Below are 72,089 nucleotides of genomic sequence, written 5' to 3'. Positions count from 1 at the left end.
TTATTTTGTCTTCTATATTACTGACTCTCCTCTGCCTTATTTGTTGTCCCTTTCAGAGCCTCCATTTTTTACCGCATCTCAGTAATAGCATTTTTAATTTTGGCATGACTGTATTTTAGTTCTTTTATTTCTACAGTAAAGGATTCTCTAGTATCTTGAATGCTTTTTTCAAACCCAACTTGTATCTTTATAATCATTGTTTTAAGTTCTAGTTCAGACATCTTACTTATATCCATATTGATTAACTCCTGTTCTTTCTTTTGTTATTAAGTTTCTCCATCTTGTTATTATGTCCAGAAAAGAAGAGAAGAAAGAGTAAAGACAACAATATTTCTAAGAAGTGGCCACTTTTCTCTTTGTAGCATTGCAGCATTTCTTTTATCAGATCTCTGGTTGAAAATGCAAGTGTTCAGAATGATTTGATAACTATCTAGCTGAATTCCAGGGATAAGACTAACATAGGGTCCTTACTACTCCACCATGTTAACTCTAGAAGCCACATCACATTTAAAATATTTTCTCATACTAATGCATCATGGCAATGATTATTCAGCAGTTTTCTTATTTGTATGGTATGGCAGTAGAACTGATTAGAAGACCTGTGTGGTTCCTTCTGGTTTGAAAGTATTTTAATTTTATTTCTGCCATCACTTTAATATTCATGTATATACATATGTTGTTCTTTTATCTCCTATTTCTTTTTATACAAATTAGCACCTATTGGTTGCTTTTGAATCCAGATCTTCCTCAACTTATGATGGGGTTATGTCCCAATAAATCCATCTTAAGATGAAAATATTGTAAGTTGAAAATATATTTAATACACCTAAGCTACCAAGCATCATAGCTTAGTTCAACCTACCTTAAACGTGCTCAGAACACTTAACGTTAGCTTACAGTTGGCCAGAATCAGCTATCACACAGCCTATTTTATAATTAAGTGTTAAATATCTCATGAAGTTTATTGAATACTGTACTGAAAGTGAAAGAATGGTTTTATGGGTACAGAGTGGTTGTCATTATACAGGTTGTTTACCCTTAGGATCACATGGCTGGATAGGAGCTTTGGCTGCTGCTGCCCAGTATCATGAAAATGTATCATCATATATCACTAGTCTGGGAAAAGATCAAAATTCAAAATCTGAAGTATGGTTTCCTCAGTATGTTACTGCTTTCACACCATTATAAATTCAAAAAATCGTGAGTCAAAATAAGTCAGGGCCAGCTGTAATGACTTTGGTTATTTAGGAAGCTAAGTCCAGAATCTACTTCCCTGTATATAGTTCAGTGCTTTTTTTTACATAACTACTGTCCACCCAATGCCTTTTCTACAGATGCCAATTCTGATTAGAAACAGGTTCTTGGAAGTACTTTTCTAATCTGAAAAGTTTGCTCCATTCCTCTCTTTTGGGCTCACTTTATGTTAATTCAACTCTGCTTAGCATCCTCCTTTCTGTTTTCTGGGGCTCACTTCTTCAAGCCAATGCTTGCAGGAAAGTGGAAATGGAGATTAACTGGTATTCATCTCTTTAGATTCCCCAGTTAGAGTTTCTGCAGGTCAGAAAAGAGATGAGGTGTAAGACCTTGAAATTAATTGGAGTAAATGACAAAGTAAGAATTGTCCTATGAAACATTCCATTCAATTTAACTGTCAATTAAGTATTTTTATCTATTATGTCTTACCACTTCCAAAGTTGTAAGTGGTTAAGTTAATTAAAATAGAATTTTATTTTCTATTGAGTTTAATTACTTGGAATTATTGAGTTTGTTACTTGTCCAAAACTTATTTTGCCTAACAGAATTAGAGAACATAAATGAAAGCCAAAAAGAATTTGAAAACAGTTACCCAAAGGATTTATATGAAATGAAGGTATGATTTAGTATTAGCAAGGTCAAGAATCTGTATGTTATTAAGTATGATAAGATGACCTTGACTGCAAAAAAGAGAGATACATTGTAACCCACTGCATAGAAATAGTAAATTAGGGTGCTTGGGTGGCTCAGTGGTTTAAGCCACTGCCTTTGGCTCAGGTCATGATCTCAGGGTCCTGGGATTGAGTCCTGAATCGGGCTCTCTGCTTGGTGGGGAGCCTGCTCCCCCCACCCCCCACCCCCCCACCTGTATCTCTGCCTGCTTGTGATCTCTCTCTCTCTCTGTCAAATAAATAAAATCTTTTTTTAAAAAAATATAAATAAATTAAAATAAATAAATTAAATAATTAAAAATCAAAATAAATAAAATAAATAAATAAATAAATAAAAATAATAAAATAAAAATTTTTATTAAATAAAAATTTAAAAATAAATTTAAATTTAAATTTAAAAGCATAAATTTTGGGGGATTGAAATGTTATATTTCTTAGAGATTCATGGAGTTTAAGGAATTTCAGATGCAGAAACAGTATTGAAGAAGGGAACATTTTGAAAATAGAGGTTGAGGAGAAATCCTTTGGGAACATGTAAAGAGATGGTAGGTTAGGGTCATCCATCTTTTGAAATAATACTATAATAATAGATAAAACAGAGGAGGTAATGCTGTGTAATAAAAAATCTGACCTGGCCCAAAGAGAGGTCTGGCCTTTGCTTGCAGCTTCTAGGAGGTAATCTATGTCATACCTCATAGGAATATCTTTGTTTAGGGTGAGAGCCAGTCACAATGGATTTTAGGGTGGGGCTGGCCACACCTGACAGTTTTAGCCATGCCAGCAAAACCACATGATTTAGAGGAAGGGGCATTAAGTCACCTGGGATCAGTCCACCTGGGATCAGTCCACCTGGCAGCTGAGATCAACCACCCAGGTAATCACTCAGTCATATCCATGCAATAGAGCCTCTATAAAATCTTTGAACTGCTAAAGTTTGGGCAGGTTTCCCTGGCTGGCAGTACTCTGGGCATATTACCATACACTGGTACAGAAAAAGTAACATATCTTGCCTCTAGGGGGAGACACCAGAAACTATAACTTTGGAACACTCTGTGACTTCATTCTATGTGCTTCTTCCCTTGGCTGACTTTAATCCATATCCTTTCCCTGTGATAAACCATAATCACGAGTATAACAGCTTTCCTTGAGTTCTGTGAATTATTCTAGTGAATTACCAAACCTGAGGGTGGTTTTCAGACAGACCTCCCCGCTCCAAATTTATACTTGGTGTCTCACAGAGCACTGTACTCTCTAGCCTTTGCAGTTTGGGTATCTCTGGGCAACTGATCTGAAGATAGGCTGTAGCACTGACACCTAATGGCAAAATCTTAGAGCTGTGAGATTAATACAGAACTGCCTCAGATGGAAAGCAGTTACAATCATTATAATTTTAGCAATAATTAAACTACTGTTTTTCATTAATCGGATCTTTATCTGTCCTTTATTAATTGAGCCAATATATACAATGAACATCATATTTATCCTTTAACCAAGTCTAAGGGATATTTGCTACATTGATAACACATTGACTGCTGACATCAAACTTAAAATTATATAACTCAGAAGTTGCTTAAACACATAGGAAACTAAGAAGTAGGATAAATCTGTTCCCTTAATTGTGACATGCTTTAGTTCTTTCTTTGCATATGTCTTCCCCAACAGTGGTTAAGTATTTAATAATACTGGACAGTTACAGACTTTTTAAAAGAGGTCTGGCTAGTTACAATGTTGGGAGGATTTCAGTATTATGGTTACTTTGCAATTGAGTTTAACAATCTTGGCCTTGGTTGTTGACTGGTTGTTGGCCTTGAGAATCTTTTATTGTTTCTTAAGAAAGTTTTAAATTCTATTCAGAAGTTCTCTTTTGGTCCTTGTGGCTTCCAGGAAGGACATGGTTTCTAGGCTCGGCGATTTTTGCTTCCTGGCTGACACTGGCCTGGTTGTATCTGCAGTCTAATAAATGTCGTCAGTTTATCTGATGGTCACAGATAGTGGCTGAAGAAGAGGAGTATGAGTTTGGTTTCTTACAAATGTAAATATGTTTTCTCAAATTATGGTCATTTTTATAAAACTACCAATTTTAGGAAATGAGCAAATTCTAAGAAACCTCAAGGAAGAAAAATGTTTTTCTAGCACCCCTGGTTTTTTGGAAACCTTTAAAGCTTGTATATAAAAAATAAAATAAGGTAAATTAAAAACTTGCATATATTTTAAAGAAAAATAATCTTTTAAAAGATTGTACAAATAATTTTTAAAGACTGCTTCCTGAGTTATTTATTGAAATATAATTTTAGGGTAATTTAAGTCTTTATATCCTCCCTATGTAATATGAATAATTTTTTTCCTAATGCATTGGGAAAGAAATTGATAAAATTTAATATTTAATATCATGACTAGTAAATAAGGGTAAGTTGATGACATTTTTAAAATCAGATTTTTATTTGTAGCTAATATTCCACTGATAGAGATTTTTTATATTTCTTCCTTATATTAAAAAAAGAAACAGACATTTTTCCCCCACATAGTATCAACACTAGGGAAAGAAACAGAAACACCTCTTAAGCCACTGGACAGTTTGTTTTAACATAAGAGAGAACAATACTGTTTTATTAATCCTGTAATAGGGCTTTCTTTTATCTATTCTTGCTTATTGGCTGTCTTTTAGTATCTCTCCTCACATTTAAAAAGAGTTTCAAGGGTTAGATTAAGGGTCTAAAGCTTAAAATCATTGGAGACTTGATTGAATTAAAGTGTCTGCACTTCAGGGTGGGGGTGGGGGTAGATCTGGTGTAAGATTTGGACAGAGCTCAAATACCTACAGCTAATGTTTGCACCTGGGAAAACACTACATACACGTGAGGGCTGTAAACTAAAACTCCCAAACTTTATTCAACAGAGATCAACACAATTCCAGTACCAGAGTTAAAGGCATGTCAACTTTAAAAAATGAAGATGGTTTAGGATTAAGAAGAATTAATCAATCGAACATCAAAACTAAATTTTTTAAAAAGGCAGCATTTGCACATGTGTTAGTAACTGTAATAATAGCACTTTTCTGTCCAATCCACTAAAAGATTTTATTAACATACATGACAATTATTTGACCTTGACAGGAAACATATGATATTATGGTGTTTTCCTCTCTGTATTTTTTTTTCCATGTTTTTTGGAGGCTTTTAATCTAACAGTGATTTCCAGCATGAACTTTTGAACCAGATATCTATTAAATCCTGCCTTCCCTAATATTAAGCTATGTGACTTTAGGGAAGATAGCCTCTCTCTTCTCATTTTCCTCATCTGTAAAATGTGATAATAATACTGTAGTCATTTTAAAAAGTATATCTAATTCATAAAATTATATCCATGAGGGAATACATGTATAGCACTTAGAAGCATATCTCTCACACTGTGCTAAACAAATGCAGGGGTCAGAATTTTGGAACTTTGGCAAAGGGTAGACTATTCACAAAATAGAAATGATCAAAGCAGTTAAGTTTATGAAGATTATGGCCTTGCAATCCTGTGCAATATTTATTTTTTTTAAACAAACAGCCCTTGTCTTACAGAAAACTAAAAACGATACCCTTGAAAGCTTACAATCTTGTAACTTTTACTATTAAGAGTTCTTCTTTAGAGTGTTAACTTTTTGACATGCCTGTATCCTGCCTTTCTCTGCCCTGGCTTATACTGGCCCTGCTGCTTTCTCCAGCATCCAGATGCTAGGATGATCATACAACAGCAAAGAAAGATGACAGAGGTACAGAGGGCCACTGGAGCCAGCCACATCTTTGAAGTCACAGATGCCCCATCAGGTGTCATGTCTTCATTCTCAGCTGTGTGGTTTCTGCTGTTGGACCCCTTGGTTTTATTTAGTAATTGCTTGCTACTGTTGAGTCGGGATGGAATAGGCCTATGAAAAGCTTTTGTGTCTATGGGAACAAAGAAAGGAGAAATAGTCTTGTTATCTGGATTATTGATGAAATCAGTGCTGTGTGACACCATATTTACCTCTGTGGTAATGGAGTTATTCAGGGAAATGAGTTTTGCCCAAGAATCTGTGGTTAACTCCTTGGAATACCTAGTACTGTTTGTGTTGACAACCAAATCTTGATGTGTGGTTGATGACGGCATCTCTGTTGATGGTAGCATTTGGTTTATCACTGTGGTTTGTTGTTCATCTAAATGCGTAGCTTTTAAAATCCTTAGTCTGTCCCGTGTGTTAGATGAGGAACGAGTATTTAGATATGTGGGACGTGATTGTTCAAAAACCAGCAAATCTGGATCTATACCTGAAAGATAAATAAGGCATCATTCATTTTATTTTTTATTTCAAGGAGAGAATATCAAAGCACAGCTTGGAGAAGTCTTGGGTTTGCCACCAAGTTAGTGAACTGAGCTTAAGTTCAAGTTCTACTATTGCATATTTCTGGAAGGCTTAGAAACGTACTGGCCACATTCGAATTTATCTTAACTTTCAAGAACACTTTCTGTTACTAACAGCTGGCTACATCATGGAGGATTCTTTGTGTCTGCCAGGGCTTCTGGGTAACAATAGCCAATGTTAGTGCAAGAATTGCAAAAAAAAAAACAGTAACCATTTGAGATATGTAGCATCTTAAAGTTTTTTAAAAATAAATAATACGGAAGTATAACTGTATTCAAAATCATGAGCAAAGCCCTCTTTCTCCTCCCTTCCCAGTTCCTGAAGGTATTGACTTTGTCTTCAGTATTTTCTCTCTTGTAAAGGAACTCCTTTCCCTCTGACTTCAGACACAAGCAAATATTGCTCTGTCTGTAAAGGGGAGGGGAAAAAACTTCTCAACAGCTTTTCAGTTGTCTCTCCTATCAGTTTCTGTCTCTCTGCCTCTCTCCCTCTCAACATAACGATATCCATTTCCTTTCTTTGTTGTTTGCCTTCTGCCATCTTGTTCCATCCACACTATTCTGTCAGAATTATGCTTCTGAGATAATCAGTAGTTTCCATATTTCCTGGCCACCTCATTGTTCTGACTTCTCTTTTACCCTCAATCCTGCTGGCCATCCTTTCCCTAAAATTCTCCTCTTGTGACTCCCTGGAATGCAGACTCTCTTGACACTTTATCTCAGATTGCCTGTTTCTCATTTTTTCTTTCTTTAGCTGGTTCTCTCCTTGGTTCAAACTGGTTGTGTGCTTTCCACAATCTTTAGTCTGTTGTCTTCTGCTGAATTTTCCCTTCATCTCACCCCTTCAACACACACACACACACACACACACACACACACACACACACGAGTATCCTCATCGGCTGTCACCATTATGTCAGTGGCACTGAAATCCGCATCATTGTTATTTCCTCTTTCTCAGTCCCTGGTCTCATTGCTCCTGAGGTCTACTGAAGGTTCCCACCTAGACATCTCATGTCATCACTGAACAGTCCCAAAGCCAAAATCATTTTGTCTGGCTCTCTGTCCCTTTCGGTGACCTCACCAATCTTCCATCACCCAAGCTGGAATCTATGTACTACAGAGCAACCTATGACTCCACTCTCTTCTTTTCCTTCATCCAAAAAGTCGGTCCTATCTGGTTCCCTCCCAATGTGCTGGTAATCATCCCTCCTCTTCATTGCAGTTACAGTCACCTTCTCCAGATCTAATGCTTCCCTGACTATATATTCTAATTCGCATCCTGCATATTATTTTCTCAGACTAAAGACAATCACACTCATCACTTTAATGATGACGTTCTCTCACTAAATTCCTTTGCTGGTTCTCTGTTGCTGACAAAGTCAAGTCCAAACACTGCTTTGTCCAAAACACTTTTGTAACCTGGCCTACCCTATCCTTACCCAGATTTTCATTGCAACCCCGAAAGTGCCCCTTTTGTAGCCAGATCTGTTTTCTACTCTCCCGTCGTGTGATACAGAACTCCTTGTCTTGCCTCTGCCTGGCCTTTTCCATGAAGCTGCCTCTGAACGTAGGTTTCTTTAGTCTCCTCTTCTTTTGAGTGCTTGTACTTGAGGCAGTATCACACATTTTTGTATTTAATTAGGTTCTACACTAATTGTGAGCCTTGTCATATCAACTAGATTGTAAGAAACTCGAGGGCAGACATACAGCTGCCATCTTCTGCAGTGCTGCTCCTGGCCTGAATTAGGTGTTCAGTAAGTAAAACCGATGACGAAATTTAGCACCTTTGTATCCGGATGGCAAAAATCTCTTCTTTCACATTTACCAATTTGTACCATGTGTTTGTATACATGGGCAAGGCACGCTTAAATGTGTATTTATCTAAAATAATGGTTATCTTGGGACCATTGGTAGGCTAATGTATGTTAGTAAGTGCATTTCCTTGTCCTTGACATCAATCTTTGTAGAAGCCTTGTATACAGTGTCTGTCCATAGACCTCAAAACTGCCACTAAGCATTTTCTTTGTTCCTAGTAGTACGCTTAGCCCCTCCAGTAGGAATGCCTTTTTTTTTTTTTTAATTTACTTATTTTTTTCAGTGTAACAGTATTCACTATTAGGAATGCCTTTTTTGGCTTTTGCTAGGGGCTCCTGGAATATAGGTAATGCTTAAGCTCTTCTTTGATCACATACAATTTGTTATCATCTGGAATGAATTCATCAGTGCTGAGCATGCCAAACTAGAGCAAATTTATTTGTAGTTTTCTGCCCTGGATGCCCATAACTTTTCCAGATAGAGATCACGGGAAAATAGTGGTTCAGGTTGTTACCAGCCAGTTTCTAGGTTATACATCTCTACTAGAGCGTTACCAACATTCTTCAACATAAACACAAAATGCACAAATCATTACCTTCTGTTACGTTGTATAAAATGGCACTGGTTCCGGGCTCTAATATGCAGCTCTCCAGTGTGGGGCAGTGAACATGGAGGCAGTTGACATTGTCATGCATGGGATCATGGTAGAAGACAGCCACGTTACAGGAAACTGAAAGGAAAAGTGCATCTACAGATGGTTTTGGTTTCTCCCAGCTGGAAGAGCTCTGAGTAGCTTCTATTTCTTCCAAGAACATGGCATTCACACCAGTATATTGCAGGGCTATGTTCAGACATCTCACAGAACATGGTGAACTACAGTAACTGTTTCTATGAATGTGGAAAATGCCCTTTTAAAAGAAACTGTCCATGGATTTTTCCTCTAATCTTTCACACATTCCATTCCACACAGGATTACCTGGAATCATTTTCCAATCCCAGGATTTTATGTTCATGAAAAGTTCAGTTGGCTACAGAAGCCCCTGGGGCTTATCAGATTTCTAGTTGCAGTGCCTTCTCAGAATGCTAATGCACCGGAGTTCACCAGAGAAAGAAAAACAAAAATCAAGTGACAGATGTTGTAACAAAAGAGGGAGTCATGGGAAGGCAAAAACTGCAATTACTGGGAGAGGCCCAGATGGTAGAAAGGCAGCAGGCCAGGTGAACGCTACCCTGACCCTGATTATAGGGGAGCACTAGCCCCATTTGCAAATCACACATCCAATGGAAAGCCCATTCAATGTCCTTTAAAGAGGAAGAGAGTCCACTGACAAGGATGTGAACATTTGGAATTCTAGTGGGTGGGGGTACGTCACTGATGCTATCCCCCTTCTCCTAAATAACTTTGCTCCATAAAATGCATCATGTTATTTCTGGAAACCCTTAAGTCTGATTTGCTGAGTGCCAGTATCCAGTCTGTCCTCCCTAAAGTGCAAAACAGACTTTCCTCCTGCTGCAGTGTAGTAGGAACCATGCGCTGGGAAATCCATTGACCAAAGGTATCAACTTCTTTAATAAAATAAGATTACAGAGGGATAGCCTACAATTACCAGACCTCAGAGTATCCCTAAAGCTGTTGTGGAACTGTGGTTGGCCAAACCTTTGCTGCTTCTGTGTAAGGTTAACTGTGGGGAGCTCTATCCCACCCCTCCCCCGTTACCTCTGGACCAGCCAGGAGGATAAAGAAGAGGGCAGAATTCAATGAATAATACATTGCTAATACATTTTAGATTACAAATGCATTCCTTAAAGACTGGACTGTCAAGTTTAAGGGAAAGGATTAAAAAATATTCAAATTTAGACATTTAAATTTTTGATAAGAAAGTAGTTGATGCTGTAAAGAGAACAATTTTAAAAGAAGTTTTATATTCCTCTTCGTGTACATTTTAGAGTTCCAGCTCTGAACAGGTTAGTTATTGCAGGACTGTGGCTTTTTAAAGTTCTGGCTTCCAGCTAAAAACAGACGTGTGTTCGTGCCCTTTCTTCTGGAGGAAGAAAACCACAACTTGGAAGCTATAGAGGCTCTAAAATCATGGAATTCTACTGGATGCTTACAGTATCCCTGGAAGTCCAGAGGACACAGTTTCCCTGCGATGGACAGTCAGGTAAATTGATACCATGGGAAAATGCTGAAAGGTACACCCTCCCCACACACCTTCCCTTCAGGCTTATGGGAGTTAGAAGCATCTTTAAGGTGAGAATCTAGATTGGCAACCTTTTCAAAAAAATTTCCCTTTGGGGCACCTGGGTGCCTCAGTCAGTTAAGCGTCTGCCTTTGGCTCAGCTCATGATCCCGGGTCCTGGGATCAAGCCCTGCATTGGGCTCCCTGCTAAACGGGAAGTCTGTTTCTCCTTTCCCTCTGCTGTTGCCTCTGCTTGTACTCTCTCACACACACACACACACACACTCTCTCTCTCTCTCTCAAATAAATAAATTCTGTAAAAAAAAAAAAAAAATTCCCTTTAAAAAATTAATTGCTCTCTTGTGTGCCTGATTAACTTTCTAGGGCTTAGCCCGGGACAGCTTCTCACACTGTGGTCAGTTTACACCCTTGGGTAGCCTCAGTACACATCCCAGAAATCTGCCATGTGTACTTGGATAGGAGGCACTGGCAATTAATAAGTCAGTATCAAACCATGGAAAGAAAGTGTGGAAGAACCAGGAGAATTATTTTAACATATTGTGTTGCTTTTGCTATTTCTTTCCAAGTAGCTTTAAAATCTTGGAGAAATGAAAAACAAATGAAAGTAGTCTTTAGACAATTATAACTGGAAATTCTGCAATAATGAAATGTTTTCCTCATTATAAACCGTGATCATATTACATGGGTGATGCTTAACTCTGATTCTGGATTTCAGACAAAAAAATCAGAATATTTAAAATATATATTTATTTTCTTTCTTTTTGCTAGTTGACATATATCTACCTATGTCCTTCAAAACATCTAAACAATCTAAATTCCTGCTCAATGCAACCCACATTTGCTCAACACAAACAAGCACATTTCAAAAATTTGAAATATTGAGATCACCAAAAGAAGTTTAAAAAGGAAATTATTGTATTTTTTTTTTTTGAAACCAAATATGCCATTTTGGGGGGATGTGGAAATATTGTTAGTTAACCCTCGAGGAAATAGTTTCATTTAGCACTTTAGTGAAGAAAAGAAGATTCTGTGTTACCTGTGGGTTCCATGGCACTCTGGATCATCACCAGATTTGTAAACTGAGCCAGAACTGATCCAAATGGCAAAGTCAGTCTCAATCTCTCTCCTGCCTCCCCCAACCCCTTGTCTCTCCCTCATCTTCCCTAGTCCTGATCATCTATTCCCTGGAACCTCTGCCTAGAGCTCCTTACTTAGGTCTTCATTTTCTAAGTTTCTCCTGATTTTTGTTCAGGCATATCATTGATACTTACCATCTTTCCTAAGGCAGCAGCTCCTGCTACATTTCTGGCCAGTACTTTCAGAATAATACTTCAGGAACTGAGCTCCCAGCTTCTGAGACTCCTCCAGGTCAATCAGAAGACCTGGAAAGCGACGGATCCAACAGTCTCTATAAAAAATGGTGGGTGAGCAGAGAGAGTCTGAGGTCCACCCCATGCTCAGCAGCAGCACCAAGGCTGTTTCCACCACTGCCACGTGCATTTCCGTGGTAGGAAGATCGGGCAAGAAGTCTGAGATCCGGACAGACGCCGAAGCTAACCATCAGGGTTGAGGACAGGTTCTGGAATTTCAAAGCTGTTGCTAAGGGACTCTCCTAGAGAGTCACCTTCTAGAAAAGTGAAGCCATTCTTTGACTGCATATTGATTTTTCTTTTGTTTCTTCCCAGCTGAGCCCTAGGTGAATATTTGACTTTCTGATGTTAATTCTGAACATTTTCCAGGCCATTTTGATACTCTGTCCCTTACCCTCTTGAAGATATGGATTCTCTCCTCTGCTTTTCTTCTTTCTCTGAAAGTGAATAGTCACAGACACCTCTTCCTAAGTAAATATAAAGACAAGTGGAAATCCTAGCCCAGAGTCTTTCTGAGGAAAACAATAATTTAGTCACTTGACATCAGATAAAGGAAGGATCCATTACACCAGAAACAAGACATGGTTTGTAAGGGGACTGTTGTATGGTTTTAAAGAAACCTGTGACAGCAGACTTTTAATTTTTTAATTTTTATTATTTTTTTAAAAGATTTTATTTATTTATTTGGCAGAGAGAGAGAGAGAGATCACAAGTAGGCAGAGAGGCAGGCAGAGAGAGAGGAGGAAGCAGGCTCCCCACCAAGCAGAGAGTCTGATGTGGGGCTCGATCCCAGGACTCTGGGATCATGACCCGAGCCAAAGGTAGAGGCTTATCCCACTGAGCCACCCAGGCGCCCCAACTGCAGACTTTTTTAAAAAAAATTTTCCCCCTATTTAAGTTCTGGTATTTACATTCACCAGAAAACCAGTTTGTGCCCTGGTTTAAATTTTTTGTTTTTATTAACAAAATAACAACAACAAAACCTTGAAAGTAAATGAAAACTGAAAATGAAAAAAAATTAATTTTGCAGTGATTTTGAAAACATTGAATGTGGATATGTGGATCCTGGTCACTTCTTGGAGCTAGGCATTCCCCACCCCCTCAAAGGTCAACAACAGACTTTCTTACAGTAAAAATTGTGAAGAAGTTCAAAAAGTGGAAGGGGGGCACCTGGGTGGCTCAGTCATTAAGCATATGCCTTCCTCTTGGTTCCTGATCCCAATGTCCTGGGATTGAGCCCCCATGGGGCTCCCTGCTCAAGGGGAAGCCTGCTTTTCGCTTTCCCACTCCCCCTGCTTGTGTTCCCTCCCTCCCTCGCTCTCTGTCAAATAAATAAATAAAATCTTTAAAAAAAGAGTTCAAAATGGGGGCTATCTAATCTGTTTTCTGAGATTCTTGTTTGCAAGTTATAAAAGATACTTCTTTGTGAAGCATATACAAAAATGCATAGTATCTCTGACTAAAGCAGGGACAGTTTCTAAGAAATGTGTATTAGGGAAATGAAATGGTTTTAAATTTCTAAGTATTAATAAAAATCACTTCAATTGCAAGGCCAAAACATTTGAAAAGATACTAAAGGAGGCAAAAAATGGCCTCTCACTTTTGTGAAGGTTGTAGTTTCCATATCCCATGATGATGTCCACGTTGACAAAGTAGTTCAAAATATGAAACTGTTGGGTTTTTACACCCATTTTTATACCAAGCATAAGTGAAAATCAGCTTTTGGCATAAAGTACGGCTGAACTGCTCTTTTTAAAAAAAAAAAAGATAAAGCTTTTTCTATCCTGTGATCTCAGTTTCTTTCGTACCTTTTGCACAATGACTCATTCACTTACTTGGCACAAAAATGTTAACATTCTTTGAATTTTCATTTCTCTACCTGTTTTGTAATAATAGCCTATCACATATGCTTTAATTTTTAGAAATATATGATTTAATCATCAGTAATAAGCAAATAATCAAAGGGCTGAATAACTTTAAAAACAAAACATTTTCTTTCTCCTAAGCAAAAATTATAACATGGATTAACTCCTAACCTTGCATAAGCCACCTAAAATATACTACAAATGATTAATGTGTTATTCTATTGAACTTCTCATAGAAAACAAGTTTCAGTTGCTTACCTGCAAATAATCCGACCATTCTGTCTGTTCCAAGGAGAAAAGGAAGAGAGGTTTCCTGATGGCAAAGTAAGCGACAGGTGAGGAACAAAAAGATTACTCCCTTTTTCTCCATGAGGTTCCATAGATACAGCAATTAGTTCATGCCCCGGGGACAAAAACCAGAAAGTCAGCTTTCTAACCTTCTACCCTCAGTGTCTTTCAATCACATTAAATGCAGTTTCTTTTGTGTGATATAGAATTCCTTGAAGTTCTCATGTATCCTGCAGGGATAATACAACAACCCATAATTGCTTAATCCTTTTGCTGTCAAATGGTGTTCAAGTAAAGATCAAAGTTGCATTTTTAAAGAATCTCCAAATTCCAATGTAAAAGCATGCTTTAATTTTTTTTTTTTTTTTGGTGATTGCATAAACATTCAGTTGGAAACCAGGAACTTCTTGGAGCCAAATATTTTGAAAAGGAGAGATAGAAACTGGACTGCAGGGGCAGAGGGAGGAATCCACAATGGGCTGAGATATGTGGCCCAGAAACATCTAGTCTCAAAATTGTCCGTGTGAGATGAAATTACAGAAACCAGAAAGCAATTCCAACTCTGAATAAAAAACTGCTATATAGGCTTTTATAGATTTTATCAAATATTGAGAACTGTTACACTATTGCAATGCAGTGATATATTGTATTTATTTCCAACTGGGTGCTCTTAAGAAGGGTTCAAAGATTGAATTCTTACCTTAAAAACCACATTTTTCTTCCAAGAGCCTGATTCAGTTGCTCTAGTCTGGGAACCAGAATTCTTATAAGCGTCCCAGGTGATTTACTAAGATGTTTGGAAAACAGTGACATAACACTGACTGCAAAAAAAATGGAAGTTTTACTTACATTAAGATGCTCAATCGGAATTAAATATGAATGATTTTAATTTTTTCTAAATATTTATTTGAGAGAGAGAGAGTACACACATGGGGGGGTCAAGGTGGGGTAGAGAGTGAGGGGGAGGAAAAACAGACTCCCTGCTGAGCAGGGAGCCTGACCTGATGGGGGTGGTATAAAGATGAAAGGGGTTGGATCTCCTGTCCCTTCCCAGAGATCATGACCTGAGCTAAAGCCAAAAGTTGGATAGCCAACACACGGAGAATCACCCAAGAGACCCTGAGCCATTTTTAAAGAACTGTACTACTTTAAAGTCATTTAAATTGTCCCACATGCTTGCATGAAAGGAAAATATTTCAGTTTTGCTTGTTAAAAAAGAAAAGGAAATAATCTTTATTAAAATGTTTTGCTTTTTATTAAATTGATATATGTTTCACTTTAAATACCCAAACTTTTGGGACACCTGGGTGGCTCAGTTGTTAAACATCTACCTTCGGCTCAGGTTGTGATCCCAGGGTCCTGGGATTGAGCCCCACATCGGGCTCCCTGCTCCATGGGAAGCCTGCTTCTCTCTCTCCCACTCCCCCTGCTTGTGTTCCCTTTCGTGCTGTGTCTCTCTCTGTCAAATAAATTTAAAAAAAATCTCTAAAAAATTTTAAAAAATAAAAATAAAATAAAAATCCAAACTTACAGAAAAGCACAAAAAGGAATAAAAACTATAGTCCTATAGTCTTAACACTTTCATTAACATCCTTCTAGACATCTCTATAGAAAATGGATACATATATGCCATTGTATGTAAATAGATTCATGCTGTTCCAGAAACTGTTTTTTAAAGATTTATTTATTTATTTTAGAGACAGAGAACATGAGTGGGAAGGGCAGAGGGGAGGGAGAGAGAATCTTAAGCAGACTGCACACTGAGCACGGACCCCACTCAGGGCTCAATCCCACGACCCCGAGGTCATGACCTGACTTGAAACCAAGAACCTGATGCCTAACTGACTCTGCCACCCAGTTGTCCCTCCAGAAACTGTTCTCTAAATACCCAGGGTAAAATTATATTTTTCAGGGTTTCTAAAGAAGGATCTACATGTTTTTCCAAAGTTGTAATGGCTCTCCAGTATTTCATTCTACGAATGTACCAAAATTTACTCTGTACTTCAGCTTCCTCAGCTATGAAGCAAAATAAAAAATTGTATTGTAATCCACAAAATAGTGCTTGGCATATAATAAATACTCAATAAATGCTGGCTACTCTTACTATTATATGTTATGTTTTCTAATTTTTTATTATTAAAAGCAACAATGTAATAAACATCTTGTACTTAAATATTTTTTTTCTTCTCAGTCATTAAGGTTGTATTTTCCAGAAATTCTTAAAGAAACAGCCTGTGTCTGACACTTACTGTAGTCTTTTGTAAAAAGATCATAACATATAAAGTGTCTGAAGTGAGTCATAGTACCACAAAGGCCAGTCTTTATTATTCATTGTTCAGTCAATAACAGATCTATAAAATTATACCACCAACTATATATGAGCAATATTTTCATAAGGCTTAGAAATAATATTTTAGATCTTTTATAAATGAGTTTATATTGCTTTGACTTTGCATTTCTAGCTCAACAGAAAGCTTACTGTGTAAATTATAAAAATGATTTGATCTTTTAAGGTACTTCCAATCCTAAATGGCATTATTATCATTATCAGAATCAAAAAGCTTACAGGTTCAGTGCCTGGTATTGTCAGACTCACACCCCAGATTCCCTGCCCAAGCTAATCTTACTCTGATAATATTACTGTGCGTGAATTGCCTTTCTGATGTGCATCATTCTTTGAGTGTGATTTTTTTGGGTCTCTTTTTAGAAGGCAAGAAAATACCAGTCTGAGGCATATCCATGACGTTTGGAAACAAAAGCATCCATTGGTGAAAGATTCTAAAAGGACAGGGAAGAGACTAAGAGCCTGTTCTTCTTGGCTGACCCACTCAATCTGGCATTGTTGCCAATGGAGGCACAAATAAATTCCAAGTCCAAGCCTCTTTAATAGAGGATGTGCCTCCCAGCAAAATTTGCCAGTTTAAGGCCTAATACTAGAGGTGGCGCTTTACTTTCCCAAAGAGGTTGCTAAAGTCATGGTTGCCTACACCCAAGAAACTTAGAATGTCTTGACTGCACCCTTATTGAGAACAGAAGTGTGAAAAGTTGCATGAGAATCATTACTTTTATCAGTAATGATTTAAAGTCCAAGAAACAAGGCGAAAAGATAAAGTTCACAGATTTAAAAACAAAAAACAAAAAACAGATGAATAAGGCAAGTCATAGATCCATCCTTGTCTCCTTCACTTTTCCCAGGGAGGCCAGAATCTACTAGAATTTTTTTCTATGTCTTAAATATGTTAGTTCCTTATCCATGGTGTTTTATAGAGAAAATAATGGAGGACAACTCACCACGAGGCAGTTAAGTTACATAGTGAGAAGAACAAATTAACCAAAAAGGTGCTGAAATGATTTCATGCTTTACCAATCTTTCTTCTCTAGTTTTAATGCTTCCCCTCTTGCTAAGGTAAAATGTTAATCCGGTTGTAGAAGATACCTTGTTTCAAAAAGCGGAAATGTATTTATGAAGAAGGTGTCATTTAACAACTTGCCATTCAAGAAGACAGATGAAGCTTGTCATAATAAAAACAAAGCCCCAATACATCTCCTCCCCAAGTTGAGGACTATTACGGAAGAATCTTGGTCTGGGAAAAATTTCAAATTTTTTTGTTTTTGTTTTTTGTTTGTTTTGTTTTTTAGGATAGGGTGCCAGTTCCCTCCCAATCCTTATCCCTCCATCTACCCAAAGCTAACCTAACAGTATCCCCCTCACTCCCTTCTAAGATTAATTCATATCTCATGAACAACACGAGGTCTTCATTATTTGGCCTGAGCTTTTTACTCATCTCTTTGCAACGTCCAGTGAGAGAAGACCGGGAAGTTGCCCCTCCTTCAGTAGTCCTCATGGGCTGGGGAACATAGGGTGGCAAGAAAAGCCACTCGGTAGGCCAGTATGACTAAAGGCGGCCAGATCTTCTGCTCAGACCTTCTGTCATGGCTAGCCCAACCAAATTGAAATAGGAAAAGCAATAACTTTTAGACGAGGTTTTAAAAGAAGTCACGTGTCCTCACTTAAATTGTCTTTCTTTTAATAGCATAAAAAGACTTAACGGGCCCCAGCAGCAAATACAAGCTCCTCTGCTTCCCGACCCGTTTCATCTGCTGTACTGTGCACCCCAGCGAGCCCTGCAGAACCTGCTGCCATCTGCCTGGACCTTCTTTCTGCAAGATGGCTCCAACACGATGACCCTGGCGAAGAATCAGCTCTAGGTGTCACCTGCGTGTGTAGGGACGGCCTACGTGCCTCAGGCCCCGGGACACTATGCCGGATTGGGCTAGATGGGCGATCCCAGATGTGATGTCATTTTGACTCCCAGGACCCCCGACTCCCATCATCCCGGTCCCCCCACGCCTGTTTCTTCTTCTCTTCTCTGTCTCCCCGCTCGTAAAGCAGCGCGGAAGAAACAGCGGACTGGCTTCACCTCGCCTCCAGTCCCCCTCCCAACCCGCGCGTCGCTGCGGAGCCCGCAGGCCGCAGAGCCGCTGCGCCCGGCGTGCGGGGGAGGCTGCGGGGACGTGGCCGCAGCCGGAGCGCCGGGGCCCGCAGCCCTCCCCGAAAGCCGGATCCGCTCGCAGGTCTGGCGGGCGGCGGGGGTCCTGCGGGCGGAAGTGAGAAGCGAGGCGTGGGAGGAGGCTGCAGGCTGGGGGCTGGGATCCCCTCGGCGGCGGACGCGGCCCGGACAACCCGGACGAGGACGGCGGCCGCCTCCCGACGCCCGGCGCGCGGCAACCCGGCCTTTTTTGGCGTTGAGGCAGAGCAGACGGGCAGGGCGGCCGCTCCGGGGGAGCGAGGCTGAGCCGCCGCCCCCGGGACCAGGAGGAGGGGCTGCCTCGGGGGCGCCGCCGCGACCCAGATAGGCTGGGCGGACGCGGGAGCGGGCGGCGGCCCGTCGCCTCCCGCCTCCTCCGCGGCGCCATCCCTCGGCGCGCCCAACCCGGAACCCGGCGAGCGCGTGGGGGCGGGGAGGCGAGCGCGCAGAGCTGGCGGGCACCCCCGCGGCCCCCGGTCCCCCAGCCATGTCGGCCGAGGAGATGGTGCAGATCCGCCTGGAGGACCGCTGCTACCCGGTGAGCAAGAGGAAGCTTATCGAGCAGAGCGACTATTTCCGCGCCCTCTACCGCTCCGGCATGCGCGAGGCCCTGAGCCAGGAGGCCGGCGGCCCCGAGGTGCAGCAGCTGCGCGGCCTCAGCGCCCCGGGCCTGCGCCTGGTGCTGGACTTCATCAACGCCGGCGGGGCCCGCGAAGGCTGGCTCCTGGGCCCGCAGGCGGAGAAGGGCGGCGGGGTGGAGGAGGAAGAGGAGATGGACGAGGTGAGCCTGCTGGCGGAGCTGGTGGAAGCGGCCTCCTTCCTTCAGGTCACGTCTCTGCTGCAGCTGCTGCTGTCCCAGGTGCGGCTCACCAACTGCCTGGAGCTGTACCGCCTGGCGCAGGTGTACGGGCTGCCCGACCTGCAGGAGGCCTGCCTGCGCTTCATGGTCGTCCACTTCCACGAGGTGCTGTGCAAGCCCCAGTTCCACCTCCTGGGGGCTCCTCCTCAGGCCCCCGGGGATGTCAGCCTGAAGCAGAGGCTGAGAGAGGCCCGGATGACCGGGACTCCGGTTCTTGTAGCCCTGGGGGATTTCCTGGGGGGACCCCTGGCCCCTCACCCCTACCAAGGGGAGCCCCCGTCCATGCTCAGGTATGAGGAGATGACCGAACGTTGGTTCCCGCTGGCCAACAACCTTCCTCCCGACCTGGTGAACGTCAGGGGTTACGGGTCTGCCATCCTGGACAACTACCTCTTCATAGTGGGCGGGTATAGGATCACCAGCCAGGAAATCTCGGCTGCGCACTCCTACAACCCCAGCACCAATGAGTGGCTCCAGGTGGCCTCCATGAACCAGAAGAGGTAAGCGCCCAGCGGGGCTGCTTCTGCTTCTTTTCCCGTTCCATTCATTCACTTGCTCACTAGTTCGTTCATTCCCTTGATGTTTGCTGGGCAATCGCAGGAGATTTTGCTGAAGCGGGAAATGACATCTTCAGGAGTGTCGCTGGCCTGGACTCTGGCAGAGTTCCCAAGGAACTGAGAACTTGCGAGGAAGAAGTGGCCCCCGCCAGGTCAACTAACCGAGTACTTTCCTTGCAGGTCTCGCTCTTTCAGGCAAACTGCCTTTTTGCCTCTTTCCCAGTTGGGGGGTGGGGGTGGGGGATGTCTGTGGTTTCCTGGAAGGATACTGTAAAGGAAAACTTTTTTTAAGTTTGCTTTCATTTTTACCTTTTTTTTTTTTTTAAATTTTTTAGGCTCTAATCCTGATTACAGTGACAGACCGGGCAGTGACCTGTAATGCGGTCTTGGGAGGATTTTTGTTGTTGTTATTGACTTTGAAGCTTTCCACACTGGGGCCCCAATCTGTAATCAGATTACCATTAGAATTGTACCTTGGATTGTCTTTTTTATTTTGTATCCTCTCTTTTGCATCTCCCTTCCTTCCCAGACAGTTTCGTCTTTGTTCTAAAATTTGAGCCTGGCAGTGGTCACCTACAAAATTAGAACGTTTCAGTCCACCCAACCTTCTCCCCTCCCATCCTCAGATCCCTCCCAACATGCCCTTGGGTGACATGAAGACAGGTAAAGGAGGAGGGGAGGCGAGGGAGAGTAGGGAATAGAGGTGGGAAAGGAAAAGGAAGAAGAAGAAGAAAAAAAAAAAAGCAGAGCAGATACAGGAAGAGATGGTAGGAAAGAAAGATGGAAGGACTCAAGATGGCCCAGAGCCATTCACACTTAAGTGGGGAGAAGAATCAGTATGATCCACAAAAGGACAGGAATACCCTTTTTTCTGCTACACTTGTATCCATCTCAACCCCCACATGGGGTCTACCCTGAAGTGTGGAACAAGTAGTTGGGGGACTCACCACCAGGCAAAGAAAGTTGTAACTGGAATGGGAAGACCATTATACATACATACTTGACTTAAGGGTACCCCAGCCTAGGGGGGTGGGGGGGAACAGTGGCTTTATTTCTACTCTAACATAAAATTCATTTTGGAAAGTGTTCTTTTTTTTCTGGTGATAAAAATAATACATACTTATTTTAGAAAAGTGGAAAATGGAAAAGAATCAAGAAACAGAAAGACTATCACTCCTGCTTCCTCCCTCACAGAGGCAATACTGTGTAGAGATTGGCATGTTTTCTTCCAAGCCCTTTTTAGTGTATTATTTATACCACTGAGATGATACTGTATTTAAGGTTTGGTATCAGAAGTGTTATTTTTAGGCAAATTCTACAAGCTTTAATTGAGGTAACAAAGGGACATTCAGTGGTTACGAATGGTGCTCAGATTTGGGGTGGAAGGCCCAGCCGGATCTGTCACCTCTACACATGTGTGTCCAGCTGTATCAACTGCTGCTCAACAGAACCCCTCCACCCCCAAATCCAGCTTGAGCTCTAACATAACACCTCACAGAATTCTTATTTTTTTAGAGAAGCGGGGAAGGCCACAGGGGGAGAGTGAATCCTAAGCAGGCTCCGTGTCCAGCACAGAGCCTGACGTAGGGTTTGATCTCATGATGCTGGCATCATGACCTGAGCCAAAATCAAGTCAGATCCTTAACCAACTGAGTCACTCCAGTGCCCCCTTTTCTTTCTTTACAAATCCTTGATAGTCGTTTTTCTTTTTTCTTTTTCTTTTTAGGAATATTCTTTATGTCCTCCAGGGGGGAAAAAAAAAGGTATTCAAGTAATTCGTAAATACATGCTTAGAAAAATTACAAATGACACGAGAAACCACAGAGTGGAAGATATGTGTATCTACTGATATATATTTATATATTATACATTTGTAAATATATGTTATAAATGTACATTTATATAAACATAAGTATGTTAATAATTGTTAGGGGAAAATGTTTGTATGCGTGTACATGTAGGGGGGTGAGTTCATCTTATATATATTTTTACCATAGGTTGATTAGGCTGTGCTGATTATTATGACAATTCCACTTGGAGAGTTTTTTCTGTATCAACAAATGTCAACATATATAGAGCTGTCTCACTCATTAAGAGCTGTATTCTAGCCTTTGGCTGTATGGTAATGTAATCAGTCCATCTCTTACTCGTGAGCATTTAAGTTGCTTCTATTTGCCATTATAAACAATGCTATAATGGGATGCCGGGGTGGCTCAGTCGGTTAAGCATCTGCCTTTGGCTCAGGTCATGATCCCAGGGCCCTGGAATGGGTCCCATGTTAGGCTCCCTGCTCCTCAGGGAGTCTGCTTCTCCCTCTCCCTCTGCCCCTCCCCACACTTGTGCTCTCTCACTCGCTCACTCTCTCTTTCGAATACATAAGATCTTTTAAAAAAATGCTATGTTGAACATCTTGGCATAGATGTGCCTCTCTTAGCAGGCATTTTTTCAGTAGTCCTAAATATCAAATTCCTGGAATCCCTGGATAGGTGGGCCAAAGTATATATAAGTTTTAAATTTTGGAAGCCCCTGCCAAATTGCCCATCAGAACATTGTTCAGATCTCCTCTCCTATCAACAGTGTCTGAGCTTGCCAGTTCCTGTACTCCTGCCAAGACAGGATATTATCATCATTTTATATTTTTACCAATCCAGTTGGCAAACACTGATGTGAATCTTTCTGCTTGGGAGAGAAATTTTTCCTCTCAGATGTTTATTGGCACTTTGTATATATTTTATAAGTGGCCTTTGCCAATGAAAAATAAAATTGGTTTATCTTTTTCCTATTCAGTTTAGAAATTCTGTTTACATACGTAGAATCAATCTCTTGTCTCTTAGGTAATGGTTGCACTGTTTTCCCCCTGCCTTTATTTTACTGGAAGGCCTCAAAAATAAAAATCCGCAAAGTGACTAGGCTGGTGAAGTCAATGAGTAGAGGGGTGGGTTGGAGTGATGATGAATCGGAGAGCTGTCACCCCACCGCAAGAGGGCCCCACCCCTGTCACCCACAGCTTGTTGCTATCTCCAAGTATAGAAAGCATTGCCAGATAGCCAGATGCCCTGATTTTTAGACTGGCAACTTACTGCATTGAAAAAACCAACATCAACAATGACAGAAACCTTGCAGACCAAACAAACTGTAGGACAACACTGGCATTGTGAGCCTCCAATTTTGGACATCAGGTTTATCATGAATTCTTTTTTTTTTTTTTTAATTTTAAATCTTTAATATGTAATACCTAATCTTCATTATAATCTTAAAAAGATCTCTTTAAACAAATGTATCACGTATTCTCACATGAGGAAATTTAAATTTTTTGGGAGTCAAATTTGTCCTATATCCTATTAGCTTTTAATCTTGCACAGGAAAGGTGTCTACAAGTTAAGAATATACAAATATTCATCTGACTTATAATCTATTTTATGGTTTTGCCTTTTTACATTTATATTTGAATGTGTTTGGGATTTATTTTTATGTAAAGTATAATGTAAGGTTATAGCATGTTTCCTAAATGTCTCAGTGGCCTCAGTCCTCACTGTGATTTGCACAACCAGTTATCAGATGATAATTTTCCTGTTTCCATATTGACATATTGGCTTTTCCTTTACCAATAGCATACTTTTAAATTATTGCAGCTTGGTAAACTATTCTGTTGTCTCGTGGAATAGAGACCCATTTTTTTCTGTTTTTGTTTTTTTTTTAAGATTTTATTTATTTATTTGACAGAGAGAGAGAGACACATCACAAGTAGGCAGATCAGCAGGCAGAGAGAGGGGGAAGCAGGCTCCCTGCTGAGCAGAGAGCCCAATGCTGGACTCGATCCCAGGACCCTGAGATCATGACCTGAGCCAAAGGCAGAGGCTTAACCCACTGAGCCACCCAGGCACCCCTTTTTGGCTTTATTTTTATTCTCTTAGCTATTCTTTGTACATTTTCCCCTTCAGAGAAACTTTAGAATCCAATTGTCAAGTCCTGTTGGAGTTTTGATTGGTATTTATCAGTTAAGTTGGAGGAGGATTAATAGTTTCATAATACTTTGCAGATAGAAAAATTGTTTTTCCGTGTATTTAGGTCTTTTGGTCTTTCAGGAAAGGTTTATGATTTTTGTATAGTCTGTATATTTTTTGCAGTTATTCTCAGGAATTTTCTAGTTTTTTTTTAAACTTTCGTTTATTTATTTATTTTTTAAGTAAATTCTGGGCGAAGGTGGGGCTTGAACTCAAAACCCTGAGATTAAGAGTTGCGTGCTCCACTGACTGAGCGAGCCAGGCAACCCCGAGCTACTGTTTTTTTTTCTACACAGATACTTTTTTCCACCGTGGGTGCCATGTTGGAATTTGTAACCTTCTTTATCTCTCTCATACTTTGACTCAGATTTGAGGGTCAGCTCAATTGGATGTCCCTTTCTGAACTCTCAGTTAGGCTAAATATTCAAATTCTTTGTTTCTCTAGAACACTTTCCACCTCGAATTGAAGTTTTCTGCTTATGTTTGCTTCTCTCCCTTCCAGTCAGGTCCAGTTCATTGCTTCTGTGTGCCCCTACTGCTAATGTGGTATCCAATAATTCATAGATGCTCAAAATGCACCATTGTTTTTGAATTATGAACTATATCATATATTATTGTAATAAAAGTGACTATATTATTTTATTTTTAAAAATGTAATATTGTGAATATTTTTATAACAGTTACTATCGTTATTTAGAATAGCGGAAAGATAATATTAGGTAACATTTAACTGAACATTTACTCTGTGCTAGGTACTGTTCTTACTGCTTTGCATGTATTATCTCACTTATTCTTCACAAAGACTGTATCAGGCAGGTTCCCATTTTACAGAGTCAGAAACCAAGGCATAGAAAGTCAAGTAAATTGCTAAGGTGTGTAGTAAGTAGAGTAACCAAAATGTAAATATCCATTGAATAGATATAACCATTTAGAGTATTTACAGTTTGGCTTATAGACTGGCAGTGACCATCTTCATGTGCATTTTTAAATTTTCTTAAAAATTATTTTCTTCAGAGAAGTGGAGCACAGATGCTTTGTGCTGCTTTTAAAAATTTCATTACATGTGTTTGAGCTTCACCACAGCCATCATTCATGTCTAGCATCTTTCTAGTCACTATTGGACAAAGACAACATGGTTCCTGTCCTCAAGGAATTTAGATGATGAAACAAGTAAAAATGAAACTTAGAATGGGATTGTTTCTGGATAATGTATCTAATACAGTTTCTGGAAACACCAGAGGAAACTTAAAACCTTGAGGAAAAGCAGATTTCAGCCCCCATGATTACACAGCATTTCACATCTGGCTTGATTCACTGCCTCTGTGATGTACCTTTACTGTTTTACTTTGACAAAGTGGTCAAATGCAAAGCAGCCCACATTCCTCAGCGACTGAATAGGGTGGTGATCTCAGAATCTTAAATAGTATGGGACAGGCAGGAACCCTAGCTTTGAGAGATTCTGTAAAGCCCTTTGCACCCTGGATAAAATGGTGCATGTGACCAGTAGTGTTCCCCATCCCCACCCCCCGCCCAAAAAGGAAGAAAGAGATGTTAGTGTTGTGCCCACACACTTGAAAATGGCAGTGTGAGTACACAGCAGAGCAGAGAGGCTGCTTTGAAGTCCAGGGATGCCCCACTGCCCAGTGGTCTGCATGTGGGCTTGATCTCAGGAGTTGTCAGGACATCTGTGTGAAAGCCTGTGTACCCACAACATTGCTTGCCCTCCCTCCTTGCTTCCACTGGTGATAACTTGCAGGAACTGGCCACTGTTGCAGCAATCCTGGTCGTTCATTTCTCCGTGTCTAACGTCTCTAGTCTCTCTGATTGCCCTGTACTTTTGCTCTGCAATTGTTCTGTGTGTGAATACAAAGCCGGGAGAGAGTTAAACAAGCTTCCTGGCTGAGATGGAATTACTGTCGTCAGCCTTAGCTATTCCCTTTTTCTCTGGGCCAAAGTTTAGTATTTTAGGGCATTTCTGGTCTCCTTTCTGGGTAAGGTTGCAGCCGGAGAATAGTGGGAAGGAAAGAAAACTATGTGTCTGTTCATCCCCCACTCATTGTGATTTTGTCCAGTGGTTGCTTCGTGTGCTCCAGTCTCTCAGACACCTAGTAGGTAGCGACCTGCTGGTCCCCAGGGGAGGTTAATCCATAGGGAAGTGGCAGAAGGTAGGCAAGAGGAGGAGGAGGAGGAGGGGACACAAGGACCTGAGTGCTCCACAAACTATATGTCTTTTCTGTGTGGTTGAGAAAAGATCTTGCCCTTTCTCGCTGATGTTTACTCCAATGGCAACAAACTTTTCTATGTAGCAAACCTTGACAATGGTTCCTATTTCTTGAGCTCTTAACTCTGGGCTACATGTTGTAGACACTGTTTTAGATGTCACTTCCTATTTCACACTCACAGCATCTCTTTGGAGTAGTCTCTTTTTAGATCTTTTTAATCTCTTTTAATCTTTTTAGTAGTATTGGCTCCATCTCCCCAAGGGGAAACTGAGGATGAGTTTCATAAGTTTGCATGGTTACAGGGCCAGCACTCGAAGCCGCTCCCACCTCTGTGTCACCGGCCGCCCTACATCTGTATACAGCTACTGTTGATCTGTGTAGCAGGGTTCAGCGTGTTTCATGTCACTTAGTTTTTAAGGATTTGCTGAGCTCTTTATTTCCTTGAGGTGAAGTAGTAATTAAATCAGCATTTCTTCCCCTTTATTTCTATTTCTAAGTCAGTCAAGGATGTAGCTACAACACATTTAAAAATTATTCTTTTTACCCGGAGGGTAGTATGTCAGGGATCAATATTAAGAAAACACTAGAGATGAATTTTTTTTTTTTAAAGCCGTAGCTTGGATTCATACTTTCACCCTTCCAGTAGGTGAAGAGTGAAAGAGTTACTTTCAAAGAGTAGGAAATGAGGTGCTTCATGGTGAGAATTTATGGATGAGAGAGCACTTTGTATGTAATACCAGAATACATTCCAGCCGGTGACTGTTGCAGTTAACAAATGGCAAAGAGACCCTCTCCGAATTAAGAAATTTAGTCTTATGACACCCAGAAAAAGCATTCCCTCTTGTGACCCCTTTCTGCAGGTGTTCCCCTTTTCAACTCTCCCTGTGTGATATATGTTCCTTTCTCCACTTCACAGGTGGGGAAACTGAGGATGAGATGAACTGAGATTTAGTGACTTATCTAAGGTCACACAGCCATTGAGTGGTGGAGCTAAGATCTTCCCGCGTGAGCCTGGGCTCACAATCCTCAGCAGGACGCGTGTTCACTAAGTGGTCCGCGTTGGGGTGGCAGTTTCATCTTCAACTCAATATTGAAAAGCGTCTTCTCTTCAAGTGAATTTGAGCATGCTGGGTCTGGAGAGATGGAATTGTTTACTTTTAACTGCTTACTCATTCAGCCCTTACATGTTTACTTAGGACAAATGCTTATGCTGGATGAATATTAAAAACCGTTTTGATCTTAGAAAATTTACTATCTGTGTACCTTTGGGAAGCAAAAACAAATTGCAGACTGGTAAAATTTAGTCCTCATTTGCAAGCTTTATTTCCTTTGGTTCCCCAAATTTGCACACACAGAGAGGGCATCATGGTCAGATTTTAAGGACCATTGGCAGCAGGAAAAGTAAGCAACATGAAGTAGAGACCCCCCCCCCCCCCCCCCCCGTGGCTGCCACCCCAGTGAAGTCGGTTGGCATAAAATGTGACTGGCTGGCTAGGTGTAATGGACAATGTGAGGTTCTTGCTGAAGAGTACTCTGTTCACTTTGTGATTTGAAAAACAAAACAAAGACTCATTTAAACGGACACGTTGCAGGCACCTTTGAAAACATCTTACTGTTTTAGTAGGTGTAGGTGGCTATTACCCACATGTCCTATGTCATGGTACATCAGTGTTGATTAGACTCCTGCTAGGAGATCACACATGGGCGACTTGTTCCCTGTTTCTTCCTCATCTACCCTCTTACCTGCATTTTTCAAATGTGGGTCTCCCCATTCTTTCTTAGGATATTGTTAATTTTGAAGACATTGTTGTATTAGTGGTAGATGTGGTCTCTAAATTTACATGGTCTACTTTATTTCAAACACTAGAAAACTAAGAAATTATAATGGTAGTATCTTATCTCAGTGTGGTACTTCCTGAGAAACTGTTGCCTGTAATGTCTTGACCATCCTGTGATGAGTATTATCCCCATACCAGCAATAGTGAATTGGCGTGTTTGGGCTAGGGTCAGAGAGCTGCTTCAGGTCTTTCTGTTGCATTGTGCTCTGCTCACACTCCTGTAAACTTGAGACCACTGCACCAATCTGGGAGACTGACCCAAATGTGTATCCCATCTGGCCTTCAAGGAATCATTAATTTTTGTGCGCTACACTGGAACAAGTTAGTTTTTTCTTTTCAATTCAGAAGTTAAAAGTTACAAGACTTTTATGTAGCATCTGAAGCTGATGAGCAGTATTTGATTGTATTTCTGAATATGGGGCTTAAAACCAGTGTCTTCTCCTTTTAAAATTATTTTATTTATTTGAGAGAGACAGAGATAGTGAGCGAGAGCATGAGCAGGAAGGAGAGGGAGAAGCAGACTCCCAGAACCCTGGAATCATGACCTGAGCCAAAGGCTGACGCTCAACCAGCTGAGCCACCTGGGTGCCCCTAAAATTATTTTCTATTATGATAAATGAGCATTTGTTGATTTAAGTATTTGTTAACATATGGAAGCCCCCGTAAGGGTGCTGTATCAAAATATGTTTAGTTTGGTGCTTATGTAGCCCTTTGTATTGTGTTGTGAAACAGTATATAAGATGCCCTCGGATGGAGCGGTCGGATGGGGGGGCGAGAGATCTGCCAGGAGCACTTGTGGTAAAGGGGTCTTTGAACCACCCTCTAGCACCCACCCTTAGCATATGCACCATAGAAGGTGCTAGTGTGTACCTAACATGGAGCCTCCTCAATGGGGAGGAAGAATGGGAAACATGCTGAGTAGAGAGACAAGGGAGGGAGGTGGTTATGCATTCCTCCCTTAACACTTGCTCCCGCTGTTGAAAGAAATATTAAAATATCAAATATTTAATATTAATCTTTATAAATTATAATATTAATAATTAATATTAATATTTATAAATTATATTAATAAATTGATATTAATGTTAAAATATCTTTGGTTCTTGGCATAAGGCTAAGCAAGACTACTCTTGGTTATATTGAGTTGCTTATCTCTAATTGCTAAAATTTGAAAAATGCTTCATTCTTGTGAATTCTGAGATAGGAGTGGAATTTGAGGTGTCATTTGGCCATTCCTCTGTCCCCAGGCAGAATGGCACCCAGCTTGGAGAGCTAATTTTCTTTAGATATCCAGCACATTCCTCAGTCTGCTTTAGCAGTTCATGCCATTGCCTTCGTAATGGTTAAGAAAACTGACTCTCTGGGCCTTTGTATCTCTCTTTCAGGTCTAACTTCAAACTTGTGGCTGTTAATTCAAAACTCTATGCCATTGGTGGGCAGGCCGTTTCTAATGTTGAGTGTTACAATCCCGAGCAGGATGCCTGGAATTTTGTGGCACCCTTACCAAACCCTCTGGCCGAGTTCTCTGCGTGTGAGTGTAAGGGGAAAATTTATGTCATTGGAGGCTATACGACCAGAGGTAAGTGAAGGGGCCAAGTAAGTGATCCTCTTCCACGTGAGCTTGGGCAGCCTGGGGAAATGCTCTGATGTACATATTGTAATTTCGTACATTATATACTGGATATTTGCATATCTGGGAGGAAGAGAGTTGAGTATTACAAGGGTACTTTGGACAGAAGGGACCTTTGATCCCTTTGTGTGAGCATGAAAATTGAATGGGGTAGAGGAGGTGATGAAGAGAATACGTATTTTCTTTCTGCTCTGGAAACCCAGCCTTGTGAGCAGCTGTCTTGTGACTGGACTGGGTAAGTGCCATCCTTCTCCCAAACACATTTAACACTATGGAATTTAGGGCCAGAACATCCTTGTGGATCTGTGTTTTCACTTTCTTCGTTCTTGAGCACAAACCTATCAGACAGTTTCCAGAAGCTCAGCTTCAAGGCTGTTGTTCACATAGTGTAAGAGGATTACAAAAGACAACAATATAAGAGAGAGAACTTTTTCCTGACCAGAGGTGGGAGGTGGTTGTGCTTTTTATTAAGCTGTACTGTTTTTGGTGGGCATTTGGCATTGATAATTTGGAAATAAGTTTCTCCAATAGGTTTTATACTGCTGTTCTTGGTAGATAGCATCTCACATGATAATGACAAACTTGGTTGTGTTAGGAGGCGGTGGGGGCCCACCAGATAGAAGTGTGTCTTGCCTTTTATCTCTCTCCCCCACTTGTGTCCGAGTTACCTCTTGGCCAAAGAAATTTATTTATTTTTTATTTTTTAAAAAAGATTTTATTTATTTATTTGACAGGGAGCCACTGTTGAACTCAGTACAGGTGCTGTGTTTATGCATCTAAGGAGAGGCAGTGACCAAGAGAAATGCATGGGACGCAGTGAACTTTTTTTTAATGCCCTCAAGTTTTTATCCCCGTGGAGCTAGTCCCAGTGCCTCTCCCTCATGACTTTCCACTAAAGATAAGATAATTGCCAGCTTTTTGGGGTAATAAATAATTGAAAAAAGAGAGAGAGAGAGACCTAGCAACCATTTCTTTTACCTTCTACATTGGTATTTGGGTACGGTGGTCAACTTCCTGTGTTTAATGAAACCATAGCCCCCAGAGAATTCCTGTGTGTGCATATGTACCTCTGGGTGTCTGTGTGTCTCTTCTCTTAGGAAAGTAAATACAGTTATTTACTTTTGAACATTTCTAAGAATTCTGATTCCTCCCTAGATTTTGTAACCCAGAATGCACCCGGTGGGCTGACATAATGCACACATATCCCTTGGCTTCTCTTGTGACCAGGAGCTGGGAAGCACTGACAGGCAGCACTGTAACCCAAGAGTACTCTGCTGGTAGATTTCCTAGTTTTTCCATGACCCTGGCTGAGCAAATGTTCTTTAGATTTGACCTGGAAAACCCTTGTTTGTGTGTTTTCTAGTTTCTCAAGCCACTACTAATGTACCTTCTTCACTCGCGGCCACCCATGGTGATTCCTGCCCTGGATTCCCCGAGCCAAATACCTGTGATGGGATGGTTGGGTGATGTGGATGGATGAGTGTTTGTGTAAGGGTTGAAAACGGGTTTTCTGAGATGAGAGGGCGGGACAGTTCCTTGTACACTGAAACACCCCTCCTCTTCTATGTAGGATCTTCCCAGCACTTCCTAATAGTTACCTGGATTTAAAATAAGGAATCATAATTGTCATAAAACAAAATGCAGGGCTCAAAGTTGGGCTCTTGGCTGGCTGACTTCTTAAGTTAGATAGACTTTTAAAATTTAGGAAGTAATAGTTCATGATTTTTATGACAGCTGTTTGATTATATTGATTCTGTAGCAGGCATTGAGGAAATTAAAGGAAACTTCATAGAAAGTAGTAGTAACCACTCAAGGGAAGAAGGGTGATTTGCTGAAGTTCAGAATTACCTCTCAATATAAAAGCAAAAAGGTTATTCCACCAACTCAAACCACCTCATCATGGTCTGAGCCCTTGTTGGGTGAGGAGAGAAAACATTTACAGAAGACCTGGGAAGACCTTCAGACCTGGAACGGAGAAATAACTCCTTTATTCATGCGGTGGGAAGCCAGGTTACTAAGGAGCACTTCTGATACATTGGAACCAAACTCCCTTGGACTGTCTCTGGAATGAGTTTCTTCACAATACCTCCAATAAAAAGAAATACAAGGAGGTATTAGTGTGGGTGGAAAAGAGAGGGACTGTTTCCTAAAGCTGTAGCAATTCTGAAATTTCTGTAAGTGGGGGGACGCGTGCACACACAGGGCTCAGTCTCCTTTCTGTTCTTTCTGTGCCCTCTACGAAGCCCTCGACTTGATACCAGAGGTGGGGGTGGAGCTCCTTCATCTTTGCTAACTGTGGGGTGGGTCCCTCTGTGTCAGGAGGAAGTATTGTACCCTTTAGTTCCACATCTCTTTCCAAGCTGAGTTGTCTCTTACACTGATGGATTTTGTTGTTTGTTTAAGCAACAACAACAAAGAGAAAGTTCATTCTTTCAGATAACTCAGAGCATTTTTTCTGCTGAGGCTAAAATATGCCACTTATTCTTTCCTAGAGGAGAAGAAGATAAAAAAGAACAATTAAAAAAAGAAAAATGAAACTAGTTATTTTATATTTCACAAGCATTTTTCAAAATGAGAGTGGCAGTGTTTTTCCTTAAAGCAGCTGAGAATTCAAGATAATGTTAGAGTAGCCTTTGATCTACTTTCTGATTTTATCCACACAAGAACCAGCCGTCTCTGGGGAAGCATGCTTCAGGGAGAGGGCAGGGCCTTTGTGAGTATTTCTCTGCTGTTGTAGTCGGGACATCGAGTTGCCAAGTGATTCTATGGCTTGAAGGCCACAGTGAGAATTTCTGGGTTTTTTCCTGACTTGCAGTTGTGTGTTGTTTCCTTTAGACTAACCCCTGAAGATCTTGCTTGGCTCACTTGTCTAATTTAGTAGAGTCGCTTGTCAAGAGTAGATCCCTTGGGGCTTCGCCTGACACCTGTATTAAGACGTCAGTAATTCTGTAGTGATTGAGGAGAGTTCCAAGGCTCTGATTCTTTTTAAATTGGACTGGTGGTTCTGAAATGCTCCAATCACAGCAGGCCGTGCCCTGGCTCTCTTGATTCTGAGAGCCTCCCAGGGAGGGGACATCCCCAGGGGGATGGTTCTAAACAGATGATCTCCCAGCCTTACTGTTGTCCCAACCTCTGCTTCTCTGGAGTTTTTTTGCCTCTGTGTGACCAGATGGTCTAGGCGGGGGCAGATGTTATCACAACGTGCACGGGCAGTGGTGCTCCTCACGGCTGTGTCCTCATTTGGCTTCTTTCTTTCTTTCAGACCGCAACATGAACATTTTGCAGTATTGCCCCTCGGCCGACATCTGGACACTGTTTGAAACCTGTGACGTCCACATTCGCAAGCAGCAGATGGTGTCTGTTGAGGAGACCATCTACATTGTGGGCGGCTGTCTGCATGAGCTGGGGCCCAACCGGAGGAGCAGCCAGAGCGAGGACATGCTCACGGTGCAGTCCTACAACACGGTCACGCGGCAGTGGCTCTACCTCAAGGAGAACACGTCCAAATCGGGGCTTAACTTGACTTGTGCACTCCACAACGACGGCATCTACATCATGAGCAGAGACGTGACCCTGTCCACCAGCTTGGAACATCGAGTTTTTCTCAAGTACAACATCTTCTCAGATAGTTGGGAAGCATTCAGGCGTTTCCCAGCCTTTGGACACAACTTGCTGGTTTCCTCTCTTTATCTGCCCAATAAAGCAGAAACATGACTGAACCGACTTAGTATTTAAAAGAAACCTGGTTCAAGGCAGAAAAAGAAAAAAAAGGAAAAAGTAGTGTCCCATTTCCAGGGAGGCTAATTTCTAAAGGGAAAAAGTGGGTTAAAGTAGGTCACATGTACAATAGCTGTAAATAAGCTTACTTGAACTAATTACTTGAAAACTTGTGGAGAAAAGAGACCAACTTTGTTATTTTTTTAATTATTGATTTTTAAATAATGGGAGCAAATCCATGATACTATTTTCATCAAATATGGTACCCTTGGACCAGTGACTGAAACTGATCAACAAAAAGAAGATTCATTGTGTCTGCTTTAGTAAAGGACCAAAGTCAATTGTTGACGTGAATGGTAAAGATCATTTTAAAATCCGTTTTATTTAGGTCACTTGAAATATCATTAATACCTTAAGTGAGAGATTTTTCATTTACTTGAGATACATTTATATTAACACTGTCATTCACCCCTATTCTCCCCTATTCATACCCACATATACTTCCGGTGGTTTAAAAATAGGGTTCTGTGTTTATTTTATTTGCACACTACTTTCCAGGAACCTTACAATGATGGAGCCCTAGAGTGAGTCCTTCAGTCCTCCCAGAACCTTTCTTAAAAACCTTCTCAGCTATTTTTCCAAACTTCTTTTGCAATTATGTGTACTGAATAGACAGGTGTAACCTCTTATTTCATTTTGGTGGCAGATTGCAAATTTATGTGGTCAGATAAGTTGCATTGCTAGGCATTCTGTATTGTTTAAAAGAGAGGATATATTGTTTAGAAGGATGGATATATATATATATTTTTTTTCTTTTTTTGAAATCAAGTCTTAAATGGGAAGGGAAGACCAAATAAGAAAAAAAAAATTGCCTTTAAGAGTTACTTTTGATGAATGTCTTTGACTTAGTTCTGTTTTTAAGATAAGAAAGATAAGTTCATCATCTTTAGATCAGACATCTTTCTAATTTAACCTTAGCCTTTTAATTCACGCTTTGCTTTTATGAGGGAAGGTGAGGATAGCTGTGGGACTTTGCTGCTGGAGAGGGAAGAAACTCTTGTGGAATAGCAATGGCCTCTGGTGGTATCTCTGAAATTCGGGAAGTTTCTCTGCTTGCCTTGGTCGTTGAGTCAGATGGAACCCAGCTCCAGCAGTTGTCAGTAAGTCAGCTAACATGAATATATAAAGTTTCTTCCAGTCATAGCTCCATCCCTTTAAAAAATATATATACTTATAGAAATGTTATTCTTTCTGAGCGTCTCTGATCTTTTTGTAATAGGATGGTGAAGCTGGGAGCTGGAGTCCATCCTTCTGCTCTAACATTCCAGTTACAGTGCACCTCACTTTAAGAACGTCCTGCAGAAAAACAAAAAACTGTCATGGCAAATCCTTGTGTTCTGCGAGGCTGCCCAGCGCCTTGGGTAGGCATTCGCCCCATGGACATGGTGCAGAGGGCCGGTCACTTTGGCAGAGCGCCCCAGGTTCTCACAAGGTCACTACAGGGTTTCTTGACAACCATGGCCTGCGAGCAGAGTGAAAATCAGGGTCTGGTTGTAAAAATTCTATTTGCACAACTTTTTAGGAATACTTCTATTAAGTAAATTGAGGCAAGCCTTTATTGTGGATCTGGGAACAGCTCTTGGATCTTGTCACCAAATAATCATATTGGTACTCTACTTACATTACTTAAGGGTTTCTAAGCCATACCCATTTATTCTCAAATACTCAGCCTTTTTTTTTTTTTTTTTTTTAAGTCTGAACTGAAATCTTCTTGGGGATGGTACTTTAATAATAGATTTATATTAATTTATATTCATTATGGAATTGAATTTCCAGTGACCTATAATTTCATTGCATATATTTAAAAATCTAATTTATTTTAGATAGTGTTAACTTTTGTTGCTACAGATCTTAACTTTTTTAAAGCTTCACCTTGTATATTCTGAAGAGTCTAGCCAGTTGAATTAGTTCTGGACAATTAGACCTTAGCTTGTAAATAACCATATCATTTAAATGTAATATTATTGCTGCCAACCAGTTCTCTTCCTGGTTACATTCTTTGGGTCTGTTTCCCTCATGCCAACAATTAGATTATTGGACCAAGTGAAGGCATACTCTGGTCCACAAAGCTCTTTTTATAAACCAGGTTTGATGTGTGTGTATGTGCATATTGTGTGTGTGTGTGTTTGTGTGTGTGCATGCACGTCCTGGCATATTGCTCTAAGATACCCAGACGTCTAACAATATTTTTGTCACTCTGGACTGCCAGCCGTACTTGGGCGAGGAGGAATGTGTAATAGGAACTGATCTGTGGATTTGGGTCATCATGTTATCATTCTTCCTGCTGTGCACATCAGCTAAGTTGGCATTTTGAGGATAATTTTAATTTAGCTCTGTTCTCACATTGGTGCCAATGTTGTAGTGAAGACTCTACCTATGATGAGGGAATGTTGTTTTGAAAAGTCCCTGTCATCCCCCAGGACTTTGCTTTTTTTTTTTTTTTTTTTAATTAAGTGTTTAATAGTAGTGTAGTTAACATACAGTGTTATATTAGTTTCAGTTGTACAATGTAGTACTCTTTGATAATACTCTTCTGTTTTCTTCCTTTCTCTAAATGCTGCTTCCTTCTTTTCTGACATGCTTCTTAGGGGTGCCAACCTCCCACAGTAGGGAGGAGAGTTAGCGGGAGGACCCCTGCTGGTGGGAGCCACCTTGCCAGAAGAAACCCATTTTATGAAGAATGGTCTGGGAGGCAGAGGGAGGTTGGTTCTCCCTGTCATTCTTTCTGGCTTTCTTCATAACATTCTTGGTTTAAGAGGCCTCTCCCCTTAACATCCTTGGAAGTTTTTCTGATGAAAGAGTAGGAGTTGATTATTTCAATAGTGTGGGTTAAGTCATAACAATGAAGTACTGAGAAGGTTTTGGATTCTATTAAGAAACAAATAGATTAAGATTAAGCATGAATACCAAAGAGAATTGAGCTCGGCCATGTTTTCTTGAACCAAAATCCCAAGTAATTCCAAACGCCTTAGATGTCAGTTAAATTTTTACTGAGATGGACAAAGCTCTTTCTCTCCAAAAGGAATTAGAAGGAAATGCTTGTTTTCTTTCAGTAAAGAATTACTTAATGAGCATTGTGGATGCCATGTTTTCAGATTTCCAGGTAAAGTCATGACCCTACCTGTTTGGCCGCAGAGGTAAATCGAGTGGAAAGGCCTTGGCCTTCTTGATCAACCAGCGTCTAATGAGCAGTGGCTTAATGCAGAGCTCTCGTGAGGCAGCATAGTGGCAGAAAGGGAACATGGGTGAGTTGTTGGATGCCTTTTCCTTGACCAGGGCTGGGGAATATATAATGTCTGTGTCACCGTTCTCTGATGGTGGCATCATGAATCAGAAGCACTCCCTTCCTCAGTGCCAGGAATTGGTCTCACAGTCCATGTCATCAGAGCTCCCTGGCAACCATTGCCCAGCCATCAGAGTGAGATGAATGAAGTCTCTTTCTCATCCTGCCTTAGAGGAGTGAATGAAATAGTGAGTAGATACCATCCAGATTGGCTTTTTAAAAATTTTATTTTATTTATTTATTTGACAGGGATCACAAGTAGGCAGAGAAGCAGGCAGAAAGCAGGCTCCCTGCTGAGCAGAGAGCCTAATGTGGGGCTCAATCCCAGGACCCTGAGATCATGACCTCAGCCGAAGACAGAGGCTTAACCCACTGAACCACCCAGGCGCCCCCCAAGAAAGGCTTTGAAAGCATTGAGCTGATTCAGCTCCATTCCCTGGTTCCCAGAAATACTGAAAGTCTGTTGTGTGCAGGACAATATTAAGAACTAGGGATATAGACGTAAATGAGTCATGTCCCCTGACCTGGAGAGCTTACAGCCTTGTGAAAATGTTTGCCATATCATTGTAACCCATGTCCTCTAAGATGCCCACCTTTGTCAGGCATACTGGGGCTCTGTGGCCTGGCTGCCTCTCGTCTATCCACTGCTTCATGATCTAACAATTCTTATCAACCAGCTTTTCTCTAAATTTGAACATCACAACCTAAGTTCTAAGGGTTTGCTTTTTTTCTCACTACTTTTCATAGTCTTCTCTGTACTTCATTTTTCCAAAAAAAAAAAAAATGTGATCTGCTTTAAAGATAATTACTAGGCACACAGCTTATGTGGCTAAGGGCTCAACAGCTCAATCCCTCGAGCGGGGGGAGCAAAGTCAGGGAAGTGAATATTGGGGGAGAGGGGAGCTCTTCACATGTGTGTTTGTACCTATGCCTTTAAAACACTTCCATAAAAAGCATTACTAAATGGTCATTAAGACACTGGTCCTGACGGAAAGTCGGTTGATGCTACCTGTGTGATCACTTATTAACGGGTGGTTTTCTGTCCTTATGTTTCATTCATGTAAGAATATTTGCTGTTTTTCATTCTCTTATGTTAATTTAGGAACACGGTATAAAATACATACCAATGGACATAATGCTAACTTCTGCACTTGACATAACCATTTTTATCATTCCTCTAGAAGACATTAAATGTAAAAGATGGTTGATTTTGAGGAGCAAAAGGCCGCTGAGATGATTTTGGTAGGGTTGGCTGCTGCTTTCTCAAATGGATGTCACAGTTTGTTCCTAGTAACGAAAAGGAAAATGTAATTTGCATTATTGTGTCATTTTTCTAAGAAAAATCTTAATGGGGTTCTTTAGATGTCTCTACAATGTTTTCATATGTAGTGGTTATTTTAGAAGAGTGGATAATCTGTAGAATGAACAATTATGTTTTGTTATGACTGACACTTTGTTAAAAAGGTTGTATTGTGTCTTCAAGTATGGCTTAAAATGTAAACATTATGATATGATTCGTTCAAATACAATGATGCCTATGATGCCCTCACTCAAATAGCATTTGTTCTGTGTTTATAACTAGAACCGTAGAAGAAAATCTCTTCAAATAAAATAGTTCAAAATCTTAGCAATCTAAATTGTTGTCCATTAGGTACTGTGTACCAGCCATGTGGTTGGAGCTGTGCGGAACAGAGAGGACACGGGTGCCTCAGGTGGGGGCTCTTGACCCACAGGGAAGACTAGATTAGCACAGAGGGACCAGCTAGAGAGGCAGTAGTCCTGTAGGAAGATGGGTCAAATGGGGTAGCAAATGTTGCCAGAGCCTTTAGTGTTTGGAGAAGAGGGATCTGGGAGGAGGATCTCTGAAGCCTTAGAATTCTGATGTCTCAATCCCACTGTTCATCAATTACAGTCCGCCACAATCTGTTCCACCATTTTCTAATGTTTCCCATTTCCTTTAAACACCCCTCACTCCAGGAAAACTGAAACATACAACTCCTTGCCATTTTTTTTTTTTAAAGATTTATTTATTTGAGAGAACAGGGGAGGGGGAGGAGAGAGACAGAGGAGAGAGAATCCCAAGACAACGTCCCGCTGAGTGCAGAGCCTGATGCAGGGCCCGATCTCACGACCCTGAGATCACAACCTGAGCCCACCCAAGTAGAAGACTTAATTATTTGAGCCATCCAAATGCCCTACAATCCCTTGCTTCTGAGGTTTGTGGGGTTCCTGGAGGGGGCATCATCACAAAATGGGGTTCAGTTACTATATGACATCCCACGGATGTCCATTCCCTTCCATCCTTTGATTGCCCCATGTGCAGGAACTCACCTGCCCATACATTCCCCCTTATACATACAATTTTAAGAATGATCCGTCTTAAGATAGCACTGGTACTTCATAAGAAACCCAACATACCCGCCTTTACAGTCAAAAATCAGACCTAGCTACTGCACCCAGGGACATCACAGCTTATTGCATTCCAGTCCAGGGTTGTCAGGGGATGTCCATTGTGAATGTCCCTGGGTGATCACTCAGTTCTGACAATCTATCATGAATAATTCAGATTATTTCCTACATACTCAAGACACATGAAAACAACCGCACCAACACAAATTGAGCTCCTACTCTGTGTAAGAAACTGTAAGCATTTAAAAAAAAAATTTTTTTTAAGATTTTATTTATTTATTTGACAGGCAAAGATCACAAGTAGGCAGAGAAGCAGGCAGAGAGAGAGAGGAGGAAGCAGGCTCCCTGCTGAGCAGAAAGCCCGACGTGGGGCTTGATCCCAGGACCCTGGGACCATGACCTGAGCTGAAGGCAGAGGCTTTAACCCACTGAGCCACCCAGGTGCCCCAGAACTCTACACATTTTTAAAATTGAATTGATTTCATCCTCACAACAATCCCATGTGGTAAATACAAATATTATCCCACATTACAATTAAGGAACCTGAGACATACAGGTCACACATTGCTATTTGGGAAAAGGGAGAAGGAAAAACTGTAGTTACTGGTCCAAATTGTATACTTCTTCCTGCAGGTAAGGTCTAGCAAGGGCTCCCTGCTCCAAAGGTGGTAGGATTCCCGGTTAGCTAATCTGGGAACCACTTCTCCTGCCTTGCAGCTGGATGTTCCATGGGCCTGCCTGGGTGCTGTGCCCAGACGGTAGCTCTCTTCCCATTGAAATGGTTATTGGACAGACGGGTGTGTGGAGAGAACCTGGGAATTTCTGTAGAGCCTGGGGGATCATCTGTTTACAGACCAGTAACATTTCCTTGGCGATAAAACTCCTTTAAGAACTCGGCTAGAGCATGGTGGATCTGATCTCTGGAGACCCTGTATGCTAAAGGCCCAGATCTAGTAGGGCCTGGGTTTTTAGACTTGAAGCCCATCTTTGTGGTATCTGTATTCCTGCCTATACTCTTTACCCCTAGCTTAATGGCTCCAATGTCTTCCTCAACTTTGGGAAAACCTACAGTAGGGGTTTGCCCTTGCTGAGGTACATCCCAGGGAATGCTGCTTTCGTAGAAATGCTTGCTTCTGTGTGGCAGAAGGTGTTTGGGAGGGGTTCTGGGCATGAATTCCCACTCTGTTTCTTTGCCTGCTCTGAAGGCCCACTCCTGCTATGTTTTCCTGTTTGTTCATGCACCTTTGATGGGAACAGAAGTTCTGGCTCTTCTGCAAGGCACACATTATCTGACCTTCCGCTGCTGCCTGGCTGTGGGCAGAAAAGGGAAAAGCCTGGGCTCCAGAGCAAAGTTGGCTGACTCTGCTTCCCAGTTCTGCCACTTTCTAGCTGTATAGCCTTGGTCAGATAACTGCATCTCCCTGGGCCTCAGGGTTTTTTAACTGTAAAGTAGGGATAACCACTGTCTCCACTCTGTGGAATTATTATGACCATTGAATGAGGAATCCAGGTGAAGCACTCAGTAGACATGAGCTGTTATGACTATCAGAGCTGTTGGCTTTATACCTTCAAATGGGCTAGTGCGGCCAGCATCTCCTGCCCTTCTTAAAATACCTTACTGAAGCTATTAAGAGGTAGCTGACAAATTCCATGATCCTGATGTGTTTCTGTCATGTCTCCCAAAGAACGGGCTTGAAGGGTGTGAATCCCAAGATAGAGCAGTATCATCAGTTACCTTGCTTCTCTCATAAGGATAATGATGGGGAATCCTGCCTATTCCACCCCTCGTCTTTATTTAGATGGTCCTGTATTTCAGTGTTAGATAGTTGGAACATCCCATCCCAAGGACGAAACTCTTTTTATTTATTTATTTTTTTGGTTTGTTTTTTAAAGATTTTTATTTATTTTATTTTTGTTTAGTTTGACAGAGAGAGTGAGAGAGAGCCTGAGAGGGGAGGTCAGAGGGAGAAACAGACTCCCCATAGAGCTGGGAGCCTGATGTGGGACTCGATCCTAGGACTCCAGGATCAAGACCTTGCCGAAGGCAGAGGCTTTAACCCACTGAGCCACCCATGTGCCCCTCCTGTGTTTTTTCTCTTTTCATTCCCCACTGAGTAGAGAGCCCAATACGGGGCTTGATCCCAGGACTCTGGGACCATGACCTGAGCCAAAGTCAGTTGCTTAACCAACTGAGCCACCCAGGAGCCCCTAAGGGCCAAACTCTTAATCAAGCCTTTGAAGGGACCAGCTCAGGTCATGTGTCCATCCCTAGGGTAACTGCTGTGGCTAGGGAGGTTGGAGGGAAAGCTCCAGGCTCAACCACATGTAATGAATGAATACCAGATAAGAGGGATTCCTCTTGCCAGAAGAAAGGGATGTCAACTGTCGTATCCCGAAAAGACCGTAAGAACAATCTGTTGCTTGAGCGGAGCTAAGCTTGTTATGCTAATTGCAGTGAGGAAGGGACATCACCTTGAGTCTGAGCCGTGTCTCAGAAGGAGGACGTCAGGTTTCCAGGCCTGGGCTGGATGATCTTAAAGCAGACTTTGAGACTGTGTAGTTTATGATATGACAGCTTTGGGCACAACACTTTGTGGCCATATTGCAGTGAGACCTTGCCGCTGGCCTTGATGGGTAAGCTATGAGTCTAAGCTGTGAGTCTTAGTGAAGTGAGCTAAGTACTAGCTTCATGGTGTTATGAAAGATAATTCTTTATGACAGTTACATAATAGTTCTTACGTGTGTTTCTTATTCTTGTTCTAGATTGCAGTTTCCTTGATGATACAGTGTTGTATTCATTCTTTATAATCCTAAATCAGGGAATACAGCAAAGTCTTGTACATAGCAGATGCTTAACATCTTTGTTGAATTTGGAAGGTCTTGAAGCCTAGTTGGGTTTTCTAAAAAGAAATGTAGGTTTTGGTATATCCAACCATACAATTTCTTTAAAGGAATTAATTTAGTGTTTTTTTTTTTATCAATAACTTTTATTAGAAATACCTTGCAGTAAGCTGGTGCAGCCACTCTGGAAAACAGTATGGAGGCTCCTCAAAAAGTTGAAAATAGAGCTACCCTACAACCCAGCAGTTGCAATACTGGGTATTTACCCCAAAGATATAAATGCAGTGATCTGAAGGGGCATGTGCTCCCCAATGTTTATAGAAGCAATGTCCATAATAGCCAAACTATGGAAAGTGCCTAGATGTCCTTCGACAGATGAATGGATAAAGAAGATGTGGTTTATATATACAATGGAATACTATGCAGACATAAAAATATTGCCATTTGCAATGACATGGATGGAACTAGAGGGTATTATGCTAAGCAAAATAAATCAATCGGAGAAAGACAATTATCATATGATCTCACTGATATGTGAATTTGAGAAACAAGGCAGAGGATCATAGGGATCGAGAGGAAAAAATGAAATAAGATGAAACCAGAGAGGGAGACAAACCATAAGAGACTCTAAGTCTCAGGAAACAAACTGAGAGTTGCTGGAGTGGAGGTGGGTGGGACGGATGGGGTAGCTGGGTGATGGACATTGGGGAGGGTATGTGCTATGGTGAGCACTGTGAATTGTGGAAGACTGATGAATCACAGACCTGCACCCTTGAAACAAATATATGTTAATTAAAAAAAGACACTATCATTTTAAATATATATATATATATATGAAATACCTTGCAGTGTACTTTTCTCTTCTACCATAGTACATAACTCATCAAAGAGGTGGGAGAAAGGTATCCAAATTGGTAATGAAGAAGTCAAACTCTCTCTCTTCACAGATGACATGATTCTTTATATGGAAAACCCAAAAGACTCCACCCCCAAACTACTAGAACTCATATAGCAATTCAGCAACGTGGCAGGATACAAAGTCAATGTGCAGAAATCAGTGGCTTTCCTATACACTAACAATGAAAATACAGAAAGGGAAATTAGAGAATCGATTCCATTTACTATAGCACCAAGAACCATAAGATACCTGGGAATAAACCTAACCAAAGAGATAAAGGATCTGTACTCGAGGAACTACAGAACACTCATGAAAGAAATTGAAGAAGACACAAATAGATGGAAGACCATTCCATGCTCTTGGATCGGAAGAATAAACATTGTTAAAATGTCTATACTGCCTGGAGCAATGCCATTCCGATCAAAATTCCACTAGTATTCTTCAAAGAGCTGGAGCAAATAATCCTAAAATTTGTATGGAATCAGAAGAGACCCCGAATCGCTAAGGAAATGTTGAAAAACAAAAATAAAGCTGGGGGCATCACGTTACCTGATTTCAAGCTTTATTACAAAGCTGTGATCACCAAGACAGCATGGTACTGGCATAAAAACAGACACATAGACCAGTGGAACAGAGTAGAGAGCCCAGATATGGACCCTCAACTCTATGGTCAATTAATCTTTGACAAAACAGGAAAAAATATACAGTGGAAAAAAAGACAGTCTCTTCAATAAATGGTGCTGGGAAAACTGGGCAGCTATATGTAGAAGAATGAAACTTGACCATTCTCTTACACCGTACACAAAGATAAACTCAAAATGGATAAAAGAGGGGCACCTGGGTGGCTCAGTGGGTTAAGCCGCTGCCTTCGGCTCGGGTCATGATCTCAGGGTCCTGGGATTGAGCCCCGCATCGGGCTCTCTGCTCAGCAGGGAGCCTGCTTCCCTCTCTCTCTCTCTGCCTGCCTCTCCATCTACTTGTGATTTCTCTCTGTCACATAAATAAAAAAAAAATGGATAAAAGACCTCAACGTGAGACAGAAATCCATCAGAATCCTAGAGGAGAACATAGGCAGTAATCTCTTCGATATCAGCCACAGCAACTTTTTTCAAGATATGTCTCCAAAGGCAAAGGAAACAAAAGTGAAAATAAACTTTTGGGACTTCATCAAAATCAAAAGCTTCTGCACAGCAAAGGAAACAGTCAAAAAAACAAAGAGGCAACCCATGGAATGGGAGAAGATATTTGCAAATGACAGTACAGACAAAAGGTTGATATCCAGGATCTATATTGAACTCCTCAAACTCAACACACATAAAACAGGCAAACATATCAAAAAATGGGCAGAAGATATGAACAGACACTTCTCCAATGAAGACATACAAATGGCTATCAGACACATGAAAAAATGTTCATCATCATTAGCCCTCAGGGAGATTCAAATTAAAACCACATTGAGATATCACCTTACACCAGTTAGAATGGCCAAAATTAACAAAACAGGAAACAACATGTGTTGGAGAGGATGTGGAGAAAGGGGAACCCTCTTACACTGTTGGTGGGAATGCAAGTTGGTGCAGCCTCTTTGGAGAACAGTGTGGAGATTCCTCAAGAAATTAAAAATAGAGCTTCCCTATGACCCTGCAATTGCACTCCTGGGTATTTACCCCAAAGATACAGATGTCGTGAAAAGAAGGACCATCTGTACCCCAATGTTTATAGCAGCAATGGCCATGGTCGCCAAACTATGGAAAGAACCAAGATGCCCTTCAACAGACGAATGGATAAGGAAGATGTTGTCCATATACACTATGGAGTATTATGCCTCCATCAGAAAGGATGAATACCCAACTTTTGTAGCAACATGGACAGGACTGGAAGAGATTATGCTGAGTGAAATAAGTCAAGCAGAGAGAGTCAATTATCATATGGTTTCACTTATTTGTGGAGCATAACAAATATCATGGAGGACAAGGGGTGTTAGAGAGGAGAAGGGAGTTGGGGTAAATTGGAAGGGGAGGTGAATCACGAGAGACTATGGACTCTGAAAAACAATCTGAGGGGTTTGAAGTGGCGGGGGTTGGGAGGTTGGGGTACCAGGTGGTGGGTATTATAGAGGGCACGGATTGCATGGAGCACTGGGTGTGGTGAAAAAATAATGAATACTGTTTTTCTGAAAATAAATAAATTGAAAAAATTTAAAAAAAAAAGAGGTGGGAGAAGTTTCAGCTTCTGGTAGTGCTGGAAGGGAAATTTGCCCTCAAACAGTAGTGCTGCTGGTACTTAGGAACCCTAGAGCACTGCAGGAAAATGGGAATAGAGCCCTATCACTTTGTTATCTTCTTGTGAATGGAATCAATATCAGGGCTTGAGTGATAGTATTGTCACTTAGAGAAGTGACTTTGTAAAATCTGAATTGAATGCCACAAATTTGAATTGAATACTAGAAAGAGAAGTAGAACACTAGACAGATATTGTTGCTGGAAAGTGTTTGACTTAGTGACAGAAGGCCAGTTTCCTGCCTGTGGTGTGATTCCCGCCCTGCCCCGCCCCGGGGGTAGGGGTTGCTTGGAAAGGGCTTCCTGAAGGATGAGGAAACCCATGGAACAGAGAGTGCACTGCTCACATCACTTTGAGCCCTGGTAGATGTCACCAGTGGTGCTGGATGAAGGGACAAGGGATCTAAGAAGAGACACTATGATACAAGTGGTGTGTGGCTTGAGGTTTTCTCATGGTCTAGTGTGTATGTATATGTTTGCCTGCTTGCCTTATTTTAACAAAGTTTCTGCCATTAAAGCAATGTCTTCTTGAAAGTCTGGAGAGGAGGTTATTGTATTAGTTTCCTAAGCTTCTGTAACAAAATAATCACAAAGTAGATGGCTTAAAACAACCAAAGCTTACTGTCTGACAGTTTGAGCCTAGAAGTCCAAAATCAAAGTTTCAATAGGGCCACGCTCCCTCTGAAACCTGTAGAGGATTCCTTCCTTGCCTCTTCTAAGTTGAATGAGTTTGCTGGCAACATGGGGCTTCTTGGTGTGTAGCTGTGCTAACCCAGTCTCTACCATTATCCTCATGTGGTATTCTCCTTGTATTTTTCATGGCTGTCTTAGGAAGTCACTCTAGACTAGGAGCCCACCCTACTCAAGTGTGATCATACTGTAACTAGTTACAGCTCCAACAACTCTACTTGCCAGAAAAGCTCCATTCCTTGGTACCTGGGGCTAGGACCTCAATATCTTTTTCTGGGGGGAACACAACTCAACCAATAACAAATACTAAGTCTTCTTCTAAAACTTTATAATTGTTACTATTTTTTACATAATGTGATTCGTGGAGAGGGGGGCCCAGTTCATGAAAGGAGGTCTGCTTTGAGTTGCATCCTTCCCCAGCTCCCCACCTCCTCATCAGGGAGCATCTTTTAATAATTATAAATCTAAATGAACAGAATAAATTCGTCCCCTTCTGTTAATTGTGCTTTGATTTCTATTTAATGAATTAATTTTGATTTCTATTTTTAATGACAAACAAGGTATGTTTCTTAGCTAGGTGTGTGAGTTAGCAGGTTTACATGATGTTCGTGAATTTAGTGCTATCAATGCCCAGTGTCCCACATAGAATAATTTCTGCCTCCCTTGAATACCTGGAAGGTACCCACCAATCAAAATTCTTTTTAAAGCACCAGGTACAGGTTCTAGCTAATTGAAGAGGGAGAAGGAGAAGAAGAAGTAGGGGGAGGAGGAAGAAGAGGAGGAGGAGGAGGGGGAAGAGTTGGAGGAGGAGAAGGAGAAGGAGGGAGGGGAAGGAGGAAGAGGAAAAAAGGAAGAACAGAAGGAGGAAAAGTAGAAGGAAGAAGATGAGGAGAAAGAGGAAGAAGAAAAAGGAGGAAGAGAAGAAGAAGAGGTAGAAGAAGGAAAAATTACTAAAAAGTTATATTAAAAAAGTCATATACTAAAAAATTTATTAAAAAATTTTAAATAAAATAAATAAATAAAATTAATAATAAATATTATTAATTATTAAATTATCAAATAATAAATAATAAATTAATTTTAAAATTAATAAATAAATTAATAAATAAATTTATTAAAATTTATTTAAAAATTTTTAGATTTTATTTATTTATTTGACAGAATGTGCATGAGTAGGGGGAGCAGTAAAGGGAGAAGCAGCCTCCCCAGTTAAGCAGGGAGCCCGATGTGGGGCTTGATCCCAGGATCCTGGGATCATGACTGAGCTGAAGCCGGACATTTAACTGACTGAACCACTCAGGTGCCCTCAGCTCAGTATTTAAATGGGAATCAAAGAAGCTGTGGAACTACAGCAGCTCTGGGAATTGGGAACTCAAACACAATCTCATCAGGGCTCCACCCAGGAGATAGAGGAACTCTAATTAACTTCAGGACCCACATCATCAGATCTACATGGAAATTCAAGGAGTGAACATCCTGATTGTCCAGCTGGAGTCCTGTGCCCATGCCAGGACAGGGCAGGGCACCTTGATGGACAGTCTCAGGAAGACTGTGCCCAGGGTGGGAGGGTGATTCTCCAGAACAAAACCAACAATTAAGCTATGGAGTCAGGGCAGCCCTGTTCCCATCCTAGGAACCATCTGACACAGTTATCTTATGTTTCCGAGTACCAGACATGGTAAATCTCTGGTTCTGTGGGGAGGCACTCATGGGAAAAGAGAGGTCACCAGAGGACTGTTCCATAACTACCTTAAGAATATTGGGGGGAAAAAAACCAGATCCAATGCCAGGGCTCTAGCATAGTCGATATCATAACAATGGCTGCTGATTTATTCAGTTCTCTTATCTGAATAGCCAATTGGAATAAAGAACAGATAAGGAGCATTTTTAACCCTATTTATTTTTATCTTACTGGAATATTCTATAGCCCAAACTCAGACAATCTTCTGAGACTTTCACTGTGAACATACTCTCTTGAACCAACAACGCCCAGGTGTGCGGGAACATTCTGACCTTTTTTCCATCTGGTTGGTGCCCACAGCAATGCCATCTACTTCTACTATCTTAATCTGGGTCACTTTATGACTTTTGTTTTTTAAGATTTTGTTTATCTATTTGACAGACATAGATCAAAAGTAGGCAGAGAGGCAGGCAGAGAGAGAGGGGGAAGCAGGCTCCCTGTTGAGTAGAGAGCCTGATGCGGAACTTGATCCCAGGACCCTGAGATCATGACCTGAGCTGAAGGCAGAGGCTTAACCCACTGGGCTACCTAGGCACCCCATTTTATGACTTTCATAGGTCCTTGGCACTTTTGCCTTCGTGTGCCTTCTTTTCTGTAGAAGATATTAAAAATTATATCTTTTGATTATGTTGGTGTACAAATATAATCCAGGATGGAATCATTATTATGTAGGTCTCTCTTTTGATATTAAAAGACATTACAAGTAAAACATTTTTATTGGCCTCAAAAAGCCCAGGGACACTGAGCCCAGGGTGCCTCCTAGGAATGGCAGCCTTGTACTCACAGTCTGCGTAAGACATCCTTTCTCCACCTCAGCACTGCTCTGGGAAGGATCAGGAACCCACAGCCAAAGGCCCCCTTCTGAGAAGTCTGTGCTCTGTGCTTGAGCAGCCTGAATGCAAACAGCTGGCGACCTGGCCTCAGCCCCACCTTCACCCGAGTCCTCAGTTGTGGAGTGCAGGTAAGGATCTCAGGTACCTCACTGATTTCCTAGCAAGATCCCCGGAGAAAATGCACACACTTCCCACAGGCTCTCACATATGGTGGATACTCCGCGTAGGACAGAGACACGTACTTCTTGTGACCACACTTCCTAGGCTGTGAGTGCGATAAGCCCCCAGAGGGAGCTCCTGGAGGAAATCTGGCTGATTCTTGGATGATCAGACCCCTTCCGTGACCTGACACACCTGCAGAAGGGGTCTGACGACGAAGTCCAGGTGGATCATAGGTCGTCAATGCGGTTCCTCCGAGACAGCTCTTACACAAAGAGATGGAGGAGGACCTTGAACTCTACGTTATGTGTGTGTATGTATGTATGTATGTGTATATATATATATATATATATATATATTTTTTTTTTTTTTAAAGATTTTAATTATTTATTTGACCGAGAGAGCCAGAGAGGGAATACAAGCAGGGAAAGTGGGAGAGGCAGAGGGAGAAGCAGGCTTCCTGCCCAGCAGGGGGCCCAATGCGGGGCTGGATCCCGGGACCCTGGGATCACTACCTGAGCCGAAGGCAGACGCCTAACGACTGAGCCACCCAGGCGTCCCTGTACGTTACATTTTGAGGCGCCCGGGGAAGGCAGGGAGCAGAAGCCGCGGATGAGACCGTGTTTGTTGGGAGCGCCGGCGCCATTGCTGGGTTCCAGGTTCAGGTAAGGACATCCAGCCGTCCTCTCAGAGGGCCGCCGGCACCGCGGGGACACACGTCGATAACAGAGCGGGGTGCCGCTCTCCGGCTTGCTCCAGGCGCCGGGCAGGTGGGTGAAGGTCCAGCCCCTGTGCTGTGGCAGATTCATGCTCAGGGGTCCCGCGCTACTCAGGTCTGAAGAGAAAGCCTTGGCCTCTGGTGTTTTCCCGCTCCATCTTCAGAGAGGTGCGTGGGTGTTTTCTGGTTGTGCTGAGGCTTTTTTGGTCTGAAGTCTCTTCTGCTCTCGAACGGGGTCTCGAACTTCCCTGGTCTTGGAGGCGGCTTTGTGAGAAGGGGGTCCACGTCACATACTCCCGATGTTGTCGCCTGGCTTCAAATGTTTCCCAGCGCGGGGCCGACCGGAAGTCCCTGTCAGCATGGCGATTGCTGTTTCTCTGGAAGTCACTCTTCCGGGTCCTTCTGCGGCTTGTAAGGTGGGTCCGGCACCGCTGTCTGAAGTGCTGGGTTGGATCTTCCAGAGACGCGGCTCTGACGAAGCGGCGCCGCTGGGGACGCGCGCCAGGTAAATCCTGTCGCCCCGGAACCCACTCTTCTGTTTCGGTCTGGACCCAACCCACACAGAAAAACCCACATGGAAAAAGATCCAGTGCTTGAGAGAGAAAACCGGAGAAAATTAGCCTCGGGTCAGGTTTGTCTGCATGCAACAGAAACCCTAAAATAACTGTCCCTCGAAGAAGGTGGAGGTTCTTTTTCTCGAAACTGAAACCTGGAGGTGGGTCACTCAGAGCAGCTCCAGCCAGGGGTGGCCTGGGGGTGGCTTGTTCCAGCTTTTGAGAACCGATTGCTAGCGTCTCCGCCCAACTCCAAGTTCAGGGGCGTCCTAGTGGCAACCTGAAACTGGCCAGGGTGGAGTATTTATATCACAGAAACTGGCAAATGTTACAAATCAGGGTTTTGCCTTTCTGAGAGCCTGTGGTTTAATGTTTAACAGCCCGCCACTGGGTCGAGTTCTGTAGAAGACTGGAGACACCCAGGTTATTTCCATCCTCCTGCTCCACTGCCTTTGCATGTGGCTCCTATTCTTATGGTCCAAGTTGCTGCGGAAGTTCCGGACATTAAATCACAGTTCCAGCTGGCAAGAAGGAATCAAAACAAGAGGGGACAGATAGCTATTGCGCAACAGTAGTATTTTAAAGAGGTTTCTGGGAAGCTACTCTACAGCACTTCTTTGGTCCGCACTTAACTACATGGCTATACCTAGCTGTAAGGGAGGCTGGGAAGTGTAGTCTTTATTTGGGAATCCACCTGTGAAGCTTAAAGGTAGGGGTCTCTGGTGGACAGAGATCTAAGATACTCCAGGGCTCTCCACCCTGTATAATCTCCTCTGCAAATATGATACCACTCCTGTGATTATGTTGTGTTTGAAATTAATCAGCTTTAAGATAGGAAGATTATCCAGGTAGGCCTGACCTCTAAATCGGGTGTAGAGGTTAGAGATGGAGGAAGTTAGAGATAAGCAGCAGGAGAAAGTTTCAACCTATCATTGCTGGCTTGAAGATTGGGGGCGGGGGCGGGCTCTGAGGCAAGGAATCCAGGCAGATCTAGGAGCTAAAATCAAGGTATCAGCTGGGTTGGGCAGCCTCTGTGAGTTAGTTAGTGGGGGCTGTTTTAAGCCGGTAAATTTGTGTAAATTGTTACACAACAAATGAAAACAAATACAGGATCTATTACTATGGAAGAAAAGAAAAATAGGTTTTGGAATATGCAACTTGCAGTCTTTGACTCAATACATGAAAACCTCCCAATGTGTTGAATGTGTTGGAAGCAGAGGTTGGTGAGACCTAACTCCCTCCAGGCATCTGTGGCCAAGATTAGGTTCTTGCAAAATTTTAATGTGGAGAACACTAGTGTCTCTCATGATTGGGGTCCTTGGACAAAACATATACCTTGAGCCCCGATTTCCTTTTCTACTCTGGAAATCTTTGCCCCATCAGCTGGAGGTCTGTCGTCAAGTAGCTTTTCAAGCTGTCTTTCTGCTAGTCCAAGTTGTTTTAGTGTGGAGGGAGCCACCCAAGGAGAAGCCCTGCCCCTCACCCAGTTGTGCAAGAGAGGAGGATTGAGTGTGTCCAGGGGTGGGGAGAGAGGTTTGGCTCCTTTGCTCCCCTACTAAGAGTTCCCCTCCCAGTGTGTCTTTGCTCTGCACCCCTCTTCCTTTTGGAGTGAAGAGAAGCAAGGGTGTGGTCAAAAGAGGACTCTGTATTTCCATTACTTAAAGCTTAGGACTTGGGCTTTCATTAGTTACGTGGCACCCCCCCTCCCCCCGTCTTCTTTGTGTGACAAAAATCTTCTTTAATTGGAACTATTACTTTTTATACTTTCCCCCTCACCCTCAGAATTCTACAGTGGCTCTGAGGATCTCCAGCTCTTTGAAAATTTTGGAGGAAAATTGTAGAGGTGATGCTGAGATACTTTGTCACCTTATTAGTCATAAGGAGTACCGAAAGAATAGCTGTCAGACACTGAGCTCTAATTGTGTGCCAAGCATGGTGCTGAACACTCTGTATTATCACAATATACTCCAGATGGTGCATATTACTAAATAACTTGTCCAGTTCTACCCACTACTAATTGACAGAGTTGGGACTTGAACCCCTGTCTGGTCCAAAGTTCCAAAGTAGTTTCAACTACTGTGTGATTCCCAGAGGAACTGCTCAGTCTGAGACAATGGAGAGGTCTGGGATGTATTTTCCTGATAATGACAAAGGATTAATGCTCAGGCAGCAGAAAGAGAGGTGTGAGCAGATGGACAGTAAATTGGAATAGGGACGATTTTTAAAGCAGTTGGATTAATCTGGGATTTTTTTTGTATAGGTGGTAGCCTTTCCAGAGGAATCGCAAATATGACACCAAAATCCTTGATGAATAAGAATAATAATGAAGGGGTGCCTGGGTGGCTCAGTGGGCTGGGGCCTCTGCCTTTGGCTCGGGTCATGATCTCGGGGTCCTGGGATTGGGGCCCCGCATCCGGCTCTCTGCTCAGTAGGGAGCCTGCTTCCTCCTTTGTCTCTCTCTGCCTGCCTCTCTGCCTACTTGTGATCTCTGTCTGTCAAATAAATAAATAAAATCTTTTAAAAGAATAATAATGAAAAGCTTTAATATAGATATTCTTGGAAGTGGAGTGAGAAAGGAAGGAGCATACTATACAGTGTACTGCGAAACGTTGACCATTGTCTTCACCATCACCTCTGCCAGGGTACCACATGGCAGTCCTGTGTCCTGATCTCACCTGTCCTCTTATAATCTCCCTAATTTCTCAGTTTCCCTTCTCTTGCCCACCTTTTTACCTCTTCAGTGAGTAGCTCCATACCCTTACTAACATGACTCATTTAGCCTCTCCTTCAGATGTATCCAGTAACTCCACACACTGCCCTCCTTAGAACCAAAGTGACCCAAGAACTCCCTTGAAATGTTGGGAAAGCAAGAAGCTGTGAAAGGTTTGCTGCAGTATATTTGTACCCATCACATTAGGAACTACAGCCATTGTCAGTGCACAGAGTATGTGGATACCTGGGCACCTGACATTGGGCATATATCTCAGGATCTTGGACTCAATCATGTGGTATCCTAGTATGTGCCAGATGCTCCACTGGGTGTCAGACATTCAGTAGTGTCCCAAAAAGACATGGCACCAGCCCTTGGGGGTACATTTTTGGGGGAGTGAGGATACAAATTGTGATGATGCTCTAAGGTGAAAGAAAACCATTATTAAAGTGAATTATTAAAGTGAAACCATTATTAAAGTGAATAATAGGAGGGAAATCAACCTTTTTAGGAAGGGACATTGAAGCTGAGGGATGAGAAGGAGCCAGCCAGGAGAAGAGACTCTATTACCCAACAGATGGAATAGCATGTTGAAGGCCTGGAGGAAGGTAGGGCCTTGGTGAATTAGGGGAGCGGAAAGGACAGAGCAGGCTCTGGCTTAAGAAGCAGGTGTGGGGAACAGGCAGCACATGCAAGGCTTTAGGTCACACTGAGATAGAGTAAGCTTTTTATAATTGGTGTTTAGATATGATATTTAAAAATCTGTATATTCCTGTGGTTGCTATAACAAAGTACCACAAACCATATGGCTTAAAACAACAGAAACTTATTTTGCCTTGGTTCTGTAGGCTAACAGTCTCAAATCAAGGTCTCAGTGTGGCCATGCTCTCTCTGCAACTCTATATAGAATCCATCTTTGCCCTTTCAAACTTGTGGTTGTGGCCTGCAATCCTTGGCATTCCTTAGCTTGTGGCTGTGATGCTCCAACTACAGTCATCCTCGTACGGCATCCTCTCTCATCCTGACAACAGGCATGTTGGACTAAGGGCCATACTACTCTAGTATGACCTTATTTTAAGTGATAACATCTGCAATGACCCCCCATTTCTGTAGAACACTGTAGTCTGAGGTACTGGTGGTTTGGTCTTCAACATATATTTTTGGGGGATATAATTCAACCCATAAGAACTAGTGAGGAAATAATATATTCTATCATGTAATGCAGAAATTGACTTTTTTTCCTTAGATACTTAATTGTTCCAAAGCTGTCAGTATCTTAATTTGTAGTGTATTTTGTGCTAACTTGACTATGGTAAATTCCTAATCAACACGTGGGATATGTTGCAATTACAGTTGACCCTTGAACAACACGGGTTGAACTGTGTGGGTCCACTTATACACAGAATTCTTTACAGCACAGCACTGTAAATGTATTTTGTCATTATTTTTTTAATAACCCTTTCTTTTCTCTAGTTTAGTGTACTATAAGAATATCATATGTAATGTGTGTAACATACAAAACAAGTATTTGACTGCTTATATTATTGGTAAGGCTTCCGGTCCACAGTAGGCTGTTAGTAGTTGAGTTTTGGGGGCATTGAAAGTTATGCATACATTTTTGACCATGTGAAGTTAGAGGAGGGTCAGTGCCATCAACCCCTACATTAGCGAAGGGTCAACTGTATATTATAGTGACTGCCATTGGAGTACAAACCAAATAGGAATCTATATCCTAAGAGAAGCTTCCAACCTAATTCAGGGGCAGACATGGAATTAATGCACTTAGAGAAAAGAGAATGTCCATAATTTGCCTTATGTTCAGATCCAGAAATGAATGCAGTAGAGCCTAGAAATAGATGTTAATTGTGGGAGGTGGACTGCATTTGCCAGGAAGTTTTTGACTGTCAGAGAAAACTCAAAATTAAATGGCATAAACAATAAAGGGGATTTTGAGATAGAAGATAAATGAAAGCTCTGAGCATGTGATATATAATTAATTGAGGTAGGAAGATCAACGAGCAAGCTTTGAGGTAATACCAACAAGAGGTTCTGAAGTCCTGAAACAGGAAGGTAGTGGAGGAAATGGATGTTTTTGGAGACATTATGAGGAAGATCTCCAGCATTTGATGATGGGTGATGGGAATCAATGATTATTTCAAGACGTTGATTCTGAAAGATGAAAAGTACTGTAGTGCTACTAACAGAGAAGGAGGGCTGGGGAGGAAGGCTAGATTATGGGACATAGAGAGAAGGAATAGTGGGTTTCAACCACTTTGACTTTAGAATAACAGTAGACTATCAACAGGGAGCTGGATAAATGCAGCTAGAGAGAAGAGTGTCAGGTCAAGAAGTGAACCTCAGTGACATCCACGGAGGAGAGGTTGAAAGAAACAAGGGCAGCGCAGTGTCAGAGTCAAGAAAGGTATTTCCAAGGGGAGTGGTGTCAAAGCTGATGAGAGTCATGATCTCAGTAGATTTAAGATTCAGGCCTAAAGATTAGAATAAGGAAGATAATTAAACATGGATGAAGGTAAAAAATGGTCTGTATATAAAAGAAATGAAATCAAACATGACTGGTATGGTGGAAGCTGTTGGTTGCCTCCACCATAAATATTCCTTAATTCTCCCTTGACGTATTCATTATCTGTTGCCAAAAACTTTGTGACTTAAAGCAACATACACTGATCATCCCACAGTTTCTGTGGGTCAGAAGTCTGGGTATCCTTTCTTTAGGGTCTCACAGAGCTGGAGTCAATGTGTTATCTGGCTGCATTCATATCTGGAGACTTGACAGGAGAAGAATCCACTTCTAAGGTCACTCAGGTTGTTAGCAGAATTTACTTCCTGTGATTCTAGGACAAAGAATCCTGGCTTGTTGCTGGCTCAGCTCCTAGAGAGCAGCCTCAGTGCCTTGCCATGTGATCCTCTTAACACGGCCGCTTATTTCTTCAAAGCCAGTTTGGAGGAGAGAGTCTCTAGAATGAGTCTTAGCAAGACAGAATCATATGTAATGTAACATAATCACTGAGCTAACATTCTGTCACTTTTTTCATATTCTCTTGACTGGAAGCAAGTCACAGGTCCCACCCACACTCAAGGAGAAGGAATTACACACGAGTGTAAGAGCCAGAAGGTGGGGATCTTTGGCAGTTACCTCAGTGTGTCTGCCATACTTAATGACCTCAATTTTGTTTGGGATCTTCATGATCTAGTTGTAGATCATGTAGATCTAAGCTAACTGTGATACTATTTCATGCTTTCTCAGTCTCTCTTGGAGTGAGAAGGGTTCATGTGAACCATGTATGGCAATGACAACTAACTACAGGTATCTTCAGAGGTTCTGGAAAATCTTTTGGGTTCTCATAAATGGCAAGGGATACAGTTGGCATCACTCTTTCTCCTTTTTAGGTCTCCAATGTGTATGTAATTAACTGGAACTACAGCAGCACAGGACCAAGAGCAAGAAGTCAAGAGAATCACAGGGATTATGGCCTTATGACTGATGAGCTGCTGAACTCACACTAGTAATACCTATAGCTGGACTTCTCGGTATGTCAGAATAATTCATTTTCATTTGTTTAAGCCACTGTAGCATGTTATCTGTTACTTGCAGCCCAAAGCATTCCTAACTGATACAATTGGCCATGATTTTTCTGCCCTCAGCTCTGAGTAATTATGTGTCTGACTAAAGAAGACAGTTTTGAGGATCTCTGCTGAGTCTGGGATCTCTGTTCTCTGAGCATCTTGGTGTATGAAGATGACCAATGTGGCTCTGGTCATAGCTGTTAAACTAGGAATGCACTCTTGACCCAAACTGGACCAATCTGATTCTCTTTTGCATTTAAAATGAGTGACATAAGAATAGGCTGTTGAGAGTTGAGTCACATTAATTCCAGAGCTTTGAAGCAAAGGTTGGTGCACTTCTGCAACTCAGTTCCTGGAGGTAAGTTCCAGTCCTTACGGAGGCTTGGCTGTTCAGCTTTTCATTGGATTCCATGAAAGGCATCTGTATCCTCGTAGGCTATTTTCTGCCTGAGAAAGATAAATTCTCTACTTATAAGAAGTATCAGCTGGGAAATGTGGTATACTGAGCCCTTCATAACCTGGTGTTTGCTTCTTTCTTGAGCCACATTTCCTTCACTCATTCTCAGTTCCAGCCTTCTCGTCTTAGCAAATCCTTCCTTGGAAACAGATAGACTAGATAGACTACGGCCATATTATGGAAGGCTTTGCATACAAGGCTTAGCATTTATTTTATATTCAACAAAGAAATGTAAAAGAATTTTATGCACAGATGTAATTGGAGCGAGGGGTACACAGACTAATTTATAAGCTTCTAAATAGCTCAGAAAATACATGACAAGTGACTGAACTAGGGTGGCAACAGTAGAAATAGAAAGGGGCACTGGCTCTCAAGGGCTTATTGTGAAATTTTTAGGAATTTTATGAGCCAGATGTTAAACTTTTGGTAGTTTTAAATTGGCCATAGTGGGAATATTTGCATCACAGAAATTGGCAAGCAATACAAATTAGGTCTTTAAAAAAATCTTATTTTGGGGGAAGTCATTTTACTAGAACACCACTGAGGAAGATTTCACAGAGACGTTTGGGTAGAACGGACAGACCTTGATAATTGGTTAAGGTGCATGTGGGGTTGAAAAGTTGTTAAAGATCACTCTGAATTTCTTACCTGAAGTTGTAATGCTAAGTGACTGGGAGGATAAGGAAGTTGTTAGCTAATAGAGGGAACACCAATGGGAGACCAAGTTTTGGGGGAAGATGATGAATATAATTTGCTGCATGTATTTGGGGTGTAATACAACATAGATGTGGCTCATCTAAAAAAGAAATTGAAGGATCTCTCAGACCTGGAGGGTAGACTTAGAATCATGTGCGTAGAAATGGTGGTTGAAGCTTTATGAATGGATACATCTTCCAAAGATGAGGATTAGAATGAGAGAGCGGAAGAACAAAGGGACAGGCAGGAGAAGAGAGCATTGAAGGAGACTAAGCAGTCAGGGGCTACCTGTATACAGAACAGAGGCACATCCTTTTCAAGTCTTCATTCTCATTTTTCTGCTGGACATTTTTTGGTCTTTTGCTCTTCTTTAGATCCTAGGTTCTGGAGAAATTGCCTATACCAAGTGGCCTCAACTCTATTAGACTCAACACTTCTTTTGCATTTGTTTTACAATATTTTCTTTACTACTTTGAGATAGCAAAGAATATAGAATATGAAGAATATAGCCACCCTGCACACTTCATTAAGAATCAATATGATGGGGCGCCTGGGTGGCTCAGTGGGTTAAAGCCTCTGCCTTTGGCTCGGGTCGTGATCCCAGGGTCCTGTGATTGAGTCCCGCATCGGGCTCTCTGCTCAGCAGGGTGCCTGCTTTCCTCTCTCTCTCTCTCTGCCTGCTTCTCTGTCTACTTGTGATCTCTCTCTGTCAAATAAATAAATAAAATCTTTAAAAAAAAAAGGATCAATATGATGCACTGTTGGTAAGAGAAAGAAAAAAGGAAAATGATTTATAATCAAATAATGTTTATCAATCTGTAAATGTTGGGGCACAACTGTCCTAAAAAAGACAGTAAATCTGCCAGAGAATTTGATCTACCAACAATCCTTGCCCTGTGACAGCTGCAAAAGCAGCTTGATCAAGGTGTGTTGGACCTGTGACTCAGACACCGGTGATGGCCTTGCCATTGGGGACATGGATTTCCATAACTGTGAACAACCCTAGGCAAAATTTTGAGTGGAAAAAGAGGACAGTCTTCTCTTGATTTATACAGTAGTTGTATTCCTAGAAATTTCACTGTAGTACTGAATTACTTTGCAAAAAACCAGTGAACCCTATCTGTAAAATAAACTTATATTCTAGGTAAGAAAATTATACACAGAATGTTTCATCTGTGCATGTCTTTGGACAACACAAAGTTTCTAGGATGCTGGACAATTCGTTGTCTCAGACTGTTCTGTTTACTGCAAAATATCTAATGTTGGAACTAGTGTGCCCTAAGTGTAGGAAAGAGAATGACTAAAACACCCTGCCAGTTTCCAGAATGCCCTCTGTGGGGCGATACTGTCTCCGTTGAGAATCCCAGGTCCTGCTCAGCAGTTTTGGTGATAAAAAGGCAGAGATCAGGTGGCACTAACCAGTGTATAGACACCTCCCATTTCTGGGGAACTTGGAGCAGATGGATCTGAGAATCTGCCTGCCATGAGGAATAGGCAAGGGCTCATTAGTTGGAAGGCAGATTGCTCCTTCAAAAGTGAAGAGCCTTTGATAGAGACCTTGAGAACTGGAGTTTAAAAACATTCTTAAAAAGAAAATAGTAACAATGTAAGCTTATTGTAAAACCCACCTCCTCTCCCTCACAGAGTCAAGAAGGCAGCAGAGGCATTTACTGCAGATGCCTCTTATCCTCTTAAGTTCTTCTCCTGCTTTTAACAAGATTTAAGAACATTTAAAAAAACAAACCCTCTACTAACTCTAATTCCTGTCATTAACTTTTTAAGATGAATATCAAACAGGTTCCAGAGAGATGTTCTCTCTATCTGAGATCCCCCTGCCCCCCCCACACCCACCTCCGGCTTCGGACCATAGTGTAAAGATAGGGCTGGGAATAGTTGCCCACCTTTCTTACACTTCACCCCTTCTTGCTCACCGTCTTACGACCAGCGTATTCTCTTCTGTCTGGTACAGTTCAGAACTGTCAGCCCCGACTCAGCAGCTGCTCCCGAGAGAGGGCAGCAGGAGCGAGGGTGGCAGCAGCTGGACCCGCTTGCAAATCACCTCCTTCTCCAAGTCTAAATTTCACAAACACATACTTTCACAGCTGCTAAAAACACACATTGCTTCTTGGCGTCTAAAAAATGCATTTTCGAACTCCTTGGCTTTAATTAAGTATCTCAAATAGTAGAGCAGTTAGTTTGCTGACGTTGGGGGCGAGCCAGCGCCCACGTGGTCAAGGAGCTCTGCCGTTCCCACCCTCACCCTTCACATTTCCAAAATTAGAGCATTCGAGTCCAAACGGGAGATGTTCGTTGGAATAAATGTCATTCACAATATGTGACCACTTGTGAGTAGCTCCTGCTTCATTTAGCTATGGATTAATCTGAAAAGGGAAGACAAAAGAATAACTTTGAATAGCTATCTTTGGAAAAGAGGTAGATCACTGATGTGTACTATTTTGCCCATAGGATCAGATGTTTGAGGAAAATACTTCTTGTTTTCTGTTATTAGCATTATGCTTTCTTTTGCATTGGGACAAGGAGATTTACTTTACCCCCAAGACCGAAGCAAAACAAAACAAAAGGTCCTACCTCTACTACTTACTACTCACTCTAGAGAAGTATGATTCCTGTTAATGTACAAGCAATATTGCATCGGTGGCCCAATTTGACTGCTAAATTGGCACTCCATTTTCACTCACTAACTTCTCTGTTCTTGGAAACACAGTCACTCCTAATACCTAACTCCTTAATCAAGTGATCATCTTCTTCAACAGACGTATTGCCAAAGGTAGCCCTTCTCAGACATGAATGCGCATCTAATTCACCTGGGCATCTTGTTAAAATGCAGATTTTGATTCAGTAGGTTGAGATGGAACTTGGATTCTGCTTTTCTAATAAGATCTCAGTTGATTCAGATGCTGCAGGTCACAGACCCATGCTCTGGAGTGGAAAGGTATAGTAGAGGAATGACAGATGGAGCTAAGGGGAAGATTACCTTTCACAGAGCCATAAGCCACCTGGGAAAATAAGATAGCCAGGAAGAGGTGAGTAAGGGTGTGTATATGTGATGAAATATTTATGTATATGAATATAAGATATGCATGAATCTATAAGCTAGCTCTGTTTAAAAATGGCATCATTCACTAGATGTTTTGCAAAAACATTTAAAAAGGTGGTATAAGGGGCACCTGGGTGGCTCAGTGGGTTAAGCCTCTGCTTTCAGCTCAGGTCATGATTCCAGGGTCCTGGGATCGAGCCCCGCATCGGGCTCTCTGATCAACAGGGAGCCTGCTTCCCTTCCTCTCTCTCTGCCTGCCTCTCTGCCTACTTGTGATTTTTGTCTGTCAAATAAATAAATAAAATCTTAAAAAAAAAAAAGGTGGTATGAAGCTATTAGAGATGTTTTATAGCTAGTCTGTAATACTTAAAGTGTCATAGCTTAAAATGAATTAAGACCTATAAAATGCTTAGCATAGTGCCCGACATCTTTAAGCCTGATGTCAGCATTACTTATGTTTATAAGTAATACTTATACTTCACTTTCCTGTCTTTCTTATAGTTTTATGCCGGTTCTAGATTTCAAAGTTCTTGGAATTAGAATGGAAAGGAGTTTCTTGGAGAAAGAGATTCTTCATGATTGATAAAGGACAATCATGGGGATAGTCACAGAGAAACAAATCAAAAAGCCACCACTGTCTTCCTAAAGCAGCCCTCTGCCTCACAGTGACCATCTAAGACTGAGGAAGGACTGGAAAGTAAGATCTTTCCGGAGTTGGCAGGATGTGGATGAGCCTCAGCGGGAGAGGCTGCAGTGGCTTCTAATCTCAGTCACATTTATAGTCTGAGACTATCCTGACAGCTGAAACTTCATGTATAAAAAAATGGGGGGGGGGGGTGACGGCAGGTTGGTTGGTTAGAGTTTCCCTCTTAAAAATTGAAAAAGTAAAGACATGATTAGATTCAGCAATAATTAGCAGTAATTGAATTTTAGTGAGAAAGCCACCAAATTACAGCAATTTGCAAAAGGTTTCTCCTTGTCCCAAATCGGATTAGTTCTTATGCTTACTTAAGAAAGAGGTTGCTTGTATCAGATAGCATAATTAAGTGGGATTTGGTGTTATAAATGAGACATTTTTATTCCATATGGTTTTATTGTTCTCACACCCTTTTAAATTCTGAAGTCTTGTTTTCCAATGGAGCTTGTAGTCTCTAATTAAAGCTGGTATAACTGACTTTATAAATTTAAATGTTTGTAAGTTCCTAGGGAAAGCTTACCCCTTACTCAGTAAAACCATTAGTATACAAAGCACTACCATCCACCTAGTGGTAAAAATCTGGATTGCAAGCATCACGCTGACGTTGAGAGGCTGCAAACAGCTTTTGAGGGGTTAGCCAGACAAATCCCAGCAGGGGCCATGTGTGGTCATTCCTCTGTGGGGTCAGTGGACCCAAAGAAATGTGGGCTATTCACGCACTGCCTTTGAGACTGGAGTTAATACATCTCCTGGAAAAGTACGTTGCTTATTCCCTTAAGAATTCACGAATATGTGTCAGACCTCTCTGTGTATGGGAGAAAGATAGATAATACTCTAATTATCATGACTGTGCTCAAAATAATGTAGTACCTTCCCAAGTTTGCAAATAGAACAGAAGAAACGAAAGACATATTTAAAAGCTATTACTATTGATAGAGCTTATCTAAATTGCAGTGACAGATCATAGTAAAAATTAGAAGTAGGTGGCTCACAGGATGTTTTATACCATTTAGATTCTTCCTTATTGCTTCATATTGGGAGGCAGTGTAATACAATAGAAAAAGCACTGGTAATGCATCAACTTGGTTGGAGGGCTTTGGCAAGCTCTCTGAGCCTCAGTTTCTTCATTTTTAAAATGGGATAATGATGTGGAACATAAACTGTTAATGAGATTCACATAGGTAAAGCAATTAGTACATTGTGATCACAGAGCCTCATTCAGGGAGCAATGGCAAAGGTTCTAAGTTTTTACTTAGTTTTTGTCTATTTGCAAGGAGCTCAGCACCTCCAGGGACACTATCCTCGATGCCCCTAGGTTCGTGAGCTCAGCACTGAGTCAGAGGAAAGGAGGTTGCTTTCTGATTCACGGTTCCACTTCCTGAGGTTCCTTAGTCATCTGAATTGGTCCAGACAAGGCTGCCCTTACTGAGCAATGTTCGTATTCCATTTTGAGTCAAGTTACATTATTTACTGATAGTCTTGCCTGGATGTAAATGGTGTTTGTGTATTGGTGCACGATGTGGCCAAGGTAACACATATGTTCTTCTGAAGCTGGCTTGTATTGTTTTGGAGAAAGTTATGACTAGCCGCAGAGAACTGGAAACTGTCTTTCAGCTTGGAGGAGCAGCGGAAGTTGGTGATAGGTGGAGCAGAAGCTGACTAACTTGCCGCGTAACCTCGGGGGAGGTGTTCCCTAACCTCTGGGTTTGCCACCTGCGCAGTTGAAGCCTGTTGCTGCCCTGCTGCTGGGGAGGGGGATTTACACAGTGGTTTCCAAGCACTTTGATTCAACATCACATTTCAAAAACGATGGCCACATTTATGGCTGTCAGCACTCGAGACGATTCCAGTGGTGAATAATTGGAATTATGTGAATTTTGATTTATGATTCAAATGAAAAGAACGTATGACCACAAGAGTTCTAACTAAAAGTTAGAACTAAAGACACTAAAAGTGTCTTTGTCTAAAAAAAAAAAAGGTGCATAACACTGTCCTTCTTGTTAAAACGGTACATGCTCAAGGCAGAACATTTGGTGTTTGCACAGCATAATAAAACCAGTCACCCACAGTTAGGTGCAATTAGTGCACCCTAGTGCACCCAGGACCGTCCCAGTCCAATCAGCACCTCCTTCACTCTCAGAAGTGTTCCTTGAGGACAATAGCAGATGTGGCCATTTTCTTCTTTCCCAGAGGTAACTACATGCTCATGTCAGCCGATGTCTCTAGATTCCTTTCTCCAACAAAAGGTCAGAGCAACAAGATGAGTCTGTGTGCCGGGGAGCCCAATAAACCAGTTCCGGAGTTTGCCTGGGCCACATGCAGCCCTGTGAGTTTAAGAAAAGACTTTACAAAAAGTGAATTACCTTCTTGTTACTTAAAATACATCAAATAGTAAACTGTGGCATATCATTTCTAATAGTGTAAAAGAGTACACGATGCATCTTACGGCACCTCTACCTGACTCTCCAGAGATAGTCATCTTAGGTTGGACTGGTTACTTCACCTTTTTTGTACCTCTGTCTCTCATCTGTAAAATGTACATTGTAAGCTCATCTCACATGGACTCATCTATATAGACCGCTTGGCCCAGCACAGGTTCTGATGTATAGTAAATGCTAACAAATGGTTATTAATTCCGTGATGACTGGCGTACTCTTTTGTAGTCTGCTTATTTTCATTTAGCAAGTATAGAGAATGGTTTCTTAACCTCATTTGTAATAAATAAATCCCCCAGTAAATATGGAAATGTGAATTTTCTGAGGGGCCTCTATTCAAATGTTGTCCTTAAGCAAATATTACCAGGCTCAATAAGCATCGGAATGGAACCATCATCTCCCTGCTAGAAGCTGGTCCTTCCAGGTGGGGTTTGGGGCAGTCTGGGTGTGTGGGAGGCAGTGGGGTGGGACATTTACACTGCTGTTTGTGGTGTACCTGTGCAGTCATAAACAGAGAGCTTCAGTTTCCATCTGGCTCCTCTTACTGGCACTCAACTCGCATTAAAAAGAGAGAGAGAAAGAAAGCAATGAAAAAGAAAGACCTCTAAACTCCTCCGTGGATAGGATCAAAACCAAATTTGGTCCCACAATTCCAGGTTCTAATGTGGTCAGCATGAGGCAGGAGATGAAGTTTTCTAAAATAAAAGAACCCAAGCGAGACACATTTTTGACTGGAAAGAAGATCAGTTCTTGTCAATTCTCAGTGATGAGAGTTACTCACTCTCTAGTCAAAACATCCCACCGAAACTGGGGATTGCTGTCCTCCCTTTCCTGTTGCTTTATTTAGTTACAGTCAGTTACAACTTGTTTTGTCACATCAGGCACTAGGGAGATGCCTCCGTTATCCTCAACAAAATGGAAACTTTGGTTCAGAGAATTTACTCTTTTTAGGCTCTTCCAGCCCCCTGTCTCTCCTCTCCCAGGCCCCACCCTGACTGTCTGTCACATTGGGTTTGAAAACCTTTTCCTAAGCTGGAGATCCAGAGTTGAGCTATGGCAATTAGAACACCCACCTCCCATCTTTACTCACTCCTGTATTTTTTTTCTTGGGCTCTTTTAAGTGGATTAAAATCCAGTCTCCCCTTTACTCCCAGGTTGGGAGCATGCAAAATAATAAACACAGGCATGTTTTCCAAGTGTAGAGCTGTTCTGGCACCAAATGTGTATCAGGAGGAGTTTATTCGTTAGACATTTTGGCACACCAGTAAGAACAAAGGATTTTTAGCTACCTGAAGACTAATGGGGTGTGGGCCTGTGTTCCTTTCTCCAGAGGTAGCATCTTGACTCTAGATATTTATGACTCTGTATGTTCATGTCCTTTATGTGCAGAGAGTGACATGTAGCAATTGAGTCTTAACGATTACATTCCATGTCTTTTAGTAAAATGCATCTGTAGATAATAAACCCTTTGACCACACAGACATTTGTTTTTAACCACATGAATGCGACACTTCAAAGAAGTTCTTCTCTATTGGCTGTCTTTATTTGTTATCTATTGCTGCATAACAAATTACTCCAAAGCTTAGCAACTTAAAACAACAAACACTTATTATTCACATACTTTTTGAGGTTCAGGTATCCAGGAGCAACTTAGCTGGGTAATATTGACCCAGAACCTCTTGTGAGGTTTCCGTCATGATGTCAGTTGGGGCTACAGTTGTCTAAAAACTTGACTGGGCTGAAGGATCTGCTTCTAAGCTCAGTCACATGACTATTGGTTGGAGGCTTAGTTTTTTACTACATGGGCCCTTCCATGCTACTGTTCACAACATGGCAGTTGGTGATCTCCAGAGTGAGTGATCCAAGAGAAACAGAACAAGACAGAAGCCACAGTATCCTTTATAACATAATCCCAGAAGTGATATAACACCACCTCTACAGTCTGTTGGTCACACAAATTCTGGTACAGGGTAGAAGGAGATTGTACTTGACTGTGAATGATACAGTGCCATCTTGGAATCTGGCCACCATGGTCTGTCCTCTGGGTTCTAATAATTTATATCCTTTCCACATGCAAAATACACTCATCCTGCACTTAAGGTCTCCCAAAGTCTCATCCTATCATAACATTCATTCAAAGTCTAGAATCCTGTCATCTAAATGAGGTCTGGGAGTAGACGAAGCTTGTCAGGTGTAGTTTCCTATGTATAGCTCCTCCAGTGCTGTTCCTCTCTTTGCAGACCTGTGAACTCTATGACAAGTTATCCATCCCACCTCTCAACATGCAATGTTTAGATAGGTGTAGGATAACCACCATAGATATGTCTGTTCCAAAATGGGGAAGTGGGAGGCATGCAGGAGTCCCTAGCAGTTCTGAAGTCCAACCAGACAAATATGAAAGTTCCTTGATTAGGATTCAGTCATGCTCCTGATTAGGAGTTACTCTACATTACTCTTGGCTCTGCCTTCTGGGCTCTTGGCTTTGTACCCTCAGTACTCCCTTTTTTTCCTATGAGAATTAGCGTGTGTTTGCAGCCGAGTGTTTTTCTCAACTACTTCTTGTCAGTTGAGATTTTGGGGTCCAATGACCTTTTTTTTTTTTTTTTTTTTTACTTCGTCCTCTTCCCTGTGTTCTCTTTTTAGTCCAGGCTGAAATCACTCTTTAAAAACTTTAATGGGCCTTCTATTAATGCTGTTGGGGTTTACTTCATTAAATAAAAACTCTTACATCTCTCTGAGAAACACCTTTCATTTCTTTAAACTTCTAGTGAAGGACAATGTCCCTAAGCACTGTAAAAGTCTTGAAGTTTGAATGAATCTGTGAGTAAAACTCTTAATATCTTTATGGAGCCTTTAGTCAGAATGAACAGTATTCTGAGGCACAATGTCTTCCTGGAATTATTCTGCATTGGAGTTTGGCTTGAAAGCCCTTTCTCAAATTTATCATTATTTGTCATCTGGAATGTTCATATCCATTGTTTTTAATAGTTTCCCAGTATGTTCAATTTAATGGTATTTTGTAGAACAACCTTACCTCCTATAAGCAGCAAGAGGAAACCAGGTATCACTTTAACACTGTGGCTAGGACTATCATCAGCTAGAACCCCCAATTCACTGTGTATATTTTCTACTTCCCCTATAGCTGCACATGACAGTTTCGCTAAACTTCCTGCCACTATCCTAACAAAGATCTCTTGTCATTGCATTTCTAATGATATTTTCTTTAATTTCCTTTAAGTCCTCGGTGACACTATCCTCAAAATCCAAAATGATGTGAATAGTATATTCAAGGCACTTAAATTTTTACTAATGCTTTCCTCAAAATCCTTACAGCTTTTCTAGTTTTCACCCACTGCTCTATTCCAAAGCCATTCCTACATTTTGGAATTTGCTTTGGTATTCCACTTCTGCACAACAAAATCTTTGTAATAATTATCCAGAAGAATATTTTTATTCCCAGTTCCCAACATGTTTGGGGAATGAAGACTCAGAAGGTTGTGACTTGCTCAAGGTTACACAGCCAGGTTGTGGAAGAACTGTGACTCAAACCTAAGAATAATCAACTCCAAAGCGCATCTTTTCATAGTACCATGCTCTCTCTGGAAGAAAAAAGGCATATAATTTATAAACAATGTGCAATTGTGGAAGTCTTGACAGGGCCATAAAATTACACAATTCTAGGTGGTAGCATTAAAAAGTTGTAACCCACTTTTTATTTTTCAGTGCAGAGGCCCTGGTCTATAAATGACCCCATTTTAGAAATGAAGAAACTCTGATTTCTCAGGATCACACAGCTAAGAATTAGTAGCGTCAAGATTTATACATGGTTCAACTGATTTCAAAATAATTCTTCTTCTAAGTGTCCAACGAAGCCCATCACACCTATTCATTCACATTTTTAAATATTTTTTTTATTATTCATTCACATTTGAATGAATGTCAAAGGCATTATGTTTATTAAGGAGGGACAAAATGAGACTAAATATATGACCTTAATAAATTCTTTGTTTGGGGGGTTCCTCATCTCTGTAAAAGGGAGAAAATCGTGGATTTCCCATAGGGTATTGTCATGAGTGAATGAGGCAATGCCTATAAAGTTTAGCATTTCTCAGCCTGTTGTAAGCTTTCTATAAATGTCCTCATATAGTCAGTACTCAGGAGATTTGCACTGTAGCCCCAGGACTGGTTGGTAACCTCAAATTGTCAAGGCCCTGCTTTAGATATGCTTCAAAACAAAGAGGAAATGATCCATTCTGGACATCATGGTGGTTTGACAAGGGAAAATGAAACGAGTTACATGATGACTATTGAGCTCTTCAGCAGAAAGCTATTCCAGAAGTCTGGCCTTCTATATCACCATCTCAGAGGGTATGAAAGAACCTCATTCTGAGTTTGTAAGGCTCCTTTGGCTCCAGCCAGGAGCCCGCGCTTCATTAAAAACTGTGAGCTGTGCCAATTTGTCTGGGGCTTTATGAGGTAGATGAAAGAGGGCCTGGGAAAAGACTATCAGTTGCACCCTGGCTCAGGCTGGGTGTTTGCCCCCCAGACCCAGGTGGTGAGATGAGGGCACCAGCTCACCCACTTCGCTTCAGGCTGGGTTGCCCTCAAGGTCCAGGGCATTGATCCTGCCCCTAAGGCTTGGCATGTGGCTCCAGCCTTGTCCCCAGGCCTCTTGAGGCTCTGCAGTCAGCCTCACACTTTCATGGGTTTATTCCTGGTGGCAACTGGTCTTACAAGGTAGGAAAGTATGAATTTGGAGCTTTGCGGTCATTTTTATGTAACAATGTTTTAATACATAAGATGTTAGAGTCAAGCTTTCTATGCTTTCCAAATGGTGTCTGTATTTTGATTTTTAATGCGCTCCTGAACAAGGCTGTCTGCCAGCACAGGCCAAATCTGGTTAAGAAGGGCTCCTGTACCTGGAAAGGGTCCCTTGAGAAAGTACTTCAAGTCATTTATCCAGTGCTGGCTGGCTTTGCTCTTGGCTTGGAGACTGTCAACTTTCCACCAGACCTGCCGCATAGTAGAGCACATCCTCTCCGAGAGGGCAGGAGAGCCAAGGAGAGAGCAGGTTGCAGGAACGTCGGCTATAAAGCAGATGTTATTAGTGGACCTTGGGTGAGGTTGGGAGGCTGAGTACAGTAAGGTTATTTCAGCCTCCATGGTGGGCCACAAGACTGTGGTCGAGAAGGAAAGCTACTCCCATTTGGCCAAGCTTGGCATCCTGAGAATCCCCAGATGAAGAAACACTTCTGCCCGGTTTTTAAATTCAGAGCTTGGGTCTGGAAGGAGTGATGTTGATGAAATGCAACATTTGGGCCACAGCCTTGAAAGCTGTCAAAAAGACACCAGTGGAGAACTAGGAGCAAGCCGTTCAAATGTCTCATGACCACCCAGTTTTCATTTTGCTTTGATTATTCTTAAAGTAAGAAGGCTGATTTGCAACAATAACAAGAAAGAAAAAAAGAAAGAAAGAGAGAGAAAGAAAGGAAGGAAGAAAAGAAACCAGAACTGGTGGAAACTGTTTTTCTGTCATACAGTGGGGGGGCCTCACTATGTGAGTTACAACCATGTTGCTGGGACTGTAATTGAGGTTAGGATATATGCCCCACATTTGATATGGGGAACTCAAGGTCTTCCTCCTGTAACTCTGATAATTCTCATGTCTTTACTCTGAAGGGGAACATGGGTAATTCAGTGTTCTCCCCTGCCCTGACCCATGGGGTCTAAAGAGACTCTTTGGTATATGGTAACATATACCCACTGGTACCCATGCGATAACCAAACAGTTGCCCAATACTTTGTGTTTGGATTGTCTTTCCTCCCAGAGAATTAAAATCCAGGGCAATTCTTTGGCCGGGAATTTGACTCAGCTTTAGATAAGATCATTCTACATCATCGGGGGTCTGCAGTTCTTCTGAGTACTTCCTGACCAACCCCCTGGTTAAATGTCTTCCTTGATACTTCATTTTGCCAAGGGTCTCCCTCCCACCGCTTTTATTCATGTATCCCCTTCGGAAGATTCTATTAAAATGCTCCAATGATCATTTCTAGAATTGGGCCACATGATGAAACAATGAGATTACCCCATTGAGCTGTGTTTATTGAAGACACAAGTCCTGTGACTTTATGTGTAATGGACGACAACTTGGACACCCGGAAAGATTTATGCAGAGCAAGGCAGAGAATATACCACAGGTGGAGATGTTTCTTAGCGATTTGTCTGTTGTGCAAAATTTCCTTTTCAAAAGTGAATTATAATGTTTTGCCACCCTTTTAAAATTCATTTTTAAATGAAATATAATTAACATACAGTGTTATATTAGTTTCAGGTGTACAACATGGGTCAACAGTTCTGTACATTACTCAGTGCTCTTTAGAATGAGTGTACTCCACAGTCCCCATGACCTATTTCATCCATCCTCCACCCACCCCTCCTCTGGCAACCACAGGTTTGTTCTTTATATGTAGGATTCTTTGTGCCTTTTACGTTCTTGTTCATTTGTTTTCTTAAATTCTACATCTGAGTGAATCATATAGTTTTTGTCTTTTCTTTGGCTGACTTCACTTAGCATTTTATCTTCTGGGTCCATCCATGTTGTTGCAGATTTTTCTTTTGACCTTCTGGAACAGGACTGATTTGTGAGGCTCCATTTTGTCTTTCAGGCCAGTCAGCAGAAGTGAGCTCTGTGCAGTGGTACAGCTCCTTAAGCTGGATGGGGTGTTTAACTGAGAAAGGCTTGAAAGGACACATCTCCCACTTTCCGTACCTCCCTGATGAGAAGTCCAACTGTGATGCTCCAAAGCCTACATGTATAAAACAGGAAACACGGAGACAGACTGGAAGCCAGGACACATCCATGAGAAGTATTTTTAACCCTCAGATTTAAAGTGCGTGGCTATTGAACCCTGAACTCACTGCTCTGCACGTTTGTTCATTTTGTGGTCCTTTCCTTCTGTACTTGCGTTGTCAGTGCTAGTATTCAGAGTGGTTTCTCTTTCCTCTTGTGATCTGTGATCATTAACTGCAGGGCTTTGTTCCTTCAAAGTTAGGAGCAGGTAGTTAACCCTTTCATATATAACCAGAGTGGAGATTAACCTAGAATAAATAAGGCTGGGATTTAATGTAGAGAGCAGCATGGAACTAAGAAGTTAGAGATAAAGCTGGGCCCTGGGGAAAAACCTGAAAGCCAGATCTTTGGTGTGTTTTCTCCACCTTTCTGCATTTTTCCTCTCACACAGAGTGCAGTTCTGTGTGCTGTCTTTGTCTTACCATCATTTGAAACACAAGTCCACACTAAACTAACAGTGATGAAGTGTGTCTTCCTTCCCAGGAGCTTCAGAGGTAGAAAGAGTCTTTCTTCCCAGGGGCTTCAGAGGTAGGAAGAATACTACGTGCAGAGGATCCTGCTTAACTCCAGCAGAAATTGTCTAATGATGGACTTGGATTCTTGTGGCATTTAGTTAACAAAGGTAGTTTGAAGGGCAGGTTTTTACAGTGAGCTCCAAAATCTAAAGTATTGTTTACTCAGATCATGTATAACATCCTACTCAGAGCTTCATATATTTTCTCTCAGTGTGACATAAAGGTGAACAATAAAGGAGCAACTTCCCCACTAATTCTCACATAGGAAATTGAGGGAATTGAGTTTAGAGACTAAGAAGAGACTAGAAACCATGACTGATTTTTCTTTGTTTGCTTTGAGGGTGGAGGTTTAAAACAATAGATATGTAAAAAACAAAACAAAACAAAACAAAACAAAACAAAACCCAAACCAGATATGTATTCTCTCATGGTTTTGGAGGCTGTAAGTCCACTGGTGGGGTCATATTCTCTCTGAAGACTTTAGGGGAGGACCCTTCCTTGCATCTTCCAGTTTCTCATGGAAACCATCGCTGTTCTGTTTTTTTGTTTTGTTTTGTTTTTTTAACTGAAGTGTAGTTGACATACCATGCTACTTTAGCTTCAGGTGTACAACATAGAGATTTGACAAGTCTGTACATTATGCTATGCTCACCACAAGTGTGACTACCGTCTATCGCCATATGATGCTATTACAGTACCATTGACTATCTTCCCTATGCTGTACCTTTCACCCCCATGACTTATTCATTCCATAACTGGAAGCCTGTATCTCCCACCCTTTCATCTGTTTCTCCCATCCCCCACCCCATTCCCTCTAGCAACCATCAGTTTCTCTGTATTTATGGGTCTGTTTCTGCTTATTTATTAATTTGCTTTATTTATTTTTTTTTTTAAGATTATTTATTTATTTATTTGACAGAGAGAGATCACAAGTAGGCAGAGAGGCAGGCAGAGAGAGAGAGAGAGAGGGAAGCAGGCTCCCTGCTGAGCAGAGAGCCCGATGCGGGACTCGATCCCAGGACCCTGAGATCATGACCTGAGCCGAAGGCAGCGGCTTAACCCACTGAGCCACCCAGGTGCCCCCAATTTGCTTTATTTTTTAGATTCCATGTATAAGTGAAACCATATGGCATTTGTCTTCCTCTGTGTGAATTATTTCACTTAGCATAAACGTAACACCTCTAGGTCAATCAATGTTCCTGAAAATGGCAAGATTTCATTCTTTTTTAATGGTTGAATAATATTCCATTCTCTCTATATACTCAATCTTTTTTATCCTTTCACCTATTGATGAACACTTTGGTTCCTTCCATATCTTGGCTATTGTAAATAATGCTGCAATAAACATAGGGGTGCATATAACTTTTCAAATTAGTGTTTTTGTTTTCTTTGGATAAATACCCAGTAGTGGAAT

The 72,089-nt window shown here is 41.6% G+C and overlaps 2 protein-coding genes across 2 annotated transcripts; one reads left to right on the top strand and one right to left on the bottom strand.

Annotated features, from left to right (window-relative positions):
• Positions 1-4,248: 4,248 nt before the first annotated feature.
• MANSC4 (MANSC domain containing 4) lies at positions 4,249-15,050 on the bottom strand. Its single transcript, XM_032347582.1, has 5 exons — positions 14,551-15,050; positions 13,821-14,080; positions 11,599-12,134; positions 8,722-8,856; positions 4,249-6,214 (listed from the first exon to the last, which is right to left on the bottom strand). Exons 3-5 carry the CDS (start codon positions 11,825-11,827, stop codon positions 5,556-5,558), a joined length of 1,023 nt encoding a protein of 340 aa, XP_032203473.1. The 5' UTR covers positions 11,828-12,134; positions 13,821-14,080; positions 14,551-15,050; the 3' UTR covers positions 4,249-5,555.
• Positions 15,051-18,128: 3,078 nt separating this feature from the next.
• On the top strand, positions 18,129-36,140 carry KLHL42 (kelch like family member 42). The gene is given in 3 exon segments (XM_032347581.1): positions 18,129-19,738; positions 29,245-29,438; positions 32,752-36,140. Coding segments are annotated over 3 exon segments (2,256 nt in total). The 3' UTR covers positions 33,204-36,140.
• The last annotated feature ends 35,949 nt before the right edge of the window (positions 36,141-72,089 follow it).

Source organism: Mustela erminea, chromosome 6, assembly GCF_009829155.1.
Source record: "Mustela erminea isolate mMusErm1 chromosome 6, mMusErm1.Pri, whole genome shotgun sequence".
Lineage (NCBI taxonomy): Eukaryota > Metazoa > Chordata > Mammalia > Carnivora > Mustelidae > Mustela > Mustela erminea.
Note: the sequence above shows the minus strand (reverse complement) of the source record. Positions and strands in the feature narration are given on the sequence as shown.

Bases quoted from the DNA above. Each gene is read 5' to 3' on its own strand.
- MANSC4 (XM_032347582.1), bottom strand. From the start codon at position 11,827: ATGCACGTGGCAGTGGTGGAAACAGCCTTGGTGCTGCTGCTGAGCATG. The intron at 8,857-11,598 runs GTAAGTATCAAT...TTTTCCTTTCAG, and splicing joins CTGCTGCCTTAGGAAAGATG to TTTCCTGTAACGTGGCTGTC. The intron at 6,215-8,721 runs GTAATGATTTGT...TTTATCTTTCAG, and splicing joins TTTATACAACGTAACAGAAG to GTATAGATCCAGATTTGCTG.